Source organism: Schistocerca gregaria, chromosome 1, assembly GCF_023897955.1.
Source record: "Schistocerca gregaria isolate iqSchGreg1 chromosome 1, iqSchGreg1.2, whole genome shotgun sequence".
NCBI lineage: Eukaryota > Metazoa > Arthropoda > Insecta > Orthoptera > Acrididae > Schistocerca > Schistocerca gregaria.
The window spans coordinates 1171214112-1171286200 of NC_064920.1; positions in this window are offsets into that span (position 1 = coordinate 1171214112).

Sequence of the window (72089 nt, forward strand, 5' to 3'; positions counted from 1 at the left end):
GAAATTTCACATGTAAAAAAAAATTATTTCGTTGTTATTTTCGAAGTTCCACTGCTGAGAGAGTGAATTCTGAATCCTTCCTGGTCATGCTGACAAAGTTTTATGAATTTATTTGCAACAGTATCGACAATGGAAATTAAAATGTCCTGTGGTACCTCTCCTGCTCCAAGTCGGACCGTTTGACGTCCTACCCCCCTTAATACAGTGTGACGCCATTCATCGACAGTCCATGCTTCTTGCTCACTGCACCACTTTAAAAACAGCCATTTGTGTTGCGGTAATAACTGTACACTACGCATGCGACTGTAATTCCGTACTCCGGCTGCTGCTAGAATTCCGGCCAGTTGTACAGGAAGATACAGAATGTTACAAAGACTCCAGTACTTTGTCTCAGATGGCAGGCGTAGATTTGAAGTTGTTACGATGTGCTTGGTGGACAATACAGGGGTCCTCCCTTGTGCTAGTCAAGCATGATGGACTGGAAACTTGAAGATGTAGTCCAGCATCGAGCCACTGTCACATCCAAATGACCCACAAATCTGGATATTTCAGGATTCAACCAGCTGGCCAGATGGAGATGCTCAATGAGGCCCCTTTTAACCTCGCTCAGAACGCTGGGCCGGCCGCGGTGACCGAGCGGTTCTCGGCGCTTCAGTCCGGAACAGCGCGACTGCTACGGTCAAAGGATCGAATCCTTTCTCGGGCATGGATGTGTGTGATGTCCTTAGGTTTAAGTAGTTCTATGTTCTAGGGGCCTGATGACCTCAGATGTTAAGTCCCATAGTGCTCAGAGCCATTTGAACCATTTGAAAACGCTGATCTCCCTCGAGTACCTGGCATCCTTCGCAGAGATCATTCAACATCAGACGCTGTCCACACCCCTTACATACCCCACCAAGCCTGGTAACAACACTAAACTCTAACAACACTAATCTTACCTAGTGGCCGTTTGCCTATAACACAGAACTGCAGCTCTATTTACATACTCGCCAACATTCAATATCTGTATCTGTGATTTGGTTACGCGTTTGCAGCTAATACTAGCCACCTACAAAATGCATCTCAGGAAGTAAGTCAAGATCAACGATCGCGAAAAGAAAACTACAATAAAAACAGTTCTGTTCTTCAAATTCCGCGCGTAAGTACACTTGCTTTGCTGGATGAAGCATCGGCTTCCCTTACGGACATTTAACTCGTACATGCACATTAAAAAACGCCTGACTGTAAGACCTGATACGCTCATTGCCGTAGTCCGTTGTTAGCTCAAGTCGAAGTTATTAAGGTGAGCAAATACCGTCCATTGTCTGACTGGGATGTTATACATGCGCCTACGTGCAGCAGTTCACTTTAAAGCGCATGGCAGAGAGCAATTTTCATCGCGCCTTGTTATTAAGTGTTCCTCCAGTACCGTTCACAGACAGAGAGTTGGAACAATTACCACTTACCCGCATCTGTGTGTGCCGTGATAAGCCTAATGTTAGGCAATTACTACTTCAGCTTTATGTAGCAGCTATAGGGCATTCCTAGTTCGCCACTGCAAATCGCTCTCAGAGTTTCGTATGCAAATCTCCGCGGCGTAATTGGCGAGCTTCTTTGAGAATATTCAGAGCGAAGTATTTGATTAGGATTTGCCTTTGTGTAGATGAAACTAACCCTCAGTAGCAACTGTAGGGCGCATATCCTGTAGTGATACAGAAATTGTGCGATATCAAAGAGAAGTTTGCTGCTAGTAAGAGGTTGTGGTCCACGATACTCTTATTTCATAATGTTTCGTCCAGAACTGCGCTGGACATCTTCAGAGACGTTGCTCCTCCTTTCAGTCGTGCTAACAAGAGTTGGCAAGACTCACAGAAGGAGCAACGCGTCTGAAGATATCTAGTACAGCTCTGAACGAAACTTTAGAAACAGAAGAGTTTCCTAGACCACAAGCTTATACCCCGAAAGGTTTAGCAGTACAAATGTAATTCGGTCGTGAGAGCGTTTATACTACCAAGAGAAGGTTGCCACCTACAGATATATGGCACGGTATATACACTGAAGCGCCAAGGAAACTGGTATAGGCATGAGTATTCAAATACAGAGATGTGTAAACAAGCAGAATACGGCGCTGCTTTCGGCAAAGCCTATATTAGACAACAAGCGTCTGGTACAGTTGTTAGATTGGTTACTGCTGCTAAAATGACAGGTTATCAAGATTTAAGTGAGTTCGGATGTGGTGTTATAGCCGGCGCAAAAGCGATAGGATATACCATCTCCGAGGTAGCAATGAAGTGACTGTTTTCCCGTACGACCATTTCGCGGCTGTACCATGAATATCAGGAGTACGGTTGAAACATTAACTCTGCAATATCGCTGCGGCCGAAAAAAGATTCTAGAACAACGGGGCCAAAGAGACTAAAGAGAATCGTTCAACGTGACAGAAGTGCAACCCATGCTACAACTTTCAATGCTGAGCCATTAACAAGTGTCAGTGTGCGAACCATTCAACGAAACATCATCGACATGGGCTTTAGGTGCCGAAGGCCCACTCGTGTATCCTTGATGACTGCCCGACGCAAAGCTTTACGCTTCGCCTGGGCCTGACAACACCGACACTGTTGATGACTGGAAGGACGTTGCCTGGTCGGACGAGTCTCGTTTCAAACTGTATTGAGTGGAAGGACGTGTACGAGTATCGAGACAAAATCATGAATCCGTGGACCGTGCATGTCAGCAGGGGACTGTCTGAAGCTGGTGGAGGCTCTGTGATGATCTGGGGCGTGTGCAGTTGGGGACTCGTGATACGTCTACGTACGACTCTGACCGGTGACACGTACCTAAGCTTCCTTTCTGATCACCTGCACCCATCCACGACTTGGGCAAATTGACGGATTTAGACGATGCGACACACCACACGTCCCGAATCGCTACAGAGTGGCTCCAAGAGCACTCTTCTGAGTTTAAATACTTCTACTGGCCACCAAACTCCCCATACATGAACATTATTGAGCATATTTGGGATGCCTTGTAACGTGCTGTTCAGAAGAGATCTGCACCCCGTCGTACTCATGGATTTATGGTTTTAGTTCCCTTCAGCACTACTTCAGACATTAGTCGAGTCTATGCCACGTCGTTTTGCGCCACTTCTGAGTGCTCGCGGGGGCCGTACACGATATTAGGAAGGTGTATCAGTTTCTTTGGCCCTTCAGTGTATTTATTTAATGATTTATCATGATAATATACACTATTGGCCATGAAAATTGCTACACCAAGAAGAAATGCAGATGATAAACGGGTATTCACTGGACAAATATACACTCCTGGAAATGGAAAAAAGAACACATTGAACCGGTGTGTCAGACCCACCATACTTGCTCCGGACACTGCGAGAGGGCTGTACAAGCAATGATCACAAGCACGGCACTGCGGACACACCAGGAACCGCGGTGTTGGCCGTCGAATGGCGCTAGCTGCGTAGCATTTGTGCACCGCCGCCGTCAGTGTCAGCCAGTTTGCCGTGGCATACGGAGCTCCATCGCAGTCTTTAACACTGGTAGCATGCCGCGACAGCGTGGACGTGAACCGCATGTGCAGTTGACGGACTTTGAGCGAGGGCGTATAGTGGGCATGCGGGAGGCCGGGTGGACGTACCGCCGAATTGCTCAACACGTGGGGCGTGAGGTCTCCACAGTACATCGATGTTGTCGTCAGTGGTCGGCGGAAGGTGCACGTGCCCGTCGACCTGGGACCGGACTGCAGCGACGCACGGATGCACGCCAAGACCGTAGGATCCTACGCAGTGCCGTAGGGGACCGCACCGCCACTTCCCAGCAAATTAGGGACACTGTTGCTCCTGGAGTATCGGCGAGGACCATCCGCAACCGTCTCCATGAAGCTGGGCTACGGTCCCGCACACCGTTAGGCCGTCTTCCGCTCACGCCCCAACATCGTGCAGCCCGCCTCCAGTGGTGTCGCGACAGGCGTGAATGGAGGGACGAATGGAGACGTATCGTCTTCAGCGATGAGAGTCGCTTCTGCCTTGGTGTCAATGATGGTCGTAAGCGTGTTTGGCGCCGTGCAGGTGAGCGCCACAATCAGGACTGCATACGACCGAGGCACACAGGGCCAACACCCGGCATCATGGTGTGGGGAGCGATCTCCTACACTGGCCGTACACCTCTGGTGATCGTCGAGGGGACACTGAATAGTGCACGGTACATCCAAACCGTCATCGAACCCATCGTTCTACCATTCCTAGACCGGCAAGGGAACTTTCTGTTCCAACAGGACAAAGCACGTCCGCATGTATCCCGTGCCACCCTACGTGCTCTAGAAGGTGTAAGTCAACTACCCTGGCCAGCAAGATCTCCGGATCTGTCCCCCATTGAGCATGTTTGGGACTGGATGAAGCGTCGTCTCACGCGGTCTGCACGTCCAGCACGAATGCTGGTCCAACTGAGGCGCCAGGTGGATATGGCATGGCAAGCCGTTCCACAGGACTACATCCAGCATCTCTACGATCGTCTCCATGGGAGAATAGCAGCCTGCATTGCTGCGAAAGGTGGATATACACTGTACTAGTGCCGACATTGTGCATGCTCTGTTGCCTGTGTCTATGTGCCTGTGGTTATGTCAGTGTGACAATGTGATGTATCTGACCCCAGGAATGTGTCAATAAAGTTTCCCCTTCCTGGGACAATGAATTCACGGTGTTTTTATTTCAATTTCCAGGAGCGTATTATACTAGAAATGACATGTGATTACATTTTCACGCAATTTGGGACCATAGATCCTGAGACATCAGTACCCAGAACAACCACCTCTGGCTGTAATAACGGCCTCGATACGCCTGGGCATCGATTCAAACAGACCTTGGATAGTGTGTAAAGGTACAGCTGCGCATGCAGTTTCAACACGATACCACAGTTTATTAAGAGTAGTTACTGGCGTATTGTGACGAGCCAGTTGCTCGACCACCGTTGACCAGACGTTTTCAGTTGGTGAGGGAATGTGTTGTCCAGGGCAGTAGTCGAACGTTTTCTGTACCCAGAAAGGCCCATACAGGACCTGCAACACGCGATCGTGCATTATCCTGCTGAATGAAGGATAGAGCCACGAACCGCAACACATCTGAAATACAACGTCCACTATTCAAAGAGGTGACCGAGACGTGTAACCAATAGCACCTCCTACCATCACGCCGGGTGATACGCGAGTATGGCGAAACGACGAATACATGCTTCCAATGAGCGCTCACCGCGATGTCGCCAAACACAGATGCGACCATCATGATACTGTAAACAGAACCTGGATTCATCCGAAAAAATGACGTTTTGTCATTCTTGCACCCATGTTCGTCGTTGAGTACACCATCGCAGGCGCTCCTGTCTCTGATGCAGCGTCAAGGGTAACCGCAGCCATGTTCTCCGAGCTGATAGTCGATGCTGCTGCAAACGCCGTCGAAGTGTTCGTGCAGATGGTTGTTGTCTTGCAAACGTACTCATCTGTTGACCCAGGGATCGAGACGCTGATGCACGATCCGTTACAGCCATGTGGATAAGATGCCTGTGTAAATCCTCCGTTTTTATCCCGACCTGATTTGATCGAAAAGCAGTCCAATATTTATTATTAACATGATCGTGAACCTAATGGGGCTGTTAATCGGAATTGACTGCTACGGAAGTTGTTACTTTCCAGTTCGTCCTGTTCAGTACTGTAATACTGAATGTGTGGTAATAAGGAACACCAACACAGTTTTACCAACTACGAACTTATATTCTTCTCAAAACACAAAAAGGAGACAGCCACTGCCTCCGTCATACATATCTAATTACGGCTAATCTCAGCAGAGGCTTTTTTTCATTTTGCCATTATCGTCACACGCTAATCCATCACTGCATCCAACACTGCCATCCAAGGCTAGGCCGGCGCGGTAGACGCGAAACCAAATATCGGCACTAGTAACGTCACTGATCACTTTTATAAAGATACTTCATCACTTTCCCGGCATTCATTTATTATTTTGGGGTCTAACCACGGCGATGGTGACACCCTTCTCGGTTAAAAACCCTGAATTCCCATAATGGCCTCCACACACCCACCATTCCCGCCAATCACTCTGGTGCATCTTGACTCTCGCTCTCGCAACACGTCGCAATCTATTGTTCGCCCTATCGACCTGTGCCGAGTGAAAAGTTATAGTAAGGGCCCACGGACCCCTTACACCTGTCATCTCGACTGCTAGTGATACGAGGCCGTTGGGAACCAGCACGGCGTTCCCTATTACCCTCCTGAACCCACCGATTCCATATTCTGCAAACATTGGATCTCGACCAACGCGAGCAGCAATGTCGCGATACGATAAACCGCAATCACGACAGGCTACAACCCGACCTTTATCAAAGTCGGAAACGTGATGGTACGCATTTTTCCTCCTTCCACGGGGTATCACAACAACGTTTCACCAGGCAACGCCGGTCGACTGCTGTTTGTCTATGAGAAAAAAGTTCAAACGCGTGTGAAATCTTATGGGAGTTAACTGCTAAGGTCATCAGTCCCTAACCTTACACACTACTTAACCAAAATTATCCTAAGGACAAACACACACACCCATGCCCGAGGGAGGACGCGAACCTCCGCTGGCACCAGCCGCACATTTCATGACTGCAGCGCCCCAGACCGCTCTGCTAATCCCGCGCGGCTGTGTATGAGAAATCGGTTGGAAACTTTTCTCGTGCCAGCAAGTTATAGGTGTCTCCACCGGCGCCGTCCTTGTGTGAATGCTCTGAAAAGGTAATCATTTGCATGTGACAGCATCTTCTTCCTGTCTGCTAAATTTCGCGTCTGTAGCACGTCATCTTCGTGGTGTAGCAATTTTAATGGCCAGTAGTTCCTTCGAAAAAACAGACACCACACAGATCCTGCAGCTGCGAAACACTATGTAAATTGAAGGTGGATCACTGCTGGTAGCTGCAGTGGGACACTAAGAGGAATCACCGGCGACGGACGAAGAACGAGGTCCGCCTTGAGACGCACTGATGAAGCCCAAGCAGTAGCAACAACAGTGTATCCCGAATGGCGCAACGGTTACCGCACAAGTGAGCAGGAAATCCCGTGTTCGAATCCCAGTCTGGTACGCATTTACGATCGTCGCCGCTGATACCGCTTAACGTCCCATTGCAGCCGACAGCAGTGATCCCCCTTCAATTTTCGCAATAATATATGGTGTAATGAAAAGGTGCAAAGTATTTGCTTCTCCTTTGTTCCACGTACGTCTCGTAGATCTAAGCAGCACTGAAGGCTGTCCTTCGCGCGGTACGGGATTATCACGTCTCCAGATTCATTACTCACTTCATCAACTGTCGGCTGCCGCAAGAAGGAGTCTGACGCTGTACCATATCTTCTGTGCCAATTACGATTGTTCAATAAAATAAATGAATCATAATGAATATAATTAATACACACTGCTCTGCAACATTTAGAAACGAGGCAGAAAAAGTAACAAATTGTATTAATAACTGACTATAAATAAATGAAAGTGAAACTTCCTGGCAGATTAAAACTTTGTGCCGGACCGAGACTCGAACTCTGGACCTTTGCCTTTCGCCGCCAAGTGCTCAACCAACTGAGCTACCCCTACCTTCCAAAATTCACAGAAGCTCTCATGTATACCTTGCAGAACTAGCACTCCTGGAAGAACGGATATTGCAGAGACATGGCTTAGCCACAGCCCCCTGAAGCTCTTGCAGTATTTTCATAATGAGATTTTCACTCTGCAGCGGAGTTTGCGCTGATATGAAACTTCCTGTCGGATTAAAACTGTGTGTCGGACCAAGACTCGAACTCGGGACCTTTGCCTTTCGCGGCAAGTGCTCAACCAACTGAGCTCCCAAACACGACTCGCGACCCGTCCTCACAGCTTTAATTCTGCCAGTACCTCGTCTCCTACCTCCCAAACTTTACAGAATCTCTCCTGAGAACCCTGCAGAAGTAGCACTCCTGGAAGAAAGGATTTTGCGGAGACATGGCTTAGCCACAGCCTGGGAGATGTTTCTAGAATGAGATTTTCGCTCTACAGCGAAGTGTGCGCTGATATTAAACTTCCAGTCAGATTAAAACTGTGTGCCGGACCGAGACTCGAACTCGGGACCTTTGCCTTTGGCGGACAAGTGCTTAACCAGCGCACACACCACTGCAGAGTCAAGATTTCATTCTGGAAACATCCCCCTGGCTGTGGCTAAGCCATGTCTCCGCAGTACCCTTTCTTCCAGGAGGGCTAGTTCTGCAAGGGATGCAGGAGAGCTTCTGTGAATTTTGGAAGGTAGAATACGAGGTACTGGCGGAATTAAAGCTGTGAGGACAGGTCGTGAGTCGTGTTTGGGTAGCTCAGTTGACTGAGCACTTGCCGGCGAAAGGCAAAGATCCCGAGTCTCGGACCGACACACAGTTTTAATCTGCCAGAAAGTTTCATATCAGAGCACACTCCGCTGCGGAGGAAAAATGAAAGTACTGGTGCATGTTGCCAGAGTTCTCCCAGTCGTGGGCAGAAATGTGGACGTAAAATGGCGTTAGGTCAGTATGAGGCTAACCTCACAACATGAGGCAACTGAAGGGACAGGAGCAGACAGTTAGTGTTACTCTGCAGGGAGTAACAGTGCCCTGTGGTTGTGGTCTTCATTGCTGCGTGACGGTGATACGACATCTGCATGACTTCACACGGGGAAGACCAATTGCGAAACTGGGAGGAGGACGAAATGTCACGAGTGTAGGGCAGGAGTTCGGTATTACTCGCACCATTGTTTCAAACGCATGGGGACCGTTCCGAACCTCACATACCGCTGCCCGAGGAGAGATGGTCGACAAAGGTCACCTGCAGTATCAGATGACAGATGCACTGTGCAAGAGGCAAAACGGACGCACGTCGCTCAGCGGGGAGAATTATACCAGAGATTGAAAATACGGCTACAGTTGTAACGTTGGAGTCCGTGCTCTGCGCTCGCTGGTAGCACACCGCGTCTTGCACCCGTCCACAGCGGAGCTCGGAGTCACAGCACCAAGTTGCGACACCTGAAGATGGACGTATAAGAGCCCGAAATCGGTCGTTTTCCAAATAAAAGGACCTTAAAACTGTGTAGGTATTTTCAACCTCTGGCAGATTTAAAGGACTGTAAGACTCGCAATCTCAAGTTCCACAGGGGTACGGCGAGTTCACAGTGGTGGCCCCCTTGCCTGACGACTAGAACGTTTTGTTCTGTTGACACCCGCGCATCGGTGGTACCGTTGCCACGTTGCCAAGAACGTATGTGCTACACCAACGAGGAGCAGGGACGAATGCCCTTCTCAGGGTGCCTATTCTGTATCTTTCCGCCACTGTGCTGACCGTTGCGGTACTCAGTAGCACCGAACGGTCTAGTACTTGAATTAAGGTCCCTGCGTTATTCAGTAAGCATTTCGGCAGCGATAGTCGTTCGGAGCGCTGTTGTCGGTTCGCTTCGCGCAAGCCAATCAAAAGCAAGCGGCTGCAGATCCGCGCATGCGCACTGCAGCGTGCACAGAGTGGCTAGCACGCCACACAGGCGCGCTATTCTTCCAAGTTACGAAAATTGCGTTTACGTTGCCATAACACATGACGCCGCATTCCACCGAGCTGACAAGCCCGCCTTCGTCGCCCTTGCCTCCTCCTTAACAGTATCAGGCGCAGCATATCCATTTCCATGATTCTCAGCTGAAATGAGTTAGGAATAGTGTGTAGTACCACATTGCACTATCTATAAAAACAACCGAAAAATTGATTCTGAGAGTTTCAAAGAATAAGAAGGTAAATAGAATGTGGTAAGATGCATCTCATGAATGTAAATGTTTCGTGTATGATGCTACAGTGTAACAATATTACGTCAGAGATGTTTCATCTCCATCTACTGTGGCTGAGGATTCTATCGCAGATAAATACCTGTGACAAGCAAGATTACGGAGAAGACGGCTGCTAGTTACATTCCCAGTAATTTAAGTCGTGCTCTTAGATTCCTGTCTAACCGCGTACTCGGAAATCGCTTCACATTCGGAAAAAATTGTGAATTATTTCTGGCAAGGAAAATATGAAGGTCACTGTCCGTTGTTCACTCACAGCAATTTCATATTTCGTATTTTAAACAAACAGAAATCAAGAAATCATTACTAAGGAAGGGCGCTCTTACAAGTAAGTAATAACGAATATTGCAGAAAAATCTTAACTTACACGAATAACCATCTTTCAGAATGTGTTGCATATATGAAGAGGAAAAAATGTTTTTGCATCTACCTACGCGCGAATCCTTGACTTTTCGTATAGCATTCCAGCGTACTAACCACCTGGCCACACCTCTCAATTCTTGTAGTATTTTGTAGAGGAACGTAGGCTGACTTCGTTGCCACACGGTGCTGCGTAAGTCACAAATGCGCTATAGTTTCAAAGGTTTCCAATATCAGGCTTCACATAATTGCTTTCCATTGCTACTTAAAAGTTGTAAACACGTTTCGTTAATTACTAACTAACCCATTTGTGTGAAACAGTACCCAAAGGCACTAATAACGTCAGTTCTCACTCATATTACACTCCTGGAAATTGAAATAAGAACGCCGTGAATTCATTGTCCCAGGAAGGGGAAACTTTATTGACACATTCCTGGGGTCAGATACATCACATGATCACACTGACAGAACCACAGGCACATAGACACAGGCAACAGAGCATGCAAAATGTCGACACTAGTACAGTGTATATCCACCTTTCGCAGCAATGCAGGCTGCTATTCTCCCATGGAGACGATAGTAGAGATGCTGGATGTAGTCCTGTGGAACGGCTTGCCATGCCATTTCCACCTGGCGCCTCAGTTGGACCAGCATTCGTGCTGGACGTGCAGACCGCGTGAGACGACGCTTCATCCAGTCCCAAGCATGCACAATGGGGGACAGATCCGGAGATCTTGCTGGCCAGGGTAGTTGACTTACACCTTCTAGAGCACGTTGGGTGGCACGGGATACATGCGGATGTGCATTGTCCTGTTGGAACAGCAAGTTCCCTTGCCGGTCTAGGAATGGTAGAACGATGGGTTCGATGACGGTTTGGATGTACCGTGCACTATTCAGTGTCCCCTCGACGATCACCAGAGGTGTACGGCCAGTGTAGGAGATCGCTCCCCACACCATGATGCCGGGTGTTGGCCCTGTGTGCCTCGGTCGTATGCAGTCCTGATTGTGGCGCTCACCTGCACGGCGCCAAACACGCATACGACCATCATTGGCACCAAGGCAGAATCGACTCTCATCGCTGAAGACGACACGTCTCCATTCGTCCCTCCATTCACGCCTGTCGCGACACCACTGGAGGCGGGCTGCACAATGTTGGGGCGTGAGCGGAAGACGGCCTAACGGTGTGCGGTACCGTAGCCCAGCTTCATGGAGACGGTTGCGAATGGTCCTCGCCGATACCCCAGGAGCAACAGTGCACCTAATTTCCTGGGAAGTGGCGGTGCGGTCCCCTACGGCACTGCGAAGGATCCTACGGTCTTGGCGTGCATCCGTGCGTTGCTGCGGTCCGGTCCCAGGTCGACGGGCACGTGCACCTTCCGCCGACCACTGGCGACAACATCGATGTACTGTGGAGACCTCACGCCCCACGTGTTGAGCAATTCGGCGGTACGTCCACCCGGCCTCCCGCATGCCCACTATGCGCCCTCGCTCAAAGTCCGTCAACTGCACATACGGTTCACGTCCACGCTGTCGCGGCATGCTACCAGTGTTAAAGACTGCGATGGAGCTCCGTATGCCACGGCAAACTGGCTGACACTGACGGCGGCGGTGCACAAATACTGCGCAGCTAGCGCCATTCGACGGCCAACACCGTAGTTCCTGGTGTGTCCGCTGTGCCGTGCGTGTGATCATTGCTTGTACAGTCCTCTCGCAGTGTCCGGAGCAAGTATGGTGGGTCTGACACACCGGTGTCAATGTGTTCTTTTTTCCATTTCCAGGAGTGTATATACGTAAGCAGGGCAGATGTCTTGATATCTAATGATGTTTAAATTCTTATTTGCAAAAAAATAACAGGTATTTTGAGAGAATATTGACCGACAACTTTTTTTATGTAATCAATCACAGTAACAACCTAATCTAACCATATTTCTATCAAAGGAAAATAGTCTATTATGAACTCACTTTCCAACCGGATGCATCCTCTGGTGATTCTTTAGGAACAGAATCACTAAATCCAAAGCTAAAACCGCTAAATACGTTAAAAATAACGAATTATAGGTGTACGTAAGCCACAGCTCACTGATCGACAGGGCCAGACTGAAATCCAAAATCACTCGGTACAATTGTCGTAAAATCTGTCGGAGGACCGTTCGGTAACAAGTCTCAGAAGCTTACTGAATAGGATATTTCGATAAGGAACCGAAAATGACGTCACTACCGAGACTAACCTACTACACCGATCGGTATGAACGATACAGATAGGGCCCCAGATGAGTTCGGGTTCAAGTAATCAACACGGTCACCTGGTGGAACAAGACAGTTGGGAAAATCATGTAAAAAATAGAAAGAGAACAGGTTGAAATGCAGAATGTTTTGAGAATACGTATGTGAAGAAAGGTATTGTTTGGTGTAGCTTTGTTTTTTTCCAGTGAAAGCGCAGTAAACGAGAAGATCATTGAACAAAATACATAAGTAACGGCTTTCAAATTCAAATAAACAACCATAACATTAATGGAGAAGCTTTAGAACAAATGGTGCATACGAAAGGCCACTGATAATAGAAGGGCGAGTCAAATGAAAACCTTAAATTTGCAATAAAAAATAGAAATTTCGCGCCGTTATCGTGTAAGTTGGTAAGCTTTCTACAAACAGCGTGCAGAATGGTCTGTAGGTGGCAGCATAGTGCATATGCACACATACAGACGCAGTATCAGTACATAGATGGCCGTCCCACTTGCGACTTGCACCAGGGAGGACTATCGTTCTGTTATTCGGTTTTTACGTAGTGAAGGTGTGAAACTTATTGAAATTCATCGACGAATTAAGGTTCAGTACGGCGATGCATGTTTGTCATAGCAGAAAGTCTACGAATGGAGTAGGAAGTTCGCAAAGGGTGTGACTTCAATGGAAGATGCTTCTCGTCCAGGTCAGGGACAACGAGCTGTGACTCCACAGAACATTGCAGCAGTTGCAGCCATAGTGAAGGAAAACTGCCGAGTGACACTGGATGACATTGCAGCATGTTTACAGATCAGTCATGGGTCAGTACACCACAATGTGCATAATGTGCTCCAGTTTTACAAAGTGTCTGGAAGATGGATGCCACGGCAGCTGACTCCTGAAATAAGAGAACGACGTGTTGATGCTTGTGAAGAACTTCTTCGGCGCTTTGAATGAGAAGGTGATGGCCTCCTTGCAAGCATCGTCACTGGGGACGAAACCTGGGTTCAGTTCCACTAACTGGAAACGAAGAGAGCGAGCAAGGGATGACGCTATTCCTCATCACCAAAACCAGAGAAGTTTCGAACAAAATCATCAGCAGGGAAGGTTATGCTGAATCTCTTTTGGGACGAAAAAGGCGTCATTTTGGAGCAGTACATGCTTAGAGGGACCACTGTCACCAGTGCATCATACACAGAGCTCCTAAAAAATCATCTGCGGCTTGCAGTCGAATCAAAGCGACATGGATTGCTGTCAGCAGGTGTCCTTTTGCAACATGACAATGCAAGGCCCCACAATCTCCGTACAACAGTAGCAACAATCACAGACCTGCATTTTTAGTTTCTTCCTCATCCACCATACTCACCAGACCTTGCCCCAAGTGATTTCCATATGTTTGGACCACTCATAGACGCAGTGGGAGGAAAGAAGTTCCGTTCTGATGAAGGAGTACGCAACGCGGTGCATGAGTGGTTGCGCGGACTACGAAAATAATTTTTTTCTAAAGGAATTTATGCACTTTGTAAGCGGCGGAGAACTTGCATTGAGCGTGGGGGAGATCATATTAAAAAGTGATACAGCTTTGTACCACTTCGGCACAATAAATAATATTTAAAAAACTATTTAAGGTTTTCATTTGACTCGCCCTCGTACATAATTACACACTGATGCATCGCATCGAATCATACTGAAATGGATAATGAGGGTAGGAAAAGGATCAAGTATGATTCAAAAATGGCACAATGGGATTTAACATCTGAGGTCATTAGTCCCCTAGAACTTAGAACTACTTAAACCTAACTAACCTAAGGACTTGACACACATCCATGCCCGAGGCAGGATTGGAACCTGCAACCGTAGCGGTCGCGCGGTTCCAGACTGAAGCGCCCAGAACCACAACCGATCAAGTATGGACTTGAATGTAAACTCGTGACCGGACCTGGTGTTGTTCTTACCGACTGAGCTATAGAGGCACTACAGCTTCGATTCTGACGTAACTCTCCCCTGCTTTCCACTCTTTACAGACGCAATACCTTTCTAGTCTAGCACTCCCGGTGAAACACCCCTTGGAAAAATTTATGAATGATTGTACTGATAAACCCCTTACGTTATTTGATTTTCAAACAGCTGAGCAAAACTGAACGTACTCGGACATTCTCTCTTTACTTATTCTGATCATCACTAAACTGACACACAATATTTTTTTTGCGCAACACAATCTGACTTTCAATAATTCCTACAAAAGAATGACTCTGACTAACAATAACCTATACCTTTCATGAATCACTTACGTCACAAAAATCTTCGTTACTAGCATTACTGCAATACAGCGAGCGCCAATACTGCTAGCTAAGTAAAAGATTCAAACTACTGAAGGCACTAACTACAGATAGGCATTGTTATCAAATGGAAGATTTTGATACAGAACAAACAATGTAATTACCCTAATAGTGTTCAAAAGTCATTATATATATAGTCTTACAAATTTACTGTCTCTCATGGACACACGTCCAGATCATCCGCTCTCAAAACTCGGCCATCTCTCTCCCCACATCCACCACTTCTGGCGGCTCACCTCCAACTGCTCAACGCTACGCGCTGTTCACATCTAACTGCCCAACACTTCAATAGCAATATTGCAACAATGCAGACCAGCCACAGATTTCACACAGCACAGTCAGTAATTTTCATATAGAGTGCTACGTGGCGTTACCAACATAAAAATCTAAACAGCCTACTTATACCGGGAAGTAGCATATCGTGCAGGAATGGCATAGCGACAGGGGCCACTCCAGTGTCGCTTCTGGTACTGCGACACTATTAGTCTACTGAAGGGCCAGATCCGTCACTCTGCAGGTACCGAGCGAGGTGGCGCAGTGGTTAGACACTGGACTCGCATTCTGGAGGACGACGGTTCAATCCCGCGTCCGGCCATCCTGATTTAGGTTTTCCGTGATTTCTCTAAATCACTCCAGGCAAATGCCGGGATGGTTCCTCTGAAAGGGCACGGCCGACTTCCCTCCTCACCCTTCCCTAATCCGATGAGACCGATGACCACGCTGTCTGGTCTCCTTCCACAAGCAACCAACCAACCAACCAACTCTGCAGGTATAAGCATTTCCTCGGGCAGATGTAATGTATTCAGCCCCATTTCGCGACTGGGTCAATGCAGCGAGCGTGCGCTGGAATCTGCGCTGGACACGATGCGGCCGGCAAGGCGAGCCGGTCGCGCCGACCTTGACTCCAGTTCTCCAGTCCTCCAGTCCCTGCGCTGCACCTGTCTGTTGTCGAGCAGAGCTGTCGATTGTAACAGCGGCGCAGCCGCGATAGTCCACTGTCTGGTTACACCTGCTTTTTGTTCGACGTTCTGATCCTCTCGTGGCTCTACAGCGCTGCCCCATGGCTGTCAGCTGCGGCTAACAAAGGGACCATCACACCAGTCAATCATGTCCTGGGTACCTGGCCAGCGGCATTTCGTGCAACTCTCCCTACATAGCAAAAAAAAAAAAAAAAAAAAAAAAAAAAAAAAAAAAAACGGTACTGAAGTTTTATGCGTACAAAAGATGCTTTTTGACTTGAACATTTTATTTCTGACAAACGTTTGTAAGGTGGGCGTTTTATTTTGATTTTCCCAAGTTATCGATGTGCACGTCAGAGACAGAGAGATTAAGTTATGTTACTATTAAACGATCTTTGGTCTTGTTGTCTCTGCGCAGTCTGATACATTCTTAGCTCAAGTGTGTTAGGTGATGGAAGAAAAGGGTTGGATTGTTTGGGTGAAGAGACCAAACAGCGACGCCATCGGTCTCATCGGATTAGGGAAGGACGGGGAAGGAAGTCGACCGTGCCCTTTCAAAAGAACCGTCCCGTCATTTGCCTGGAGCGATTTAGGGAACTCACGGGAAACCTAAATCAGGGTCGCCAGACGCGGGATTGAACCGTTGTCCTCCAGAATGCGAGTCCAGTCTGCTAACCACTGCGCCACCTCGATGGACTTATAAGTGCCGTGTTGAATCGTGACTGTATCTAGAGAAGAAGTTTTAGATAAGACAGCAGCACTGCGCAGCTAGATTCTCGGAACGATTATTTTCAGTTAGTTAACTTTGTTCACTTGCTCAGAACTGAGAGAATGACGCCCCACTCCACTGAGTCATTCATTAACAAATCAACTTATTAAACTGTTTGGTTTTTATGGAAATTCTCTGTTGACACTGTACCCTTTTTAAATCATTGTTCACTTTGTTAAACATAGAATTGTTCAGATCAATATTATACGTGAAGATTACGCGAAGTTTTACCCTGTGTTTCTGAATACATACTTCATGCTAAAATCGTTGTTTTGGATTATCATTTCACAGTAATAGTTACTCTCGTCGCCCCACTCTTTAGAGAAGGTTTATCATTACGCATTAGCACATTTCACCATATGGTATGCAACACTACTGGCCATTACAATTGCTACACCAAGAAGAAATGCAGATGATAAACGGATATTCATTGGACAGATATATTATACTAGAACTGACATGTGATTACATTTTCACCCATTTTGGGTGCATAGATCCTGACAAATCAGTACCCAGAACGACCACCTCTGGCCGTAATAACGGCCTTGATACGCCTGGGCATTGAGTCAAACAGAGCTTGTATGGCATGTACAGGTACAGCTGCACATGCAGCTTCAATACATACCACAGTTCATTTAGAGTAGTGACTGGCGTATTGTGACGAGCTAGTTACTCGGCCACCACTGACCAGACGTTTTCAATTGGTGAGAGATCTGGAGAATGTGCTGTCCAGGGCAGCAGTCGAACATTTTCTGTATCCAGAAAGGCCCGTACACCACTTGCAACATGCGGTCGTGCATTATCCTGTTCAAATGTAAGGTTTCGCAGGGATCGAATGAAGAATAGAGCCACGAATCGTAACACATCTGAAATGTAACGTCCACTGTGCAAAGAGGTGGCCGAGACGTGTAACCAATGGCACCCCATACCATCAAGCCGGGTGATACGCCAGTATGGCGATGACAAATACACGCTTCCAATATGCGTTCAGCGCGATGTCGTCAAACACGGATGCGACCATCGTGATGCTGTAAACAGAACCTGGATTCATCCGAGAAAATGACGTTTTGCCATTCGTGCACCCAGCTTCGTTGTTGAGTACACCATCGCAGACGCTCCAGTCTGTGATGCAGCGTCAAAGGTAACCGCAACCATGGTCTCCGAGCTGATAGTCTAGGCTGCTGCAAACGTCGTCGAAGTGTTCGTGCAGATGGTTGTTGTCTTGCAAACGTCCCCATCTGTTTACTCATGGATCCAGACGTGGCTGCACGATCCGTTACAGCCATGCGGATAAAATGCCTGTCATCTCTACTGCTAGTGATACGAGGCCGTTGGGATCCAGCGCGGCGTTTCGTATTACCCTCCTGAACCCACCGATTCCATATTCTGCTAAAAGTCATTGGATCTCTACCAACGCGAGCAGTAGTGTCGCGATACGATAAACCGCAATCGCGATAAGCTACAATCCGACAGTTATCAGAGTCGAAAACGTGATGGTACGCATTTCTCCTCCTTACACGAGGCATTACAACAATGTTTCACCAGGCAAAGCCGGTCAACTGCTGTTTGTGTATGAGAAATCGGTTGGAAACGTTCCTCATGTCAGCACGTTGTAGGTGTCGCCTCCGGTGCCAACCTTGTGTGAATGCTCTGAAAAGCTAATAATTTTCATGTCACAGCATCTTCTTCCTGTCCGTTATATTTCGCGTCTGTAGCACGACATGTTCGTGGTGTAGCAATTTTAATGGCCAGTAGTGTATTTGTTTAAAGAACAGAAATCTAGCTTACCCGCTGCTTGCTTTTGTGCTTTCGAGAAATCTGCAAACTATGTTGTTAAGACGCGAGGTAAGCGGAAATTTTGATTATGGGTAGATAACTCTTTGGCCACAGTTGCGCATTTAATAAAGATATAAGTTGTATACTGACCAGTTACAGTTCATTTTAAATTAGGTTCTGTTTAGTCAAACATTAGCATACGAGTTTAATTTCGATAACAGCTTGTGGGTACATATTTTTGCTAATACGCAGGCTTTTATGCAGTGGGAGGTAAATTTGTGCTAAATTTCATACAGAAATCCACTAATATGACAGCTTGGCATGAGAGTCTAATTAGAAACGAACACGTTTTTTAGAAGATGACAGCAAAGCCTGTCGAAACCGGTTGTCGAAAACAAATAAGTGTTTATGCGATTTTGGCTATAGAAAGTTTTTCACCATGTAAAACCGATGGCCCCTTCTCATTTTTCAAGATGGAAAATTTCAGTTTTATGCGTACCTCCTGTAACTGTAACGTTACTCATCTTTCGAGCAGCGAGCATAGTACAGCTGCTGAGGTTCACAGTAAACCCAATGGTGACCCAGGTTCAAATCCCGCCCGTGTACTCTTTTTACAATTCCACTGATCAGAATGTTATTAAGTAGTATTTGTCATAAAAGGGAGGCCAACCATCCAAAGTGAAATTGATGGATTGTACCTCGCTTGATCTTATTGGGCCTATACGTAAATAATAATAATATACTACAGTCTTCTCTATTCACTCAAGGGGGAGTCTGAAAGATACACTGCTAATTGTTTTTATATTTGTGTGGATAAGATAATCAGTGAAATTTGTTATAGACTCTTTGTTCACGACCGTTCTTGGGTCCAAATGTGAGTTACTTGTCTTATACGGTTATGATTGGCTGCCGTTTTAGCTTCTGAAAGCGAGTCTTGTATTAATATCATTTTCCTATGTTTTAGATCAAGCTGATGTTAGTCTAGTTGTACTTCCTATGGCATTGAGTCAGGTGCCGTGACCCAGTGAACTAATCAGCCTATGGTGTTTGTGGGTTGCCAAGCTCAACAATTCTGTAATCCATTTTTATTCTTTATAAATTTTTTAACTAAGGAAAATTTAAGTGTTTCCATCTGCCTTGCTAAATATATTAAAACCAAATATTTGAAGTTAAATTTTCATGCTATTCAAGTTTGATTCCTGTCAATTTTTAACGGATTTTGATAGCCAAATTTTAATTTAACTTGCTGCTTCTGTTGTAAGGTTGTTGCTTTTGCCGCTCTTTAACTGTGTCTTAATCTTAACTTTTAATGGCAGTAAGACCGGAAGGTTTTGAAGGTATTCCTTTATAAAACAGGAGCAGCAAGTCAGTGTGCCTAAGCTGTTATCAGTGGTGGATTTTTTCATGAATTTTTTTAAATACATAAATATTAATTTTGTGTTCCTCAAGCTGGACTCGTGCGTCCATCTTAGCAGCCCTGTGAAGTGGTTTAATAATTTCATGCTTTAACCTCTTTGGAAAAATTCCCTGTGCTAGTGATGCATTGCAAATACCAATAAGGACATTATTTATTAAGTTGGAATAACTTCTCTTGGTTCTGTTTGATATTCTGTCAATCCTACATCAGATTTTGTTTTTCTGGAATTTTTATAATGGTATTAATTTCAGTGAAGGATCTTGGTGTTACTTATAGTGGCTTAAGTTTTGTGGAATGACGTTTTTAATATAATCTCTTGCTTCCTCAACTGAACCATTTGATCTTATATTTGCTGCTACGTTTAGAAAGCGATTGTTAAAAGTAATTGCAACTTATGAATTGTCAGTCACATAATGGTTATTTAGTTTAACTTTTACAGAATCCACGTTGACTGTCTCTCCTGTCTGCCATTTAACAGTGGTCTAAGTAGTTTTTATCTTATTGTCTGCATTACTACTTTCTGTCAGGTCATGAATATTTCTGGACATTTTAATGCCTTTCCTTAAAATACTACAATATTTTTTATAGCACGCAACTAGTATCGGACTATGACTTACTCAGATCTTTGCATAAATTTTCCTCTTCTTCTTACATGAGGTTTTAATTCCCTTAGTTATCCATATCGTACTTGTTTTTTAATAGATCTTTTGGACATTTTTTTAGGAAATCAACTACCATATTTTAACACAGATTTGTTATGGAGTAGATTGAATTTGACATTAGCATCTTTTCCTACATATATCCCATACCACACCTTGTATCTTACTCTTAACACATTGTCTCCTGTTCTCATTAACAATCCTCACTGCTTTCAAACCCGATGACTAGCAGTTATTAGTGTTTTGGAATCCATCATCACTGGAACGGTCTTGAAATATCTTACCTTTATCATGTTTGTGTGTTCTAGAACATTCAGTATTTGAATAAATACCAGCATTATTGAATATTCTGTGTTTGTAAAAATTGCTGTCTTCTTTATGCGGGAGATGAGTTCTGTTATGCCCTTACGTTGCTGTTCATTCCAGTGCTGAGTGCTACATTCTATTGTGGACCCTACTTTTCGATTTGAACTTGAGTGTCGTTCCGATGCTACAGTATTACTTCCTCCCACATATATGTGTCGCTAAATGATCGTGACAGGAAATTCAGATAAATTCGTGCACTTAAGATGCGTCTTGTCGTGGAGGTTAACATTCATTAACCCTGGGACAGTTTCGCGAGAACGTACTGACTTGAAGCTTTTGTGTGGGGCATCGGTGCAAAACATTTGCATTCATTCTGCGCATCCTAGTAAACAGGAACAAAATACGGTGTAATTACCAAATTGTGCATATCAGGGCAAAAAAATATACATTGCAAAACTGTATTTAGCAGAGACGATGATTAATGGATACGATTTGTCCATAGAACACAACAACTGACATTATCTGCCGAGTGACTGTGGACTGTGAACAGTGCAGTCAATATTTTTTGGTCTCAATAAATGAACAATTTTGGCAGAAATTCGCGCTGGGATTTTTTAACGATGATTGTCCCCCATCTCTGTAGAGATTAGTTAGTTGCAATAATGGATGCTGTCGTTAGTATGTACATGAGTGCGCCACAAGCAGAAGTACATGGACATTACATGCAACGCTCAACAGCAATGTGTCCACGCGAGTGGTTGTACTGTAATACCAGCGGGCTGCTAACAACGTGTTTCGAGATAAAAACTGCGACGTGTCAGCAAGTATATACAGATCACGTGCAGTGCTATTGGAACCGTGAGATCCACACAAACAACATATGACAAACAACTTTGTTTTACTCAGCACACAAAAAAGAAACCAAGCAAAACGATGCGGCCTGTAAGAGACGCTAGGGTACCAAAAGACAGTAACCTGTTGCGAAAATGCTATGTGGGATTTCGGTAGTCAAAATACAGCGAGCGAACAAGTTAATTCCGTATTCGGCAGTAAATATATCTGACGAGAGGACCCCAACTAACTAACATAGAAGCTAGTGTGAAAAATAAGTAAGTAAGTACCTGAGTTCATAGCGTATAATTATTATAATAGTGAAGTCGGTGGTGTGAATCTCGACGACATCAGTATTTTTTTTATGTTTACTTGAATTCTATTTTTATTAACAAATGGAAAAGTTAACAGACAAATACTGAATCACAACATTTTTTCAGAAACGACATCTTCTTTTAATTACTAATCGCATGACAATGAGAGCATTTGCAAGAAATTACAATTTGGTTAAAGAGTGCAAAATATGAAAAAACAAATTAAATACTTTTTATTTATATATACCGAACAGAATTAATGATGCATACAACTTTTTCATTTAATAGTACGGCATTTCTTAAGTATTAATAGTACGGCATTTCTTAAGTATGTACAAAATTTTAATATTTGTTACGTGATTCGTAATTAAAATGATAAATTTGTTATTTTTAATAGAAAGTTTGATTCACTATTTGTCAACTAACATTTAAAGTGGCAAATAAATATGTAATATAAATAAAAGTAAAAAAACGTTTCTGCCATCGAGAGTCGAACTAGTGACATCAGGAGTAAAATATTTACAGGAGCATTATCAGATGTCTTGTTGTCTGCAAAATAAATGCTCCTCTACTGAATTTTGCAATCACCATTTCAGCAGAGAAACCTTTCATTTTCAAATTTCAGCAAGATTTGTCGCGTGAAAATTGGTCACAAACACGTTTTTAGAAGCTTTAGTTCGTTTCTCCTCCCCCTTCGGTTACATTTGTTCATCAAATGGTTCAATTGCTGTGTTATGGTCTGCCAGCTTTCAGTAACGTGGATCGTTTTTCTCTTACGAAATCCTTGATCGCTCTCTTGCCATCTTCATCTTCCACCTACAATACATCAGAACTTTTTTTCCATATCTCCGACTAACTAATGTCGCTAGTTAAAAACAGCCACGGCGAATAAGAAAACACAGAACCGGATGCCTATATTTAAAATAGTCAGAATACTTCGTCGTCAGAATGTGTCATATATTGTAACAACACTGTAACTCTTATCAAAAAGCAGTTTAGTGCGTCAGTCATTCAAGCGCCACAGAAACTGGTGTAGGCATGCGTATTCAAATACAGAGATACTTCAACAGGCAGAATACGGCGCTGCGGTCGTAAACGCCTATACAAAATAACAAGTGTTTGGCGCAGTTGTTAGATCGGTTACTGCTGCTACAATGGCAGGTTATCAAGATTTAAGTGAGCTTGAAAGTGGTGTTTTAGTCGGCGCACGAGCGATGGGACACAGCATCTCCGAGGTAGGGATGAAGTGGGGATTTTACCGTACGACCATTCCACGAGGGTACCGTGAATATCAGGAATCCGGAAAAACATTACATCTCCGACATTGATGCGGCCAGAAAAAGTCTCTGCAAGAATTGGACAAACGACGACTGAAGAGAATCGTTCAACGTGACAGAAGTGCAACCCTTCCGTAAATTGCTGAGATTTTAATGCTGGCCCATCAACAAGTGTCAGTGCTCGAATCATTGAGCGAAACGTCATCGATATGTGCCATTGGAGCCGAAGGCCCACTCGTGTATCCTTGATGAGTGCACCACACAAAGCTTTACGCCTTGCCTGGGCTCGTCACCACCGTCATTGGACTGTTCATGACTGGAAACATGTTGCCTGGTCGGATGAGTCAAATTGTATCGAGCGGATGGACGTGTACTGGTATGGAGGCAGCCTCTTGAATATGGGGACAGCCTCATGAATCCATGGACCCTGCATTTCAGCAGGAGACTATTCAAGCTGGTGGAGACCCTGTTATGTTGTGGGGCGTATTCAGGTGGAGTGATAAGGGATCCCTGACACGCCTAGATACGACTCTGACAGGTTACACATCCTGTCTGATCTCCTGCATCCATTCGTGTCCGTTGTACATTCCGTAGGACTTGGGCAATTCCAGCAGGACAATGCGACACCTCACAAGTCCAGAATTGCTACAGAGTGGCTCCAGGAACTTTTCTGAGTTTAAACACTTCCGCTGGCCACCAAACTCCCCACACATGAACTTTATTGTGCATATCTGGAATGCCTTGCAATGTGCTGTTCAGAAGAGATCTCCACCCCCTCGTACTTTTATGGATTTATAGACAGCCTTGCAGGATTCATGGTGACAATTACCTCCAGCACTACTTCAGACATTAGCCTGCGGCACTTCTGCGTGCTCGCAGGGACCCTACTCGATATTAGGCGCGTGTATCAGTTTGGCCCCTATAGTGATCCTTTCCATATGTTTCACATGAACAACATAAATAACGACAAAAGAACTATACATGCTTAATGTTGTGTGAACTTTAATGCCTAATTGTGATACGGACAAAGTGACGAAATAACTTTAAAAACAATTTATCGATTCTGATAATATAAAAAAAAACACTATCCTCCATGAAATAAGAACACTAAGAAGTGAACACTACAATCTTTGTTATACTATAAAAGGACTGGAACAGAATGAACTTAGTCGTTTTCTGATGTTTTCTTGTGTCTTAGCCATTGTCTGAGTGCAGTGTGTACGATTGTATTGCGATAACTTTTGTCTTGCTCTCGTTTAATTACTAGAACATAATTGATGTGTAAAAGAGTTACGAAAATGTAATAAGCTGTTATGGAGTGCAGACAATCATTTAAGGAACCCACGCCACATTTCTTATAACGAAAGAGTTAGTGTAGCATTTTTTGCAGCTGCTGCGGAGCTACCTGCGATCATCTTTGACTGAGAAAGTTTGCCTCCATTAAGCGGTGCATTTAAACTTTTTATTTCCACAGGAAATACGAGGAAGCCGGAGCAGAAGAACTTATTTAAAAATACTATCAAAATTAATTAGCATCAAATCACAAGACTTATTTTATCATAAAGTGACTATTTTCATTGATACAATTTGTCACAGGTCAGGTGCCTCTTTGTATAAATTTTATTACGCTAACTCACCTGATATTATTTGCAGGGAGCCTGGTGCTCGTTTTCAATCAGAATTTAAAGTTTAATTTGGCAACCTTCAAATATAATATTGCTTATTTGTAGTTGTTTCTTACGAGGTTTTATGAAAGATAGCTTTACGAAATTTAATTTCACGAACTTATAGAATCCTCATATAACTTACAGCAGAAAGAGCCATTGCACTCTTCAGTGTATATTTTGCCACTACACGTTCCTGTGGTCCACACCATGCTCTTAAGATGAAGAGTTAGTTACATTGCGGGTGTTAGTGAAGAAGACAGATGCCTTAGTAGATATCGTGCAGTTGTCCAACTTCTAACAGTACCAACACTTGCAAATGTGGATTAGAAATCAGATTAATAATGTTGCTCACGCAGCATATGTTCGCTTTATCGAACAACAACAAAACTATTGAATCGAAATAATGAGGTCACTGTAAAGAAGTCATTAATTTGGCACTTATCTTGAATGGATTCCCACGTAGATTTCGTCGAAGTCGTTATGGCTCATCTTGTTGATTATCGAGTGAGTCCACTTTGGCTGCTAGAAGGTCCGTATCTGTATTTTAGCAATATTTGAAGACCTAACAAATGCGTTTTTCAGGAAATTCTTAATGATCAAACAATCCCAGATCGGAACAATGGCATGGTAGAAATAATTTTTGACTTTGTCTTCACGATCCACATTTTTAATAAACTTCTTGTAAATTCACATATACTTCTTAATTGTCACATCATCAAGAAAACAGTTTTGTTTCAATCTTCACATATTTACTTTCCACTTTAACCAAACACAAGACTTGACTGTTCTTTTACAAAGCGAGATAACAACATAACTCCTACAAAGTGAAACAAAGACTGCTCTGTGCGCATTCACGCCAAAACGGTCACAAGTAAGTCAAAGATTAAGAGAGTCACACAGAAATGCATACACACAAGAATTATATCACTGTAATATGACGATACATCGGAGTACCTATACATTAATAAAACCAAATGTGACTATTGTCACAAAAATATGTCTGTTACTTCGCAGAAAAGTTATACGATATTAATGGTGTCGAGAACTGGGGTTGGAATTCCGTAATGGTAACGTAAATAAAGAACCATTACAACCTGGAGATGGTGTGAACCATCTAAACGTGTGGTGATAAAGTATATCAGGCTCGCATCAAATTGTTTTACTTATTTTAGCATCACTTGCAGCCCTTATCATTACGTCTTTTATGGACGTAATATTCAACTGAACGTGTTGCTGCTTTCGTTTCTTTAGTACTGTTTCTGGGTCGCAATTTTGTTGGCCTGCGTTTGGGCACAAAATATCCGCTGCAAAGCCGAAAGTGTTCCTTACGGTTCAGTTTTCTTTCAGAATACACAGTATTCCACAGAATTCTCTACACAATTACAAATTCAGTATGTGTTTACACAACGTCATGTTATGACTACATTGAATAATAAAGCTCACTCCGACGCACATAATAATACCTAAGTCCAACTTAGATACGGAGGAATAAGTTTATAAGATAGATATTCTAGATTTCCGGAAAGCTTTTGACACCGTTCCTCACAAGCGACTTCTAATCAAGCTGCTAGCCTATGAGGTATCGTCTCAGTTGTGCGACTGGATTCGTGATTTCCTGTCAGGAAGGTCGCAGTTCATAGTAATAGACGGCAAATCATCGAGTAAAATTGAAGTGATATCAGGTGTTCCCCAGGGAAGCGTCCTGGGACCTCTGCTGTTCCTGATCTATATAAATGACCTGGGTGACAATGTGAGCAGTTCTCTTAGCTTGTTCGCAGATGATGCTGTAATTTACCGTCTACTTAGGTCATCCGAAGACCAGTATCAGTTGCATAGCGATTTAGAAAAGATTGCTGTACGGTGTGGCAGGTGGCAGTTGACGCTAAATAACGAAAAGTGTGAGGTGATCCACATGAGTTCCAAAAGAACTCCGTTGGAATTCGATTACTAGATAAATAGTACAATCCTCAAGGCTGTCAATTCAACTAAGTACCTGGGTGTTAAAATTACGAACAAATTCAGTTGGAAAGACCACATAGATAATAATGTGGGGAAGGCGAGCCAAAGATTGCGTTTCATTAGCAGGACACTTAGAAGATGCAGCAAGTCCACTAAAGAGACAGCTTACACTACACTCGTTCGTCCTCTATTAGAATATTGCTGCGCGGTGTGGGATCCTTACCAGGTGGGATTGACGGAGGACACCGAAAGGGTGCAAAAAAGGGCAGCTCGTTTTGTATTATCACGTAATAGGGGAAAGAGTGTGGCAGGTATGATATGCGAGTTGGGATGGAAGTCTTTAAAGCAAAGGCCTTTTTTCGTCGCCGCGAGATCTATTTACGAAATTGCAGTCACCCACTTTCTCTTCCGAATGCGAAAATATTTTGTTGAGCCCAACCTACATAGGTAATCATGTAGATGTAGATATTTTTTGTACTTAAAATGCGTTTTTTTTACGTCTGGGCACTGAGTTGCTATAACAAAGAACAAAATCGGAGAGCTAAGTCCGAGAGGCGTCCTCGCGAAGAGTACCGCTCGGACACGCGTTTTTAATCGGACGAAACAAAAGAAGCGAACGGCGGGTGCAGCTACAAAGCAGCGTGGAGGTGTGCGCGAACACGTGTCGGCCACACAGGGCTGCTGACCTATTAGCGCCACGGGCTGAACTTTGTGCGCGGAGTGTGACCCGCGCGGGCTGCGCCGTATTCCGAGGTCGCGACCTTTGCGGCCGGCTTTTACGGCGGCGTAAAGACGGCCGCAGGCGCGCCGGCCTCCTTCTGTCACGCGACCCGGCAGCGTCTCTGCTGACACACTCCTGTCCGGAGCCCCACACCGGCGGCTCAGTAAGCCATACAACTGCGATGCCCCTACCTCACGCGTTGTCTCGCCACCTGCACTACCGCCAATAATACTGCAACGTACCTAACGCGTTGTCTCCCCATGTACACTTCCGGCCATTCGAGCTGCAGCACAACATGAAAACGCCAAATTAGAAAAAAAATGGCTCAAATGGCTCTACGCACCATGAGACGTAACATCTTAGGTCATCAGTCCACTAGAACTTAGAACTACTTAAACCTAATTAACCTAAGGACATCACACAACACCCAGCCATCACGAGGCAGAGAAAATCCCTGACCCCACCGGGAATCGAACCCGGGAACCCGGGCGTGGGAAGCGAGAACGCTACCGCACGAACACGAGATGTGGGCTCAAATTAGCAACTGGAAGTCTCCGTGCAATGGCTATACCTCATCTGTTGCCTCGTCATGTACACTACTTGTGTTGTTTCTCCCAAGTACACCGTTGACCATTAAAACTGCAACATATCTCATGTGTTGTCTCGTCACCTACTCTGCTGGCCATTAAACGTGAAACAAGCCATGAAGGTCGAGAACATTTCGTAGCTGAAAGTCTCACTGCAATGTACATACACTACAGGCCATTAAAATTGCTACACCACGAAGATGGTGTGCTACAGACGCGAAATTAAATTGGCAGGAAGAAGATGCTGTGACACGCAAATGATTAGCGTTTCCGAGCATTAACACAAGTTTGGCGCCTACAACGTGCTGACATGAGGAACGTTTCCAACCGATTTCTCATACACAAACAGCAGTTGACCGCCATTGCCTGGTGAAACGTTGTTGTGATTCCTCGTGTAAGGAGGAAAAATGCGTACCATCACGTTTGCGACTTTGATAAAGGTCGGATTGTAGCCTATCGCGATAACGGTTTATCGTATTGCGACATTGCTGCTAGCGTTGGTCGAGATCCAATGAATGTTAGCAGAATATGGAATAGGTGGGTTCAGGAGGGTAATACGGAACGCTGTGCTGGATCCCAACGGCCTCGTACGACTAGCAGTCGAGATGACAGCCATCTTATCCGCAGGGCTGTAACGGATCGTGCAGACACAGATGGGGTCGTTTGCAAGACAACAACCATCTGCACAAACAGTTGGACGACGTTTGCAGCAGCATGGACTATCATCTCAGAGACCACCGCTTCGCTTACCCTTGACGCTGCATCACAGACAGGAGCTCCTGCGATGGTGTACTCAACGACGAACCTGGGTGCACGAATGGCAAAACGTCATTTTTTCGGATGAATCCAGGTTCTGTTTACAACATCATGATCGTCGCATCCGTGTTTGGCGACATCGTTGTGAACACACATTCGAAGCGTGTATTCGTCATCGCCATACTGGCGTATCACCCAACGTGATGGTATGGGGTGCCATTGGTTACACGTCTCGGTCACCTCTTGTTCGCATTAATAGCGCTTTGAACAGTGGACGTTACGTTTCAGATGTGTTCCGGCCCGTGGCTCTACCCTTCATTCGATCCCTGCGAAACCCTACATTTCGGCAGGATAAAGCACGAGCGCATGTTGCAGGTCCTGTACGGGCGTTTCTGGATACAGAACAAGTTCGACTGCTGCCGTGGCCAGCACATTCTCCAGATCTCTCACCAATTGAAAACGTCTGGTCAATGGTGGCCGAGCACCTGGCTCGTCAGAATACGCCAGCCACTACTCTTGATGAACTGTGGTATCGTGTTGAAGCTGCACCGGCAGCTGTACCTGTACACGTCATCCTAACTCTGTTTGACTCAATGCCTAGGCGTATCAAGGCCGTTATTACGGCCAGAGGTGGTTGTTCTGGGTACTGATTTCTCAGGCTCTATGTACCCAGATTGCGTGAAAATGTAATCACATGTCAGTTCTAGTACAATATATTTGTCCAATGAATACCCGTTTAACATCTGCATTTCTTCTTGGTGTAGCAATTTTCATGGCCAGTAGTGTACATGAAAACGTCAAATTATTAACTGGAAGTCTCCCTGCAATGTCTATACCTCACGCGTTGTTTCGTCATGTCCAGTAGTGAGAACTGAAATTGAAACATATCTTGTGTTGTCTCGCCCAAGTGCACTATTGACCATTAAAACGGTAACATATCTCATGTGTTGTCTCGTCACCTACTGTGCTGCCCATTAAACCTGAAACAAGCCTTTAAAGTCGAGTACAATTCGTAACTGGCAGTCTACATACATCATGCGTCCTCTCGCCGCGTACATCGCTGCCTGTTACCACTGCAACATAACTAATGTGTGACCTCGCCACGTACACTGCTGACCATTAAAGCTGCAACACCATGGAAGCCGGCACGCCACAGACATCAAATAAACAATTAGAAGTCTGTCAGCAATGTCCATATCTCGTGTTTTTTTCTCGCTACATACAACTATGCCCACTAAAACTGCAACACACCAGGATGATGACACAACAAATGTCAAACTGGAATACTTGATATTGAAATGATTAACATTTCAACACTATCATACAAAGTAAACGCCATTTACATTCTACACAAGGTCATTCGACTGCCCCTAACAGTGGCTTTTACTCACCCCACAACACCTTCTAGTAGGACTACCGTGTCCAAGATTTTCTTACTCTCTCGCTCGCTATGTGCACACTGTTAGATCGACAGAAAAGTGAACAGGAACTTTTCGTAGTTAAATTTTGGACAGTCATATGTTTTCGCTAGAGGCCATCGTTTTCAGATTGTTCAAGGAAAACGTACAAAAGTGACCTTCAAATAAAGTTTTCTTGAGTAACTCGAAAACCATGACCTCCAGCAAAAACGTATTCCGGTACAAAATTTAATTACATTAAATTTCCTGCAAAAAAGTTCAAGGTCATTTTTTCTGTTGGACTAATAGTTTGTGCATAGTGAGCGAGACAATACGAAAATCTGGCACATCGTTTTTGAAGGCGTTGCAGGTTGCATTATTACCCAGCAGTAGGGGCAGCTGACTCACCCTGTGTACAAGGGAGAAATTACGCAATGGATTACTCGTTCAGAAATAATTTTTGCCTGTTGTCTTTCTGTGAATATCGTATTATGACTCCTGTAAGAAGGAGAAACTTGTACCAGCACCTACTGGTGTTCAACAATTGCAGGATCGTGGCCAGTTGGAAATGTACTTAAACACTTTCCGATACCGCTGCTTCTGTTGGTCAGTATCATACGATTGTCGTACAAGTACAGAATCGATGGGTTCAAGACCATACATAAAGCCATGCAGGATTTCAATGGCCGCACGCAGCTACCAGCGGAGAGGAGAAACATACAAGACTGTACAGCCACGTCACGCTATTTTGAGTTATTTGCAGGAAGAGAATCATTCACAGGACAGAGCAACAACATCGGAAGCTCCTTGGACTGTCGATTTGGCGATTGTTATCACGCCATCTCTTGACGCAGAAACAGAAAATGGCGGGCCGACCGTGGTGTGCCCAATGATAATACTAGCAACACTTGAGCCGTGGGAAAAATTCCTGTCTTGAAGAGCTCGCCGCAGCGCGTTGTGTGAAGCAGTCGCCCTCTATTTCGGGCGGTGGCGCCGCTGTGGCAATCGCAGCTTTGGTGTCTCCCTCTGGTGGAAAACGGGAAAGGTTGCCTGTTCACGTGCATTTAAGGGGCGCTAGAAGCTCGCTAGGGTCAGTCGGTCAGCCAGGTCAGTGTTGGGCAGTCAGTGTCTGTCTGTCGTCCGGAGTGCTAGCCAGTCTGCTCGAGTTTGTTCCGGCAATGGTCATTGGCGGTTGGATCGATCGGTTGGTCGGTCGCGCACTGAGACACAAGATGACTTGTCCGTCTCGAGCGTCGGCGCATGTGAGGTCGCCACGTCAGTCCAGTGGGACGCGCCGTATAGCGTAGTGGCTTCGCGACCGACACGAGAGCAACAGGAGTCAACCCACGACATGGGTCTGGCCGGTGCGAGCTGCGACGCCGTGAGACGGGAGATCGACGCGCCTTCCTGCGTCCGTTGAAGCGACTGGCAGCGAACGGTTCGGGAGAGTGTTTTGGGGGATGCTGCGCCAGGTCTTCGCCAGACATCGCAGTTTATTAGAAGTTAAGTGATTGGTGATATGTTGTTTCATTTACTTGCTCAATTCTACTTGTTTTCTTGGTCAGTCTCGCGTCCCTTGCTCGTCTGTCTCTCGTCCGCATTTGTTAGGCAGTTAGTGTCTGCCTGTCCGTCTGTCGGTTTGCTGTACGTTAATAGTTGCCTCTCTCAGGTTTGTTGGATTCGGTGTTAACAAATTTATTGCTTGAAGTGAAACGGCTGAAATCCTGAAATATGTTTTGATCTTGCCTATCATCTTGAGAGGCGGTATCTGTGTAATGTAGAGCATGTTTGGCCAACCTTGTATATTTTATGTAAGACGGCATTTCATGGGTTTTTATTTAAATGGCCATTGTAGTATATAAAGTTGCCACCCTTCCACCTTAAGACTTTTTTAAAAATCAAGTTGCACCTTCGCTGCCAAGTTAATCTTTTAATATTAGGGTTTGTACCATTTCCATCCCTCTTACGGGATGCATAGTTTATGTGCTTGTGTGAGTTGTTAAAATTTTTAGTTTTAAGTAATCTGTTGTGTTGCAGATTTGCACCAGTGTAGTCTTTCAGAGCTTGTTGTGAGCGGTTGTGACTATTTCCGTGTCAAAAGGGAGCGGCAAGGTTCTAAAAATGGCTCTGAGCACTATGGGACTCAACTGCTGTGGTCATCAGTCCCCTAGAACTTAGAACTACTTAAACCTAACTAACCTAAGGACATCACACTCATCCAGGCCCGAGGCAGGATTCGAACCTGCGACCGTAGCAGTCGCACGGTTCCGGACTGCGCGCCTAGAACCGCGAGACCACCGCGGTCGGCGGCAAGGTTCTCAGCCCGAAAGCTCATACTGTCAAAAGTTTGTTCTTTCTGCCTCTGAATAAACTGTAACTTGATATTTGGAGGGTGCTTTCTGATTATAATTTTAAATCTGTTTCAAAAAAGAAAAAAAGGCTTTTAGGAATAAAATTTCCATTTGTTCAAAGAAATTTGATTTGTTTACATCAGTTACCCACTGGCAACTACTTCCACGCTCACATAGTGTGATTAAATGTGTTAATGTTCTTGATGAATCGCTAGTAAATAAAAAAAATTCCTAAGAAAAAGTTTTGAAAGTAAATTCACGGTTCAACTATTTTCAGACGAGTACAATTATGTGTACTGCATCACGATGGACGTATCCGTATGTCGAGCCTCTGCAGAGGACAAACGTTGCCAGAATGTATTTGCCATCAGCGTATGGTACCAGCACCTGGCATGACGCTATGGGATGACTCTGGTTACTCAACACACCACCTTCAAATGGCATTGCCGGTAAATTGGACAGTAAACGTTACATTCCTGACGTTTTGGGGCTGGTGACAGTGACCTATTTACGAGAGCTCCGTGACGTCACCATAAAACCAGGTAATGCAAGACAACATGTTGCTTGTCCTTTCCTGGACTACTTCCGTGTGGAGAGTGTTTGAGCATTGTCCATGTTCTCCAAATCGCTCACCGAATAAAAGCATCTGGTCATGGTTGTGTTGGAGGCGCACGCCACCGTTTTCCTGTATGACTGATAACAAATTTAGTGAACATGTTCTACTTAAGGGAATAGTTGCAATGTTTTCTCTTCTGTGTCGTTTTATCTGTCTTGTCTGCAGATAAACGTGACACGTTCTTATCGATATACACTCATGCTCATAAATTAAGGATAATGGCTGAATGTGGTGCCACACAACGTGGCACTACACAAAACTGGCGATAATAGCATAGGCACGTGGAGAACACACAAGACACAGATCTGTAAGTCCACGGTATTGGTGATAAGTTGAGAAAACCGTCCCAAAACACATGTGCTACAAAACCCCAATTTTTTCCTGCGCATGTACCTCGACATCAATATGGGATATGATCACCATGCACAAACTCACAGGCCGCACAACGGGATGGCATACTCTGGCGCAGCTGCTGGGGTATAGCCTCCCATTCTTGCACCAGTGCCTGTCGGAGCTCCTGAACTGTCGTAGGGGTTTGAAGACGTGCACCGATACGTCGACCAAGGGCATCCCAGACGTGCTCGATGCAATTTAGGTCTGAAGAACAGGCAGGCCACTCCATTCACCAGATATATTCTGTTTCATGGTACTCCTCCACGATGGCAGCTCGATGGGGCCCTGCGGTATCATCCATCAAGAGAAAGGTGGGACCCACTGCACCCCTAAAAACGTTGACATACTGGTGCACAATGATGTCCCGATACACCTGACCTGTTACAGTTCCTCTGTCAAAGACATGCAGAGCTCTAAGTGCACCAATCATAGTCCCACCCTACACCATCAAACCACGACCTCCATACAGGTCTCTTTCAAGGACATTGAGGGGTTGCTATCTGGTTCCTGGTTCACGCCAAATGAAAACCCGACGAGAATCACTGTTCAGACTGTACCTGGACTCGTCTGCGAACATAACTTGGGACCACTGTTCTAATGGCCATATACTATGTTATTGACACCGGGCTTTACAGGCTCTCCTCTGGAATGCACGTTGCAGGTCTCCGGGCGAATAAATCGTGTCTGTTCAGTTGTCTCCAGACTGTGTGTCTGGAGACAGTTGTTCCAGTGGCTGTGGTAAGGTCCCGTGCAAGGCTACCTGCAGTTCTCCGTGGCCGCCTGCGGGCACTGATGGTGAGATATCGGTCTTCTTGAGGTGTTGTTCACTGTGGACGTCCCGTACTGTAGCACCTGGACACGTTTCCTGTCTGCTGGAATCGTTGCCATAATCTTGAAATCACACTGTGTGACACACGGAGGGCCCGTGCTACGACATACTGAGTTTGACCAACCTCAAGTCGCCCTTGTATTCTACCCCTCATAACGTCTTCAATATGTGTTCTCTGGGCCATTTTCAACACACAGTCACCTTTAGCACGTCTGAATAAAAAATGCACACTTATTCGCTGCACCGTACTTTGACATACACCAACACATCTCTGCGTATGTTGACTGCTGCTAGCGCCACCGTGCGACGACCGCACGTCAAATGCACCGCATGGTCAGACCCCAAAGTGATTTAAACCCTCAAATCGCCCACCAGAGCGCTGTTTCACCATGTATCAGCATTATTCTTAATTTATGAGCATGAGAGTACTTTGGGCATGGTAGCGGCAGTGCTTTGACTTTAAGTTTCTTTGGCATGCCGCGAGAGGTCTGATTCTCCGCGTGCGCCGGCAGAGGAACGCCGCGGCAATGGCATAAGAGGTGACGGGGGCATTAAGATGTACGCTGGTCCCAGTATGCTGTCAGCCACGAGGACATTAGGAATGACCCGCACAGTGGCGACTGCTACCTTGCAAGGGCGGCCAGTTCTCCTGTTTGGCGACGCAAGGAGTTGCGAATAATTTGGAGGTGTGTGGCTGGCGGATACTTTCACCAGCAGTAATTCCCGCGTCTAGTTCGCACTTCCACAATCTCTCGCCACGATTGCCACTGAAACAGCCTAAATTAATTACTATACGAGGGCTGTTCGGAAAGTAAGGTCCGACCGGTCTCGAAATGAAAACCACAGTGAAAATCAAAAATTCTTTTATTCTCAATAGTTAGCCACACCTTTCAGCTATCTCTCTAAATAGTCGCCGCTCCGACTTTTGTCGTGGCTACGTACAAACTACCCAGTACCCTCGCAACAGAAAGCAGACGCCTGTGCTTTCCACCAATTCGCTACACTGGTCTGCCTTTCGTTGTTTGTGCCAAAATGTTGTTTTCGTAACCAGCGGTTCATGTGAGCAGAGATGAACAACGGAGGGAGCCAATTAAGGGCTGTGTTGTGGATGATCAATCATTTCCAATCGAAAACGCTGCAGGAGCGTCTTCACTGCCCCTTCAGAATGCGACTGAAAATTGTCTTGAAGAAGGAAACGCCTGACATTTATGTTATGTGGGCTGCCTAGCTTCAGGCGTAATCTCTCACCAGATCCACATACCAGGCAGGAGACACTGTCGTTTTAAGTATTTCTACGTAACCACTTTGCGCTCTGAACTGAAAAGAGCGACGCGAAGCGGTCGACAGGCACACTAAACACACTGTCCAATACATCTGTACAAAGTTCCTTCCGATTTTCACAGTGGTCTCCATTTCACGCCTAATCGGATCTTACTACCCGAATACGCCTCGTACTAACTCTGTTCTGAACAAAGTCCTATTTACCTCCTCTTTATTGAAGAAAAGGAGGCGCCGTCCATCGCCGTGATCAAGAATGCAGTCTGATACAATCATAAATGATGTCGGCATCGTATCCGAAGGTCGCAGGTTTCATTGCATCCAGGTACCATTTCCAGGATGAATAATTTGGAAATGAAAGAAACTGCCTCCCTTTCCAGAAGATAAGTTGGAAAAAGCTTTTACACAAATACACACAGCTATCCGACACACACGGGTCACGTCAATCCAGTATCACGGGCGGGAAGAGTCAGATTCGGTATCGGCTTAAGGAAACATTAGAATAAAGATATCTGTTCATTTTTCCTTTCGTATGTATCTCTTTTTGGCGAGGGCATTTTTATATTGCACCTTTGCCTCGCAGAATATTCGATATGTATTGAATGACATACAGGCTGCTTTGTAGCTAAACCAAAACAACATTTATCACAGCAGCCACATATCAACTCCTCAGCTGCATTTACCTTACTGATACGAACCATTACCATGGGGAAGGCTGCTTCTAATTCCACTTTGAAAGTGCTTTACTGAAGTGTACTTGCTACGTGATCATTGTGTGCTTTTCATCGTACAACGGAAGTTAATTGTGCTCGCAGTAGTCTGTCTGCCTCTGCGCGTAGGTGTTCCCTTCGTTTAAAATTTCCAAAGGCTGTGCTGGTGGCAACTTGTATACACCTTGTGTGTTTCTAGTAATTGTAATCACACATTGTCCGGGCGTCATCTGACATAGGCTGTTTTGGTGTCCCGTTAAACGTCGGACAACACTCCCACAGAGGCTGCCTAATAACTGATGATTCGTTTGGTAAATTCACTACTAGCCTATTATCTCAAATTATTTATATATTTCTGTGTGTATGTATGTAGAATGAAATACATCCAGCAAATAATTGAGGACGTAGGTTGTAAGTGCTGCTATGAGATATAGAGGATATCGTGGAGGTCCACATCAAACCAGTCAGAAGACTGATGAAAAAGAAAAGCCTAGGGACCGATGACCTCAGCAGTTACGTCGTTAGGAACGCACCACAAATTTCCAGTTTTCCTAGATGTCTCAGAATGTGTCCTATCACCCGATCCCTTCTTTTGGCCACAATGTGCAACAAATTTCTTGTCTCCCAATTCTATTACGTCCATCATTAGTTACATGATTAACCCATCTAATCTTCAACATCCTTTTGTAGCACCACATATCGAAAGCATCTATTCTCTTTTTATCTGAACTGTTTATCGTCCGTGTTTCACTTCCAGACAAATACTTTCAGAAAACACCAGCTTTCAGAAAACCTGACACTTGAATCTATATTCGATGTTAACAAACTTCTCTTCTTCAGAAAAGCTTTTCTTGTCATTGTCTGTCTCCATTTTATATCCTCACTACTTCGAACATAATCAGTTACTTCGCTGCCCAAATAGCAAAACTCACCTGCTACTGTATCTGTTTCGTTTTCTAATCTAATTTTCTTAGTATTACCTGATTTAATTCGACAACGTTCCATTATCCTTGTCTTGCTTTTCAAGATACTGTTCATACCGTTTGACTGCTATTCCAAGTCCTTTGCTCTCTCAGACAGAATTACAGTGTCATCGGAAACGTAAAAGTTTTTATTTGTCCTCAATTAACTTCAATTCTTAATTCAAATTTTATGTATGTTTAATGTACAGATTGAATAACATAGGGAATAGGCTACAACCTCATCTCACTCCCTTGTCAACCACTGATACCCTTTCACATCCCTCGACTTTTGTACAATGCCTGTATCTCCATCACTATTATTTTTTGATACTGAATAAAAATCTTCCAGAGTGTCGCGTGTAAAAGGGCCCGCAGCTCGTGGTCTAGGGGCTAGCGTTGCTGCCTCTGGATCACAGAGTCCCGGATTCGATTCCCGACCGCTTTAGGGGATTTTCTCTGCCCAGGGACTGGGTAATTGTGTTGACCCATCATTTCATCATCACTATCATCATTCGTGACAGTAGCTGGATTGAAATGTGTAAAAATCTGTATAAAAACTGGGACTTCGCAAGGGCACTGATAACTGTGCAACTGAGCGCCCCACAAAGCGAACATCATCATCGCATGCAAAACAGTGCTAGGTTCGATTTTGCATGATCGCTTCACAGCGCCGATTGTCGTACCAGAAGGCAGAGCATTCCGTGTTTAGCGACATGTGCTGCATCTATCGCGCATAGAGCCAGCTCCATGCCTCGGGTATTTATTTTAATGCCCAGATGCGTGCCTGGGCTCTTCAGTAACGAATAAGCACCCTCGGAATGCGAGAAGGCCACCGTCACCCTGCTCTCTACTGCCGGCTGTCCGTCAGGAGACGGCAAAAGGTCCCTTCAGAAGTTATCTGCAGCTTTTCCAGTCATTTAGCGGTTAGCTGCAAGCTCGAACTCGTTCTGCTAGTTTCCTTAGCTGAAAAGTACTTCGACCATCGTAATCTCGTGTAACATGTCATTGTATGACGCCGTCGGGAACGATAAATAAGGCTGTCGGAAATGACAAACAAGGTCCGAGTATGTTGCATGTGTTCGTTGACAAGTGTTTAGCATAACCATCGGACGTAAGTCGTTCTCTACCTGTAAAATTTGAATTATTGCCATTCCTCATCGTTCTGTTTTTCTTTCACTTTGTAACCTCCCCCTCACTTATCGACCTTAATGACAGTGAAAAATTAAACCGCTTTTACCTAATGGGAATTTGGGAAAAGCAATCGTCACCGAAGTTAATTTGTCGGTTAAGAGGGAGGAAAGGGTTACATCAAAATGAAAGGAAAAATGAATATTACATTGGTGGAAATTAATTTGGAGAAAAGGGTAAAATGAATAAAGAACGTAAATGTGCGGTCGTTATGTTAACAATTAATTGGCGTTAATTAGATATTTGAGATTTGGGGAAAATTACGGTCGCCAGTCCTATGGACAACTACTATAATAAAAAAAAAGAAAGATTAATGCGCATATAATTAGCACTAAAAGTGTGGCAACTGAAGGTTGACGCGTGTTGTGTGAAAGATGAATGTTTGACAGAAGTAATAAATTTCGCTACACGCTGACGTAATTTAGCAAAAGAATTAATAAAACCGGAAAATTGAAAGTTAATTTAGTGACTGAAATTAATAGTGAACTTTGTTTCTGAAGCACTACGAAATTCAGTAAAATAAGGTTAGTCTTGGGCTACCTCAACAATCATTTGAAAAGACACTTGAATCTATGCAGTTTAGAAATAAGAGATTTAACTTTGAACTTGAATTAAATGATTCTGAACAATTAAAAATAGTAAAATTTAGTACGTACCAAGCTGAGCTGCAGTCACAGGTAAGCTAAAATTTGGTAACAAAAGTCGCACTCTTAATTTGTGCTTGTGTAATCTAAATATTGTAGCCAGCTATAAATACTTTAACTGAACTTTGAAATTAAAGCAGTGAAATGGAATGACATTACTTTAACGCTGGCATATGAATTTCAACGATACTCGGGTTCATTTTGGAAAAGGAAGGGACCCTGCTTGGTAATGCAATTGGGACAATGAGCAACAAAGGTTCATGATAAGTTGCTGTGTTTTAGTGATGCTACAGTTTGAACAGCTGAGGTCTGCCATACAGTTCTAAAACTTTACGTGCTTTTAGTCTTCCTTGTTGGTTGATTGAAGGTTTGAAGTCGTCGGTCGAGGAGTTGGCGACAGTCACTCACTGTCGGCCGTCGCTGTTGCAGAAGCATGATGTTGGCGCGCCTCCTTCTCGATACGGTCACCAGGCGAAATGGGCTCTTGATGTGCGCCAGCTAATGGTTCCCGTCCGCGACACCGTGTCAGAAATTATCATAGCAAGTCGAGGGCAATTACATGCTGCCAAACCTCGAAAGCGCGGCAACTCGCGGGAGCGTCACACAACACACCTGCTCCACCGCCCTACTCCCGCCAGACTCTCTCTGCTTGCGCTCCATGCGGCAGAGTTAACACTACCAAAGATGCTAAACACTTTGGTTCTCCACACGACCTATCGATGTATTCGTTCGATAGCATAGTTTTCCCTAGGCCAGACCCACCGTAAAAATACAAATAATATTTACAAAACAAACCAATTATACATCGACATAGATATATAGTAAAACATATACAATATATAAAGACACAGAAATGTCTTATCTTCAGGTAACAAATAAAGGAAAAGAATTTATAGTATAATAGATGGAAATAGGTGGATATGCATTTCTGGCGTTACAACTTATTTCTCTTGATCGCTATCATTTGTTAACCTACATTTCCGCTGTCATAACTTTGTCATGAACAAACATACACACACACACACACACACACACACACACACACACACACACATGTAAGAGCACCTTTAAAACTACCAAGGGCTTTCCGAAACTAAAGTCTCCTACGTTTTTGTATTGACGTTGTGTGTTCTTGGCTGATTATGTTGATTATGTTACTGTGGCACTAATTTTTGAATCGTCCAATACAAGGAACTCGAAGATCGTCTTCAAACACATTGCCCGACAAAAAAGTGAATCCAGAATACAAGGTAGGATATCGAAGTAACTTGGTACTCGTACACAGCGCCACAGAGGGCGTTAGTGTTAGTGTCGTTAGCAAGCCTGGTAGGGTACACAAGGTGCTCGATGAGCGTCAGATATTCAGGGATCACAGTGAAGGACAAACGGAGTTCTCACGTACTTGTCTGAGGCGGCATCATCAGCATCTGACAGATTTAAGCTCTTCATTGAGTCGGCTGGCCCAGTTGGGCACTATCCAGATGTGTGTGGCATTCGGTTGTGACAGTGGCCCGATGCTGGACCGCATAGGGCCTTGACGGCACGAAGACACAGACAATGAGTTCCGAGTTGTGCCGTCAACCAGTTCTGGTGGATGACATCGCAGGTATTCAACGATGAATGGTGGTTCAGTACTGTTCCGGATGACCATGGTTGGCGAGTATGGCGGCTATCTCGCGAGTGGTCACGCCCTTCCAGTGTTTTGAGGGGGTCACAGCGGTGTTACAGCTGGCGTCTTGGTGTGAGAAGCCACGGCAAGTCAAGGCTGGCAGTGACTGAGGGAACTCCTGAAGGAAGTACGATAAGTTGTGAACATGCTGCTTGCCTCAGGAGAGGATCTGGTAGCTTCATCACACGCTTCCCAACCCAATCAGTGTTTTCATCTAGGCCACAGAGGATGCAACGTCATTTTTTATGTATTTATTCATTTATTTATTGTTCCGTGAGACCAAATTAAGGAGTAGTCTCCATGGTCATGGAACTAGTCAATACAAGAAATTATAACACGATATTAGAAACAGATAAAATGAAATATAAAAAAACATATTCAGGTGACAAGTCGTAAGTTTAAATAAAGAAAATCAACAATGTAACACTGGAATTTGCTTAATTTTTTCAGCTCTTCCAGGAGCTCCTCGACAGAATAGAAGGATTGAGCCAAGAGTGAACTCTTCAGTTTAGACTTAAAAGTGTTTGAGCTACTGTTAAGATTTTTGAGTTCTTGTGGTAGCTTATTGAAAATGGACGCAGCCGAATACTGCACTCCTTTCTGCACATGAGTCAAGGAAATGCATTCCACAAGCAGATTTTATTTCTGCCTAGTATTAACTGAGTGAAAGCCGCTAACTCGTGGGAATAAGCTAATATTGCTAACAACAAACGACATTAAAGAAAATATATGCTGTGAGGCCAGTGTCAGAATTCCCAGACTGTTGAATAGGGGTCGACAAGAGGTTCTCGAACTTACACCACATATAGCTCGAACAGCCCGTTTTTGAGCCAAAAATACCTTTCTTGAATCAGAAGAATTACCCCAAAAAATAATACCATACCACATAAGGGTATGAAAATATGCGAAGTAGACTACTTTTCCTGTTGAAGTGTCACTTATTTCAGATACTGTTCTAATGGTAAAAAAACAGCATTTAGTTTCTGAAGAAGCTTCTGAACATGGTCTTTCCACAACAGCTTACTATCTATCCGAACACCTAGGAATTTAAACTGTTCCGTCTCGCTTATAATATGCCTATTTTGTCTGATCAAATATCGGTTCTTGTTGAATTGTCAGTTAGAAACTGTAAAAACTGAGTCTTACTGTGATTTAGCATCAAATTATTTTCCACAAGCCACGAACTTATTTCATGAACTACATTATTTGATACTGTTTCAATATTACACACAAGATCCTTCACTATCAAGCTGGTGTCATCAGCAAACAGAAATATTTTTGAATCACCTGTAATACTACACTTCTGGAAATTGAAATAAGAACACCGTGAATTCATTGTCCCAGGAAGGGGAAACTTTATTGACACATTCCTGGGGTCAGATACATCACATGATCACACTGACAGAACCACAGGCACATAGACACAGGCAACAGAGCATGCACAATGTCGGCACTAGTACAATGTGTATCCACCTTTCGCAGCAATGCAGGCTGCTATTCTCCCATGGAGACGATCGTAGAGATGCTGGATGTAGTCCTGTGGAACGGCTTGCCATGCCATTTCCACCTGGCGCCTCAGTTGGACCAGCGTTCGTGCTGGAAGTGCAGACCGCGTGAGACGACGCTTCATCCAGTCCCAAACATGCTCAATGGGGGACAGATCCGGAAATCTTGCTGGCCAGGGTAGTTGACCTACACCTTCTAGAGCACGTTGGGTGGCACGGGATACATGCGGACGTGCATTGTCCTGTTGGAACAGCAAGTTCCCTTGCCGGTCTAGGAATGGTAGAACGATGAGTTCGATGACGGTTTGGATGTACCATGCACAATTCAGTGTCCCCTCGACGATCACCAGAGGTGTATGGCCAGTGTAAGAGATCGCTCTCCACACCATGATGCCGGGTGTTAGCCCTGTGTGCCTCGGTCGTATGCAGTCCTGATTGTGGCGCTCACCTGCACGGCGCCAAACACGCATACGACCATCATTGGCACCAAGGCAGAAGCGACTCTCATCGCTGAAGACGACACGTCTCCATTCGTCCCTCCATTCACGCATGTCGCGATACCACTGGAGGCGGGCTGCACGATGTTGGGGCGTGAGCGGAAGACGGCCTAACGGTGTGCGGGACCGTAGCCCAGCTTCATGGAGACGGTTGCGAATGGTCCTCGCCGATACCCCAGGAGCAACAGTGTCCCTAATTTGCTGGGAAGTGGCGGTGCGGTCCCTTACGGCACTGCGTAGGATCCTACTGTCTTGGCGTGCATCCGTGCGTCGCTGCGGTCCGGTCCCAGGTCGACGGGCACGTGCACCTTACGCCGACCACTGGCGACATCAACGATGTACTGTGGAGACCTCACGCCCCACGTGTTGAGCAATTCGGCGGTACGTCCACCCGGCCTCCCGCATGCCCACTATACGCCCTCGCTCAAAGTCCGTCAACTGCACATACGGTTCACGTCCACGCTGTCGCGGCATGCTACCAGTGTTAAAGACTGCGATGGAGCTCCGTATGCCACGGCAAACTGGCTGACACTGACGGCGGCGGTGCACAAATGCTGCGCAGCTAGCGCCATTCGACGGCCAACACCGCTGTTCCTGGTGTGTCCGCTGTGCCGTGCGTGTGATCATTGCTTGTACAGCCCTCTCGCAGTGTCCGGAGCAAGTATGGTGGGTCTGACACACCGGTGTCAATGTGTTCTTTTTTCCATTTCCAGGAGTGTAGAAGGCATATCATTTATATAAATAAAAAAGAGCAGTGGCCCCAGCACCGACCCTTGGGGAACGCCCCACTTAACAGTGCCCCATTGGCACTGAACATCACTACCACTCTCAATATTGCGGAGAATTACCTTCTGCTTGTTGTTCTAAATGTAAGAGGCGAACGAATTGTAAGCTACTCCCCTTACTCCATAATGGTCCAACTTCTACAGTAAATTTTGTGGTCAGCACAGTCAAAAGCCTTCGTTAAATCACAGAAAAACCTAACGTTCGCAACCTTCTATTTAATCCGTCCAAAACCTCACAGAGAAAAGAGACTATAGCATTTTCAGTTGTTAAGCCATTTCTAAAACCAAACTGTACATTTGACAGCAAATTATGTGAATTTAAATGCTCCAGTAACCTTGTATATACAACCCTCTCGATAACTTTAGCGAACACCGATGGCATAGAAATAGGTCTATAATTGTCAACATTATCCCTGTCTCCCTTTTTATAAAGTGGCTTCACCACCGAGTACTTTAATCGGTCAGGAAACCGACCACTCCTAAATGAAAAGTTACAGATATGGCTAGGTACTGGGCTAACATACATGGAACAATACTTCAGTATTCTGCATATCCACAAAATTTCTTGGTCTTTAGTGATTTAATTATTTGCTCATTCTCCCTCCTGTCAGTATCATGGAGGAGCATTTCAGGTAACAGTCTCGGAACACTTTCTTCTACGAGCGCTATATGATTCCCTGTTGGGACTTGGTTTCTATTTAGTTCGCCTACTATATTCAGAAAGTGATTATTAAATACTTTACATATATGCGACTTACCAGTAACACTGACATTACCACTACGCACTGATTCTATATCCTCGACTTGTCTCAGCAAACCAGCCACTTCCTTTACGACTGACCATATGGTTTTAATTTTATCCTGAGACTTAGCTATTCTATCTGCATACCACATACTTTTTGCCTTCCTAATAACTTTTTTAAGGACCTTACAATACTGTTTGCAATGGGCTGCTGCATTTAGATTTTGACTGTTTCTAACGTTTTAATACAATTGCCACTTTGTTCTACAAGATATTCTTATCCCTCTAGTCAGCCACCCAGGCTGCCTGTTTGTGCTAGTACCCTGTTTTGAACGTACTAACGGAAAGCAACTTTCAAAGAGCACGAGAAAAGTCTTGAGAAAAGCATTATATTTATCGTCTACTGTATCAGCGCTATAAACACCTTGCCACTCTTGTTCCTTGATAAGGTTTACAAAGTTCTCTACAGCAACTGGATCAGCTTTCCTGAACAGCTGATGACTATATTTAACACGTGTTGCAGCACTGCTCTGTCTTTTGTAAATATGACTTGATTTTGCAATCACCGTAGTAATATCACACACCTTCTGGACCTGTGACTTTCCATTTCGTTTCTTTGTTCCCCTTCTAGGTACCTCACTTTTTTTTTGCCAGGCAATGTACGAAGCCCAGTGCTGGTGTGAAAAATGTGAACGACGTGTCTGAGCGGCAGAAGAGGATACGCGACTTCGACGCAAAGTGTAGCAGTATTTCGAAACAACACAATGTGTAAAGTGCTCGCGTACTGTGAAAAATATCTCGAGTAAGCAAAAGGCACAACTGCCGTATTATCGGCGCGAGGCTTCCAGACGACGTGTGCCAATGGTGCAAGCGGTGACGGCTAAGAAGGCTGAATGACCATCCCCGAGTACGCTATAGCAGGGCTGTGGGCTGACCAGCAACGAAATGAATGGTAGCCACATTAAATATGGGTATAAAATAACTTTGTGGACAAAACTGCTTCGCGTAAGGTTCCGAAGCTACTGGACTGTCATTGTAATCGTCTTTACAGAAGTACAACTGCAAAAACCGGGAAGCAAAGGTTGACTTTGTGGTTGTGGAGCATCCCCGTGTGAAGAAGGGTGAGGAATACGACATGATCTGATGACGAAGTAATTCGGACTTTTCGCTAACGTGATTTGGGAAATCCATTGGAAAACTTATATAAGCGTAGTAGGCCTGTTCTCTAGCGTGCGCTGTCATTCCAATGCAGTACCACTGCATCCATGAGACACCAACAGTTCTTATAACTTCATTCTTTGTTGTCATGTGATAATCTCTTTGGTTTTATGTAACTGCTACAACAACCTGTGACGTTCTGTCTAGCCCTCTGGCTCACAAGCATCATGGAAAGCCACGTCATAATGGGGCAGTAAAACCGAGCTTTCTTCTAGCCTGGGAGACCCCTATTTTATTTACCTATTTATTTGTTTTCGAGACATCAGTTTTTGGTTTGATGAGGCCCCCCCACGAATTCCTCTCTTATGGTAACCTCTTCATCTGAGAGTAGCACATGTACCCTACGTCCTCAGTTATTTGTTGGATGTGTTCCACTTGTCATCCTCTACAGGTTTTACTCTCGACTGCTCCCGCCAGTACCATGCAAGTTCTTACCTGAAGCATTAACAAACAGTTCTATCATCCTGTACGTTCTTCTTTTCAGCGTTTTCAATATGTTCTTTCTTCTCCGATTCTGCGAAGAAGCTCCTCATTCTCTACCTTATCAGTCCGCCTAATTTTCAACATTCTTCTGCATCACCACCTTTCAAACTCTTCAATTCTCTTCTGTTCCGATTTTCCCGCAGTCCGAGTTTCACTATTATACAATGCATATATATTTCAAAAGTACACTCTCAGATATTTCTTCCTCAAATTAAGGTCGCTGTCTGATACTAGTATACTTATTTTGGCCAGGTTTAAGCCTTCGTCTGCTTGCTTCATATGTCATGGGTTATTTTACTTTCTACGTTCCAGAATTCCTAGACTTCGTCTCCTTCGTGGTTACCAATTTTTATGTTAAGCTTCTCGCTATTCTCATTGCCGATTACTTTCGTCTTTAGTTCAAATGCCTCTGAGCACTATGGGACGTCGTCAGTCTCCTAGAACTTAGAACTACTTAAACCTATATAACCTAAGGACATCACACACATCCATGCCGAGGCAAGATTCGAACCTGCGACCGTAGCGGTCCCGCGGCTTAAGACTAAAGCGTCTAGAACCGCTCGGCCACTTTGGCTGGCATTCGTCTTTCTTCGCTTCACTGTCAAACCATTTTCTGTACTCATTGGGCTATTCATTCCATTCAATACACCTTAACATGCTTAACGTTTCCTAAGCACAGCAGTGGCTGTACAGAGTTTCAGGGAGAGCATAAGGGAACAATTGACAGGAATGGGGGACAGAAATACAGTAGAAGAAGAATGGGTAGCTTTGAGGGATGAAACAGTGAAGGCAGCAGATGATCAATTAGGTAAAAAGACGAGGGCTAGTAGAAATCCTTGGGTAACAGAAGAAATACTGAATTTAATTGATGAAAGGAGAAAATACAAAAAAGCAGTAAATGAAGCAGGCAAAAAGGAATACAGACGTCTCAGAAATGAGGTGGACAGGAAGTGCAAAATGGCTAAGAAGGGATGGCTAGAGGACAAGTGTAAGGATGTAGAGGCTTATCTCACTAGGGGTAAAATAGATACTGCCTACAGGAAAATTAAAGCGACGTTTGGAGAAAAGAGAACCATTTGCATGAATATCAAGAGCTCAGATGGAAACCCAGTTCTAAGCAAAGAAGGGAGAGCAGAAAAGCGGAAGGAATATATAGAGCGATGTTCTTGAGGACAATATTATGGAAATGGAAGAGGATTTAGATGAAGATGAAATGGGAGATATGATACTGCGTGAAGAATTTGACAGAGCACTGAAAGACCTGAGTCGAAACAAGGCCTCGGGAGTAGACAACATTTCATTAGAACTACTGACAGCCTTGGGAGAGCCAGTCCTGACAAAACTCAACCATCTGGTGAGCAAGATGTATGAGGCAGGCGAAATACCCTCACATTTCAAGAAGAATATAATAATTCCAATCCCAAAGAAAGCATATGTGAAAATTACCGAACTATTAGTTTAATAAGTCACAGCTGCAAAACACTAACGCGAATTCTTTACAGACGAATGGAAAAAACTGGTACAAGCCGATCTCGGGGAAGATCAGTTTGGATTCCATAGAAATGTTGCAACACGTGAGTAATACTGACCCTACGACTTATCTTAGAAGAAAGATTCAGGAAAGGCAAACCGACGTTTAGAGAAAGCTTTTGACAATGTTAACTGGAATACTCTCTTTCAAATTCTGAAGGTGGCTGGAGTAAAATACAGGGAGAGAAAGGCTATTTACAATTTGTACAGAAACCAGATGGCAGTTGTAAGAGTCGAGGGAGATGAAAGGGAAGCAGTGGTTGGGAAGGGAGTGAGACAGGGTTGTAGCCTCTCCCAGATGCTATTCAATCTGTGTATTGAGCAAGCAGTAAAGGAAACAAAAGAAAAGTTCGGAGTAGGATTTAAAACCCATGGAGAAGAAATCAAAAATTTAAGGTTCGCCGATGACATTGTAATTCTGTCAGAGACAGCAAAGGACTTGGCAGAGCAGTTGAAAGGAATGGACAGTGTCTTGAAAGGGGAATATAAGATGAACATCAACAAAGGGAAAACGAGGATAATGGAATTTAGTCGAATTAAGTCGGGTGATGCTGAGGGAATTAGATTAGGAAATAAGACACTTAAAGTAGTACAGGAGTTTTGCTATTTGGGGAGCAAAATAACTGATGGTTGTCGAAGCAGAGAGGATATAAAATGTAGACTGACAATGGGAAGCAAAGCGTTTCTGAAGAAGAGAAATTTGTTAAGATCGAGTATTGATGTAAGTGTCGGGAAGTCGTTTCTGAAAGTATTTGTATGGAGTGTAGTCAGGTATAGAAGTGAAACTTGGACGATAGCCGGCCGTGGTGGTCTAGCGGTTCTAGGCGCGCAGTCCGGAACCGCGCGACTGCTACGGTCGCAGGTTCGAATCCTGCCTCGGGCATGGATGTGTGTGATATCCTTAGGTTAGTTAGGTCTAAGGAGTTCTCAGTTCTAGGTGACTGATGACCACAGCTGTTAAGTCCCATAGTGCTCAGAGCCATGGACGATAAATAGTTTGTACAAGGAGAGAATAGAAGCTTTCGAAATATGGTGCTACAGAAGAATGCTGAAGATTAAATGGGTAGATCACATAACTAATGGTGAAGTATTGAATAGAATTGCGGAGAAGAGGAGTATGTGGCACAACTTGACAAAAAGAAGGGACCGGTTAGTAGGACATGTTCTGAAGCATCAAGGGATCACAAATTTAGCATTGGAGGGCTGCGTGGAGGGTAAAAATCGTAGATGGAGACCAAGAGATGAATACACTAAGCAGATTCAGAAGGATATAGGCTGCAGTAGGTACAGGGAGATGAAGAAGCTTGCACAGGATAGAGTAGCATGGAGACCTGCATCAAACCAGTCTCAGGACTGAAGACCACAACGACAACAAGGACAGCAATGTCATCAACCAATATAATTATTGATATCTCTTCGCTTTGGTATGATTTTTATCCCACTCTTGCACGTTTCTCTTATTTTCATCATTTCTTCTAAGTATACACTGTCTTACACCATTTTTTTCGTCGGTCCTCCAAACTTATTATTTCCTCTTGGTTCTTGTACATATTGTGTATTACCCACATTTCTCTGTAGCTTACTCCTATTTTACTCAGGATTTCGAACATCTTGTACCATTTTACAGTATCGGACGCTTTTTCCTGGTCGATAAATCCTATGACCGTGTCTTGGCTTCTCTTCATTCTTGCTTCCATTATGAAGCTGCGTTTTCAGCTTGTGGCGTCGCAACTAGTGCGAGCGCACAGTTTTCTATCAAATATTTACTGTGAAATGTAGACAGAATGTAAAGTAGCCATCAGATTAGCATATGTGCTGTAGCGGGCAGATTACCGGTGTCCGTTCGTCTGACGTCACGACCATATGGCATGTCTGTACCGTGAGAATGTAAGACCTGTGCGCTAACTAGCCGCGTGTATAACGTGGAACTTTCATCTTTAATAACTTCTAACTGAGGAACCTGAGGAGGAAATTAAAAGTTAATATACTAGTTTCTGTTATGAATAAAAATAAGTCATCCAAATTTGAGCTTTGAAACCTGCATATTTTGGAAATTAGAAAAATCTTACAGAAAACGCAAATTTCTACAATTTTCGAGTCTAAATAAATACCATTATGTATAGATCACCTTCAGTGACCATCCAACTATGAAACAAAATCACCTTCCGTGCTTTTGTATTTATTTTGAGAATTTTACTTTTAGAAATTCACCTATAACTTTGTTAAAACCATAAATGTTTTGAATTTTTGTGAACAGTTATTTTATATGAGTAGGTGAGAGTGAATGAGTGTGCCTGAGTGAATGAAAGAGGGACATTCGCCATTCTTTGCAAGTGTATAAAATCTAGGTTGGAACTCGCAAGTGTTCAGACGATGTAACCGTGGGAACAGAATCGCCAGTGGTTCCCCATCTTAGTGAATGTCGGATGTCCAAGAGTGTATGGTATTGTACAAGCAGCCAGAACGTTCGCGAGTATTTAAATAATTTCTGGAAATAAAGTAAAGTCTAGTTTTCCTTTCGGTTTGTTAAATTATACAGTAAATTTTGTGTAACAAGAAATCATGACGTAAATGATTCAGAAGTCATGACTGGTGCGTGCTAGATTTTGGCGCGAGGCGCACCCAAAGAGTTAATTCTGATTGGCTGTGTGATGTGTGAGCCAATGAGATGCGAGGACGGTTAGCAGACAAGGAGAGGGAGTTGCGAGTGGATGAGGAGTCGCGAAGGAACTGTGATCGAGAAGAGACATGCTTGATGTGTCCTCGCGAATAATGTGTAAAATGAAGTCATAAAACGGCTTCATCGGTTCGGTACTGTGCGATTTGAGACTGGAAGAGTCCAGTAACGCGTAGTGTGAGTTTGAGCGAGTTGTGACTTTTCGTTCCGCGAAAGACGCGAGTAACTTTAATAATTAAAAGCGTGGCGGTACTTCGTAAACTTTTACTAAGTGCTTATGGCGAGCATTAACGTTAAAAAACGAACTATTATTGAACATCGACTGCAAACGTGTATGTTAGAAAATCGTCTGTGTTGCAGTTAAGTAAATTCCGTAACTTTGAAAGCTAATTCTGGCGGGGTTTGAGTGTGGATAGAATTGTGAACTGAACTTTCTTCAAACGTAGATTAGCGGGCTGATGATCAGGCTTAAAGACAATAAAGAGCTTAAATAGAATTACCAACTTCGCGTTCTCGTTTGAGTAAACAATTACTACCATTCCAATAACTCAATTTATTTAGGAAGATTGCTCATAGATTGTATTTCAGCAAACATGTATCGCGGCCTCCGGTGAGCGGCTATTAAATTGCAGTTTCTTCAACACTGCTTTTCTGCAATTTTTCCAGTAGCTGCTATCAGGAGAGGCGAGTGCAGCAACTACCTAAGAAACGAGGTAGGTGGATTTTCTTTCAGGGAAAGGAAACTGCGCGATAAGAGCCTGACCCGTCGCAAGCTCTCTCTTCCCTTTAATGTTTCCAAAGCCAAACTGATCGTCATCAAACCAATCCTCAATTTTTCATTCGCTTGTAGATTATTATTTTCAGTAACTTGATTCCATGAGCTTTTAAGGTAATTGTGGAATAGTTATTCTTTCGTCGATCAGTTCAATTATTTCTCCCGTTGCCCAAGTTTTCTTCGTAGTTCCTTGTACATGTTTTTGTTGTCCTAATCTGTGACTGCAATTTTTGGAGATATCCACAATGAATTAATCTCTTCATCTGGGGTATGGACACGCTTGGCTTATCACTAAAGAGAGCTGTTAATGAAACACGTTTATCAAAGAACTACTACTGTGAATAAGGGGAAACAGTCAACCACTGCAGCTGATAGGGTGGGGGGGGGGGGGGGGGATGATGTCGCAAGGCGCAACCGAGCGCGTGGAATTTTCCGGAGCCGACTTGCTGGACGTATCTTCTATTTTCGAAAGCATATATCACGACGACCTCCTATTCAGTTTTTTTAAAATTAGAAATCCCTTTCTCACACATTTTTCTACTTCGAAAACACCTCCATGGAAGACTATGCTTGTTTCTCCTGTTACACGCATCTGCATAACTGATGAATGGTTTTGGAATTCCAATTCCACTTGCAATTTCAAGCTCATGGAGCTCGCTTCGTGTTGGTTTGGCGCTGACAGGATTCGCGATTGCGACATTCGGCTCTGCAGTCACTTTCACAGCAGTGATCCTCTTATTTTTCATCACAATCCTATTCAATGACGATCTGTCACTATCACTCAACAAAAACTTTCGTGAGAGTTGTGACTTAGCAGATGACATTTTTCTGCTTTCCCTGTATGCTGTATAAAGCTTCGATACTGTGCCTCTTGAACCATCGGACGCTTCTATTTCCTTGGTTACGGACGCGCCCGTCATACTAGCGCAAACAATTTGCCCACGTTTGACTTCACTTAGCTCCAATACAATGCCCTCGTATTTTTGTCCAACCGCTGTATGTTGACTATTGTACCTGCTATCCTAAAACTCAGTGCAAGACTTTTATATAGCTTGTAAATTTTATTTTAAATTTGAAATTGTTTTAGCTTAGTACTATCTCAAAAGGGTCCTTGAATTCAAGAAGTTCAGGCATGATAGACTTTTATATTCCATAAGGTTTGACCAGATGATTTTGAAGGATCCTGGAATGGACAGGACAAGGATGCCTACAGTGTGAAAAATTCTTCAAAACGCTAACGACCCTGTAATTGCACCTCAAAATAAATCATGTAAGAAGCACATAAACAATTTGTTTGGCCATGATGTCCGTAGTTGCCTTATAATTATTGCAGATATTTTAAACCTATAGAACCACAAGAAAAGGCAAATTTTTGTCACCAAGCGTTTAGTTTTATTGAAATAAAGCATCAACAGTGGTCTGTAATGAGAGATATTTAGAATTTGACTTGCGTCCTAGATGGAAAACCACTTTGTAAAGAAAGACGTTGATTTTGCTTCCCGTACTTTGTGTCTGATTTTCGCTGATCTCAGGAAACGTCTTTGCTTATACGTCTTGTGGGGTATTCCACTGTCTGGCGCAGCTCTCTTCCACTTACTCCCATTTTCGTTTGTAGCACTGTTCATTTATTGATGTGAAACACATTTTAGCACCACTGTTGTTTGCTTACATCCTTCTAGCTAAACAAGTCTCTGTCTCTTTTGTGTGAGTAGTGTTATCAACTTAGCGGACAGTTGTGGTTTCCCTTTGATCTACAAATGTACTCTTCCTCTGAGAAGAGTCGTACGTGAAATATGCTAATTATATTACTCCGTATTTATTTAATGTCTAAGAGAGGTGAAATAGTGATTAAGCGGAAGATCTAAATGGTACGGAGGTGGAAAGGTGTGGGGAGATTCAGTGTTTACTCATGTTTGCCCTTCCCCCTCTCTACCCTCCCCCTGCTCATCATTTATACAGGTGATTTTATTCCACTGCTGCACAAGCTCTAGGGATTGACCGATGAGAGGATTCGGTGCAAAAAAGTTGTAATGGACATAGGTTCGGAAATGCATGGTTTCCATGCTAGAGACGATTTATTCAGTCATGTTTTGTTACGGAGACTGCGGTCTAATAAGCGTCCCACCGTGCAGGTTTCGTCCTATAGGAGGTGCTGTTCCTCATACGTCAGCTCTAGCCCCCTCCACTGCCAGAATATTGGGTGATGTGGCCGACTCGCTTCTCTAGTAGTGGATGTGATACAGCGTTTTATACTATGGTTCCGTATTCGTATAGAGAGGTTGCCTATATGATGTTTACTTACGAAAAGGCAAATGGCAACGGGCGGCGTGCGGCAAGGTTATATCAGGAGAGCCAGCCCCGCCGATAACAACCAAAGCATTCAGCGTTTGCAACAGTGATTTGTCGTGTGTCTGAGACAGAATGCTATAGACAAAACGATTTCTACGAGGATGAGTCAAATGAAAACAAACATTTTTTTAAATATTGTTTATTGTGCTGAAGTGGTACAAAGCTGTATCACTTTTCAACATAATCTCCCCCAACGCTCAATGCAAGTCCTCCATCGCTTACAAAGTGCATAAATCCCTTTAGAAAAAAATTCTTTTGGTAGTCCGCGCAATCACTCATGCACCGCGTGGCGTACCTCTTCATCAGAACGGAACTTCTTTCCTCCCATTGCGTTTTTGAGTGGTCCAAACATACGGAAATCACTTAGTGATTAGGAATGGCGCCATTCCTTGCTCGCTCTCCTCGTTTCCGGTTGGTGGAAGTGAACCCAGGTTTCGTCCCCAGTAACGATTCTTGCAAGGAAGCCATCACCTTCTCGTTCAAAGCGCCGAAGAAGTTCTTCACAAACATCAACACGTCGTTCTCTCATTTCGGGAGTCAGCTGCCGTGGCACCCATCTTGCAGACACTTTGTGACACTGGAACACATCATGCACAGTGTGGTGTGCTGACACATGACTAACCTGTAAACATGCTTCAGTGTCACTCGGTCGTTTTCCTTCACTATGGCTTCAACTGCTGCAATGTTCTGTGGAGTCACAACTCGTTGTGCCTGACCTGGACGAGGAGCATCTTCCACTGAAATCACATCATTTGCGAACTTCCTACTCCATTCGTAGACTTGCTGTTGAGACAAACATGCATCATCGTACTGGACCTTCATTCGTCGATGAATTTCAAAAGGTTTCACACCTTCACTAAGCAAAAACCGAATAATAGAACACTATTCTACCCTGGTGCAAGTTGCAGGTGTGGTGGCCTTCTCTGTACTGATACTGCGACAGTATGTGTGCATCTGCACTATGCTGTTTGTAGCACGCTTACCAAGTTACATGTTTTCGATTTGTTATTACAAATTTAAGGTTTTCATTTTCAAAGGACCCACCATCGCATGCAACAGATAAACTTCTAAAGTTGATTGCCTACGTTTTCAATCGCTTGCTAAAGAGGGAATAATTGCAAGAGGAATGGAAAACATACATATTCCACATGTACAAAAAGAGCGACAGGAAAAAATTCTCGGACAGTATAAGACTCTAAATTACATGGGAACATTACAATCATAATACTCGTATAACATATTGTGGAAAAAGAATGACACAATGCGCTATTTGCAACAACATGGACATAAATCTTTTGCCTAAAATACCTCACGGAAGAAAGACTGACCAGGAATTAAAAGCGCCGCATGGTTTTCATAGATGTTAAGAAAGCATATGATAACATTTCCCTCTGTAAACTGAAGACTACAATGGTTGATCAATGGTCCAGCTGTTAGAGCTTGATATGGAGACACCAAAGTATAGAATTAAAATAGGTACAAAAATATCTAGAGACAGTCCAGTGACCAAATATTAGAACAAGGATGGACGATAGCACCTACGTTATTGAAAGTACACGTGGATTCTACCTTAAGATTATAGAAACGTTCCTGTCGTAATATGAGAGTGTCTATAAGTGAGACAAGCTTTTTGCTTTGCAATTTGCTCATGACCAAGTCATTTTTGCAGAGAATGGCATTAACAGGAAGTACGTGGTTAGAAGGGTGCACACAGAATAACAGAAATAGGCTTCAGTCGCTAATTTAGAGAAAACGTGCCCTTATGTGCGATGAGGTACGAACACGTAATGCCCCAGGGCACATTGCAGAACACGATCGTTGTGGTGGTCGAGATGTTATTGTGTGGGAAGGCATAATAATACAGAGGCGTACCACCCTCCAAATCTTCGAACACGGCACACTTATAGGTTAGAACTATTATGACACTATAGTCCTTCCCCATGTCCGTCTTACCCTTCATTTTTGTGAATGAGAATGCGCGATTGCATCTACCCGCGCAGGTAGAGGAATACATGCTAAAAAAAAAAAGAACTCCGCCCGAAAAGGCCATGAAGGCCCAAAGATACCGACCGGCCGCCGTGTCGTCCTCAGCCCACAGGCGTCACTGGATGTGGATATGGAGGGGCATTTGGTCAGCACACCGCTCCCACAGCCGAATGTCAGTTTCCGATACCGGAGCCGCTATTTCTCAATCAAGTAGCTCCTCAGTTTGCCTCACAAGGGCTGAGTGGACCCCGTTTGCCAACGGCGCTCGGCAGACCGGATGGTCACCCATCGAAGTGCTTGCCCAGCCCGACAGCGCTTAACCTCGGTGATCTGACGGGAACATGTGTTACCACTGCGGCAAGGCCGTTGGCGGAATTCTTGGTACGAGAGGATGTTCGGCGAGTGGACTGGCCTACACGTTCCCCCGACTTAAATCCGACCGAGTACGTGCAAGACGCGTTGAGGAAGCGTCCGCATGCACCACTCAACACCCAGCTGTTGTCATCCGCTCTCGTGGAGTAATGGAACGCCTTGCCACAAGAATTCCAGCCCAGGCCTTGTGGCCAATGGGAGAGGACGTTCCAGCAAATGCATTGCCGCCCGTCGTGAATAACCATGTCCCGCCTTCTGTAATGTCCTGGGGGCCGTCATGAGACGACATAACTTTGAATAAAGATGTTGTTTGGTTGGCTGAAGAGCCAACACCGTGTTACTAGAGGAGGCCGAAATGCACGCGTTTTAGCTCACGCAGGCTGGCGTGAGAAGCGAAGAACTATACTGACGTGAGGTCTGGAACATGTCAAGGAATTAGAATTCAGAAAGCGGACGGAATTAGTTTCATACTTAACTTTAATCCATTAATGATGAACGTCGCTCTCGACGGTACATGATTCACAATATTATTTGTTCAGAATAGTAACTGACTATGGCGCCTTGCAAGGTCGTAGCAAATGACATAGATGAAGGCTATACTAAACTGTTGTCTCTGCAAATGAGAGCGTATGTAGGCAGTGAACCGTCGCTAGCAAAGTCGGCTGTACAACTGTGGCGAGCGCTACGGAGTATCTCTAGACCTGCCGTGTGGCGGCGCTCGGTCTGCAATCACTGATAGTGGCGACACGCGGGTCCGACGTATACTAACGGACCGCGGCCGATTTAAAGGCTACCACCTATCAAGTGTGGTGTCAGGCGGTGACACCACAGATGTCATTCCTCTTCGTCTCATTGCGTATATATTTTTATACAGGGTGGTCCATTGATCGTGACCGGGCCAAATATGTCACGAAATAAGCGCTTTGTGATATGTGGAGCTGTAATAGTCACAAACGTTTAAGTACGTGGTATCACGTAGTATTCCGACAGTGTGGACGGAATTTGCTTCGTGACACATCACCCGTGTTAAAATGGACCGTTTACCAATTGCGGAAGACGTCGATATCGTGTTGATGTATGGCTATTGTGATCAAAATGCCCAACGGGGGTGTGCTGTGTATGCTGCTAGGTATCCTGGACGACATCATCCAAGTGTCCGAACCGTTCGCCGGATAGTTAAGTTATTTAAGGAAACAGGAAGTGTTCAGTCACATGTGAAACGTCATCCATGACCCGCAAAAAATGATGATCCCCAAGTAGGTGTCTTAGCTGCTGTCGCGGCTAATCCGCACATCAGTAGCAGACAAAATTGCGCGAAAATCGGGAATCTCAAAAATGTCGGTGTTGAGAATGCTACACCAACATCGATTGCACCCGTACCATATTTCTATGCACCAGGAATTGCATGGCGACGACTTCGGACATCGTGTACAGTTCTGCCACTGGGCACAAGAGAAATTACGGGACGACGACAGATTTTTTGCACGCGTTCTATTTAGCGACGGGGCCTCATTCACCAACAGCGGTAACGTAAACCGGTATAATATGTACTATTGGGCAACGGAAAATCCACGATGGCTGCGACAAGTGGAACATCAGCGACCTTAGCGGGTTAATGTATGGTGCGGCATTATGCGAGAAGGATAATTAGCTCTCATTTTATCGATGGCAATCTAAATGATGCAATGTATGCTGATTTCCTACGTAATGTTCTACCGATTTTACTACAAGATGTTTGCATGACAGAATGGCGATGTACTTCCAACATGATGGACGTCCGGCACATAGCTCGAGTGCGGTTGAAGCGGTACTGAATAGCGTATTTCATGACAGGTGGATTGGTCGTCGAAGCACCATACTATGGACCGCACCCTAACCGGCTCTGACGTCCCAGGATTTCTTTCTGTGGGGAAAGTTGATGGATATTTGCTATCGTGATCCACCGACAACGCCTGACAACATGCGTCAGCGCATTGTCAATGCATGTCCGAACATTACGGAAGGCAAACTACTCGCTGTTGAGAGGAATGTCGTTACACGTATTGCCAAATGCATTGAGGTTGACAGACATCATTTTGAGCATTTATTGCAATAGTGTGGTATTTACAGGCAATCACGCTGTAACAGCATGCGTTCTCAGAAATGATACGTTCACAAAGATACATGTATCACATTGGAACAACCTAAATAAAATGTTCAAACGTACTTACGTTCTGTATTTAAATTTAAAAAACCTACCTGTTACCATCTGTTCGTCTAAAATTTTGAGCCATATGTTTGTGACTATTACAGCGCCATATATCACAAAGCGAAAAAAGTGGTCCAACTAAAACATTCATATTTATTTACGTACTACACGAATCATCATCATCATCATTTAAGACTGATTATGCCTTTCAGCATTCAGTCTGGAGCATAGCCCCCTATAAAATTCCTCCATGATCCCCTATTCAGTGCTAACATTGGTACCTCTTCTGATGTTAAACGTGTTACTTCAAAATCATTCTTAACCGAATCCAGGTACCTTCTCCTTGCTCTGCCCCGACACCTCCTACCCTCTACTGCTGAACCCATGAGTCTCTTGGGTAACCTTGCTTCTCCCAATGCTTGTAAAATGACCCCACCATCTAAGCCTGTTCATTCTGACTGCTACATCTATAGAGTTCATTCCCAGTTTTTCTTTGATTTCCTCATTGTGGACACCCTCCTGCCATTGTTCCCATCTACTAGTACCTGCAATCGTCCTAGCTACTTTCATATCCGTAACCTCAACCTTGTTGATAAGGTAACCTGAATCCACCCAGCTTTCGCTCCCATACAACAAAGTTGGTCGAAAGATTGAACGGTGCACAGATAACTTAGTATTGGTAATGACTTCCTTCTTGCAGAAGAGAGTAGATCGTAGCTGAGCGCTCACTGCATTAGCTTCGCTACACCTCGCTTCCAGTTCTTTCACTATGTTGCCATCCTGTGAGAATATGCAAATGCGGATGACTTAGTTGTGATGGCAGATTCGATTGAAAGTTTGCAAAGTAATATTTCAGAGCTAGATCAGAAATGTAAGGACTGTGGTATGAAGATTAGCATCTCCAAAACGAAAGTAATGTCAGAGGTAAAGAAATGTAAACGGATTGAGTGCCAAATAGGAGGAACAAAGTTAGAACAGGTGACCAGTTTCAAGTACTACACGAAATGTAATTAAAATGAGGATTCCTATTTTAAAAAACGCTGTTGACATCCGTTTGACCTATGACAGCGCCATCTAGCGGGCCAACCATAGCGCTGTCTGGTTTCCCCCTTCAAGCTAGACAAGTTTCGCTCTTTGTAGTTTATTCGTTTGGAGCTTATTTCGTGAGATATTCGGCCCGGTCACGATCAGTGGACCACCCTGTGAATGGTCCAAGTCCCATGGAGCTACGTTAGTTGTCAGTGAAACATCATATGAAAGTTACTTTCGCCCTTGGGAAAGGGGAGGAGTTTTGTATACAGCTGTGCCCACTTCAGCCACTCCCCTTCTGTTCCCCCACTCTCCTTCTGCCGGAGAACGTCTATTTTACGTTCTTCCTCACTCTTTCCACTCTAATACTTCTTCCACTTTTTTTGCGCCTTAAAAATAAATGATGTAAGGTTGTGACCGAGAACACGAGATAAAAATGTGCTCTGCAGTGTAATCTGCTGGGTAGACGATGTTGATCGATGACAGTGCTGAACCGTGCCGGTCCCAGCTTCTGCGTTGGTTTAAACCTTGACTGTCGCTCTGTTTTCCCGCGGTTATTGCGGGTATGCCGTGGATCTTGCTCTTTCCACGAGTGGGAGCAGCAGTGTGTATCGACATTCGCGCCTTGTACTATCTTTGGTCTGGTGCTTACAGTTCCGGCTAGCCAGTGTGCAGCAGTCCATCGGTTGGTGTGGATCAGCCAGGAAACCTCTGCGCGACGCAGTGGGTCGGGCCCGCTGGCGGTCTCTACACAGTGTCGGAGTGTGTGGGAGCTGTTCCCATTGCTACGAGGTTCGTGGCTCACCGACCCAGGACATCAAAGTTGAGTGGTGGTTTAATTACCAAAGCCAGTCTGTTCACATTGTGCCGTTGGTTTTCATGGTTGGGTGTTGGGGGTATTCCAGTGAGCAACAGGAAGTGTTCGAGTTGGCGAAAGTTTGGCCACCATCCGGTGGAGTTTAATTGTATTTCGGTTATTTGAAGTCCAAGTGCACCAGCGGAATTTTCTGCTGTTAGCGTTCCGGTTACCTGCCCTGGCCACTGACGTAAGATTCAGGCAGTGTCCTTTCCACACTGTTGTCGGTGTCCAACACATGTGTGTAGTTGTGACAACTTATGCATACTTGCTTGTAGGCGATTACGCCTTTTACCTTCTGGCATTGGAGTCCCTTGCGTACTAGTCGGGTGGAAAGCAAGTCGTCTTGTCAGTGGGTCCATTGACTGTCTCTTGGTTGGGTTGCCGGCGGATCGGATATAGTTGGGCCAACTGCCTGTCTCCCCTAAGCAAACGTTAATATTTCAAGTGCAGACCGATCCCTGAAACTTCTGAACTACGCTGGCTGTACTGCCTTTTCTTATTGGTATTTGATTGTGTATTTTAATGGCTCACACCGATGGTTTGAATCTGTATGCTTTTAGTTGGGTTTTAAATAATGGGCCTTCAACCGTTTTAAAATTGAAAGTTCCTTACTTGTCAAGTCTTACATTGTTTGGGCCTTCAGCCTCATTTAAAACTTTTTTTTCTGGATAAAGCTTTGGGCCTTCTGCCTTTTGAAAACTTATTTAATTGTGTTTTTCAGTCATGCGCTTTCAGCCGTCTTACAATACCTTACTTGTTAAATCTTAGATTGTTTGGGCCTTTAGACTCATAAAAATAAATTAATTATAAAGTCTTGGGCTTTCTGGCTTATAAAAATTTATTGTTGTGTTTTGAATCATGGGCCTTCAGCCGTTTTAAAAGTAAAATTCCTTATTGTTGAGTGTTACATTGTTTGGGCCTTCAGCCTCCCTTTTTAAAAATTATTTAAGGATAAACCTTTGGGACTTCTGCCTTTTGAAAATTTATTGTAGTTGTGTTTTAAATCAAGGGCCTTCAGCCATTTTAAAAATTAAAGAGGTTGTGCCCTTAAGCCATTAGATTGTGTGACATATTCAGTCGATAGTTAAGCTCGGAAATTCGCGCTGTAATGTGTGGGCAACTAAATCAAGTTATATGTGTTCGAATGTAACTGACAGCCGCTCATTTTGGCTCTTTTCCACAATTTCAACTACCTGTTCTGTCTTGGGGATTTAACCAGGTCTCTCAAGTGCAATTGCCAGCCAGTGTGTTTCCCTTACCGCAAATAGTGTCCTGTGGATAGCATTTCCAACAGTTTTAAGAGCTAAACCTTTATCTTACAGTGAGAAAACCATTCGCTTCTACGAAACGGTTGAAATAAATAAACATTATTGGCGTTCGGTACCATCTCCTCACGAATACAAGGAGGCGATGAACATGGAGCAAGTCAAGCACGGCATCAAGTAAAGTGCAGATCAGGGACGCCGAGGTTGGGCTGGCCATATGCAGCCTAAAATAATTAACATAATTACGACTCCAGAGGCTATATGGAGGTAACACGCAACCCCGCCGTACAACTGGCGATGCGAGAAGAAAGAGGAGAGGTCCGGTATAATCGGGGACTGTTCGGCCCACCAAGGTCAGTTCTGGAAGGTCCGGACACCATATGGCGCCCTGTGTTCTCACAGCACGCCTTGCGTTAGATCACGTTTTTGAAACGACCCACAGAAAACTATCCTTTCTCACTCCAAGGCGAGTGAGTTTAGTGCCGCATTTAGTAAGAAGGGGCGCCGAACAGGCGCAGAATCTATAGGCCTATGTCGCCGGCGTCCTTCTTTTGTGCGATGTTGGAACACGTTTCACGTTCGCGTGTTATGACCATTCCGGCGACCGAAAATCAACTGTGCAGGAATGAGTACTGATTCCTTAGGTAATCTACCTCGCTCGAGGAGAATCGGAAGGCAATGATACTGGCGCCCAGTTTCCTTGATTCCGCACGACGTTTGACACAGTTACACAAGGTTGCCTAACGCACAAAATACCAAAGTTCGGCGTATTAAAGAAGATTTGTGATCGGATTGAAGAAATCCTAGGAAACAGAAATCGTTAGACACAGTAAGTAGTTCCTCTTCTGCTCTAACCTCTACATTTCAGAGTAGCACTTGCGTCCTAAGACCTGTATTATTTGTTTTATTTCTGGATGTATCCCAGTCTCTGTCTTCTCTTACAGCTCTTACGCTCTACCGCTCCCTCTACTGCCATTCAGGATATTCCCTGACGTCTTAAATTATGCCCTATCACATTTTCACATCTTCTTTTCAGTGTTTTCCATACGTTCCTTTCAGCAATTCTGCGGAGAACCTACTCATTCTTTATTTTATCAGTCCACCTAATTTTCAACGCTCTGTATCGCCATATCTCAGACGCTTCGATTCTACTCTGTTCCGATTTTCCCATCGTCCATGTTTCAATGCCATGCAATGTCGTGATCGATACGTACATTCTCAGAATGTTTGATACTAATGCATTTCACTTGGCCAGGAATACCCTTTTTGCCATTGCTATACTTCTTTTTATGTCCTCCTTGTTCCGTCCACCACGGATTATTTTGCTGCCTAGGAAGCAGAATACCTTGACTTTACTTCGTGGTCCTAGGTTCTGGTATTAAGTTTCTCACTGTTCTCATTTCTGCTACTTCTCATTGCTGTCGTCTTTCTTCGATTTACTCTCAAACTATATTCTGAACTCAATGATTGGTCGTTCCAGTCAACAGATGCTGTAATTCTTTTTTACTTTCACTCAGAGTGGCAATCTCATTGTTGTGGTTGGCAGGAGAGCCAACACCGTTTTATTAAAGGAGGCCGAAATGGACGCGTTTAGCTCACGCAGGCTGGCGTGAGGTCTGGAACATGACAAGGGAATTAGAATTGAGAAAAACGTAGCTGGTGGAATACTTAACTTTAGTCCATTAATAACGAACGTCGCTCTTGATGGTACATGAGTTACAATATCAATAGAAACTAATCATGGCGCCTTGCTAGGTCGTAGCAAATAACGTAGCTGAAGGCTATGCTAACTATCGTCTCGGCAAATGAGAGCGTAATTTGTCACTGAACCATCGCTAGCAAAGTCGGCTGTACAACTGGGGCGAGTGCTAGGAAGTCTCTCTAGACGTGCCGTATGGCGGCGCTCGGTCTGCAATCACTGATAGTGGCGACACGAAGGTCCGACGTATACTACCGGACCGCGGACGATTTAAAGGCTACCAACTAGCAAGTGTGGTGTCTGGCGGTGACACCACAGTCATCAGCGAATCTTATCATTGCTATCCTTTTACCATGAATTTTAATACGACTCTATATTTCCGCCATCGTTTTGTCGATGTGTAGACTGATATTAGGGGCGAAAGAATGTATCTATGAATTACACCCTTTTTAATCCGAGAGTTTCTTTTATTGTTCTCTCTTCATTGTAGTACATATTGAATAACACCCGTCTTTCCATGCAGCTTTCTCCTATGTTTCTAAGGATTTCAAACATCTTGCACCACGTTACAATGTCGAAGGTTTCTTCCTTGTGCATTTCCAATCAAAGTGTCTTGACTTTCCTACAGTCTTTCTTCCATTATCAAGCGCAGCGTCCCAACTGCCTGGCCGGTGCCTACTTGTCCTAAGCGCAAACTGATCGTCCCTAACAGATCGTCTGTTTTCCATTCTTCTGTCTATTATGCTCGTCAGCAGCTTGGACGCTTGTGCTGTTTACCTGATTGTGCGATAGCTTTTGCACTTGCCTGCTCTTGCTGTCTTTGGAAATGTCTGGATGATATTCTTCAGGAAGTCTGATGGTACGTCACCAGTCTCATAGGTTCTACACACTAACTTGAATAGTTGATTTGTTGTCACTTCCCATAATGATTTTAAAAATTTCTATGGAACGCTGTCTGTTGCTTATTTGATCTTAAGTTGTCCAAATGTCTTTTAAATTCTGACTCTAGCGGTGTGTCCCCCACCTCTTATCTGTCGACTCCTGTCTATCATGTCATCAGACAGTTCCCCCTCTCATAGGATCCCTCAAATGTATTCTTCCCAGCTATCAGCTCTTTCCTCTGAATTTAACAGTAGTATTCCCATTACAATCTTGATGTAACCATTCTAGTTGTGACTTTTCTGTAGCACCATTTTTATTCAAAATGTATGTATGAATGAACTGACGGATAACGTCGAAGTCTCCATGAGTCTGTTTGTAGAGGATGCTGTTATGCATAGAGAAGTCGTATCTCTAGAAAACAGTATACTGCATGAGAAACTTTCTGGCAGATTAAAACTGTGTGCCGGACCGAGACTCGAACAGTTTTAATCCGCCAGGAAGTTTCATATCAGCGCACACTCCGCTGCAGAGTGAAAATCTCATTACGAAAGTACTGCAAGAGCTTCAGGGGATCGCCGGCCGCGGTGGTCTCGCGGTTAAGTCGCTCAGTCTGGAACCGCGTGACTACTACGGTCGCAGGTTCGAATCCTGCCTCGGGCATGGATGTGTGTGATGTCCTTAGGTTAGTTAGGTTTAAGTAGTTATAAGTTCTGGTGGACTGATGACCACAGCTGCTAAGTCCCATAGTGCTCAGAGCCATTTGAACCATTTTTGAAGCTTCAGGGGATCGATGTTAGGTGCAGAGATGTGCGGTTTGACCATCAAGAGAACAAATGTAACATACTGTGCTTATGTAAGGGGAAAGACACGTGATGCCACCTAGTGCCAGGGTGCTCCATATCAGTTACCTCGGTAGTCATTAGACATCGTGGGAGTGCAGAATATGGTGCTCCGCGGACCTCACGGACTTGGAACGTGGTTCAGTGGTTCAAGTGGCTCTAAGCACCATGTGACTTAACGTCTGAGGTCATGGGTCCCCTAGAGTTAGAACTAATTTAACCTAACTATGTTAGAGTATAATGACTTTTCTGGAGACTAGAAATCTACTCTGTAGGGATCAGCATGGGTTTCGAAACAGACGGTCGTGTGAAACCCAGCTCGCGCTATTCGTCCACGAGACTCAAAGGGCCATAGACACGGGTTCACAGGTAGATGCCGTGTTTCTTGACTTCCGCAAGGCGTTTGACACAGTTCCCCGCAGTCCTTTAACAAACAAAGTAAGAGCATACGGACTATCAGATCAATTATGTGATTGGATTGAGGAGTTCCTAGATAACAGAACGCAGCAATGGAGAAAAGTCTTCCGAAGTAAGAGTGATTTCAGGTGTGCCGCAGGGGAGTGTCACAGGACCGTTGCTATTCACAATATACATAAATGACCTGGTGGATGACATCGCAAGTTCACTGAGGCTTTTTTCAGATGATGCTGTGGTGTATCGAGAGGTTGCAACAATGAAAAATTGTACTGAAATGCAGGAGGATCTGCAGCGAATTGACGCATGGTGCAGGGAATGGCAATTGAATCTCAATGTAGACAAGTGTAAGGTGCTGCGAATACATAGAAAGATAGATCCCTTATCATTTAGCTACAAAATAGCAGGTCAGCAACTGGAAGCAGTTAATTCCATAAATTATCTGGGACTACGCATTAGAAGTGATTTAAAATGGAATATAAAGTTGATAGTCGGTAAAGCAGATGCCAGACTGAGATTCATTGGAAGAATCCTAAGGAAATGCAATCCGACAACAAAGGAAGTAGGTTACAGTACGCTTGTTCGCCCACTGCTTGAATACTGCTCAACAGTGTGGGATCCGTACCAGATAGGGTTGATAGAAGAGATAGAGAAGATCCAACGGAGAGCAGCGCGCTTCGTTACAAGATCATTTAGTAATCGCGAAAGCGTTACGGAGATGATAGATAAACTCCAGTGGAAGACTCTGCAGGAGAGGCGCTCAGTAGCTCGGTACGGGCTTTTGTTAAAGTTTCGAGAACATACCTTCACCGAAGAGTCAAGCAGTATATTGCTCCCTCCTACGTATATCTCGCGAAGCGACCATGAGGATAAAATCAGAGAGATTGGAGCCCACACAGAAGCATACCGACAATCCTTCTTTCCACGAACAATACGAGACTGGAATAGAAGGGAGAACCGATAGAGGTACTCAGGGTACCCTCCGCCACGCACCGTCAGGTGGCTTGCGGAGTATGGATGTAGATGTAGATGTAACTAACCTAACGACATCACACACATCCATGCTCGATGCAGGATTCGAACCTGCGATCGTAGCAGCAGAGCGATTTAGCACTGAAGTGCCTAGAACCGGTCCGCCACAACGGCCAGAGTCGAACGAGTTCACTTGATTGTGTGTCACTGGTGTCATACGTCTGTACGCGAGATTTACACACTCCTAATCATCCCTAGGTCCACTGTTTCCGATGTGATAGTGAAAGGGACACGTACAGCACAAGAGCGTACAGGCCGGTCTCGTCTGTTGACTGACAGAGACCGCCGACAGTTGAAGAGGATCGTAATATGTAATAGAAGACATCTATCCAGATCATCACACAGGAATTCCAAACTGCGTCAGGATCCACTGGAAGTACTATGGCAGTTAGGTGGGAGGTGAGAAAACTTGGACTTCATGCCGAACGACGCCACGCTTTGTGTAAACATTGGATGATTGAACAGTGGAAAAACGTTGTGTGGAGTGACGAATCACTAGCTCGATCAGAAATGCACTTAGTCCGACACGAACCATTGCGCTCAAAATTAGTCGGAAAACCGGTTGTGGTTAAGTCCACGAAGCTGTGTTGAAATTTTCCAAGTCTGTTAACATGATGCTGCTGTTCATCGTTAAGTCCATGAACCTTCTCAGAAATTACTTGGTGAATGACGCAACTGGAACTTAAGTAAGTGAACACAACTATTTTGCATACAATACAAAAAATGCAAGTATTTTAACTTATTTTTATAAATGAAACAACTTTTTTTTATAAAGTGGCACTAAATACTCAAATATTCTTTTGCAGTTTGGAGCAGACTATATGCTGTTGGTCAAAACATCTGTCTAACGGAAAATATTAACCATCTGAAGATGGACATGGAAGCCTGAAACCGGTTATGGCACTAAAATAAAACATTTAAGAAGTAAGTTGTTAGTCCAAGAAGAGGTCCTAAGAACGAAGGGGTGTACATTGACTGCTTGGCCTTTGCGGATGACCTGGCCATTTTTGCTAACAACATAGAGTCAGCAGTAAACAAAATCAATAGGCTGTCAGAAATTGCTGAAAAAGTTGGACTCCAAATCTCTATTCAAAAAAACAAAATATATTACGAACATCTGTGACGGACCTGAGTGGCTGATCACCAATCTGGGTTAAACCGGACGAGTTAAGAATTTCAGGTATCTGGGTAAAGTCATCCAGGAGAATGGATTAGAAGAAGAAACAATTAATGTCACGATGAGGAAGTTAAACCAAGCATACTGAAACCTTCCCGTCTCCTCTATATCTCTTTTGTTACGCAACCTTCTCTCTTATAATACCCTATGAAACCTTCCCTTAAGATTTCTACCTCTTGGTTAATAATAACAAATGAAATCTTCCCTTTGAAACTGATTCTCTTTCTCAATCTTCGCGTGCCAATTTAAATGCTCCTTATTAACGGTGATTTTCCGATTATTTCGACGAGACATAGAATGTGTCGTCGTCGTGGCCCTTAGTCGTTACCTGCAGTAACCCAAAACTGTTCCTTACCTTTTTTACTGTTACTGGATCGCCATCAGACTGCTACATCGAACTGCGACATGAATATACTTATTCTGTTTTACTATACTCTATTAGCAGCTGGTGGGCTGTCATAATAAGTGGCTGTATTTATTACCAAAGCTGACGTTATTCTTTAATAGCAAAGCTGACGTTATTCTTTAATTAATTTGACTGAAGTTACGTAATTCACAGTTAAACGTTTTCTTGACAACAATAAAATTTTGTAAAGTTTTACATTGATGGTTTTTGGGATGGATTATAATCAGTAATGCAGTATTGCTGTCAAAAATTAATTATACTCTGAATGAAATGATTTTACAAACGTTCAAATGGGACTTACTTTTTACAATAATCTTACAACTAGCATTGCACAAACATACCTTCAGTAGTCTTGAGTGTCTCAAAAAAATAATTCTATAACATTAGTTCCTCTAATGATAATAGTTAGCTGATGTCTCTGTACATCCGTTTATAATCTCTTGTAAATCATAGCTGGTGGCTGGCAGGCACACCGCTCCTCTCAACCTCTCGCTTCAGACCTGCTACCGACTCGCTTCACATCTCGCTTACTACTGACTTCCCACGAACGCTAAAGTGCGGTCTCTCCCGCCAACAATGCTTTCTGGTGCAGACAATCCCAGCTACCATTAAAAAATGTATCAATGCGCGGTCTTTCCCGCTCTTTTCTTAAAATGTATCCATACGCGGTCTCTCCCGCCCTTTTTTATTATATCAATGTGCGGTCTCTCCTGCCAACAATACTTTGGTGCAGACATTCCCTGCTACCACAATTATTTCGAACATGATAAATATTAATTATTCCTGCTTAATCTTATTAATAAAATATAAACATCTTTCATAAATTGTGGTTTGACAATAGAAATATATACGTCTTACAATACTAACTGACAAAGAATACCTATAACAAAAAGTCTATGAGTATAGGGGCCAAGTTCCGACATTATCATACAGTTGTAAAACCTGAGGGCTTATAAGCGTCCGAAACTTTGACCATGAATAGACAAGGTCAAGCTGAGCGGCTGGAAAAGCGAGAGTGTAGGATATTAAGGAAAATCCTAGGTAATAGATGGGTTGATGGACAATGGCGAATCAGAGTAAATGAGGACTTGTACAGCAAGGCAGAACCTGTCACAGCATCCATTAAGAAGAGACGATTGTTATTTTACTGTCATCTCTTGAGGATGGACGATGACCGACTAACATAAAGAATATGGACTTTCATCCGATCTAAGAAAAAAAGGCCAAGGTGGTTCAAAGAATGTGAAAAATATCTTAGGCAGACTGGTATCTCAGAGAGAGAAATTATTGACAGGAATAAATTTAGAAGGTTGGTGAACAACTGTCAAGGTTTTAAGATGGCATCAACGTCCAAAATACGGAGAGGACCATTATGTGAAGAGCATAAACAGGCTCTTTTTGCCGTGCTCAGAAGATACTGGCAGGAAGTCAAAGCTGGAAAAAGAACAAGACCTGGACACTAGGGTGAAGTTGGTTGTTACCACGCAGTCCATAGAGGCTCAACTCGATAATTTAAAAAAAAAAATGTGGAAGGTTTCGTCACTCACCAACTATCATCAATGGCTGCAGAGTTCACGAGATCCAACATAGATAAAACAGTACTCAGAAATTTCTCAAGTCAGTAGACACGACGTTGCAGTTTAGAGTTCAGTGCCCGCGAAATTATGCGGGAATTCCACATGTCTTTAACTGCGACGCTGTTCACAGTTGCAGTCAACGAGCACAACTGTCGAAAACTACTCTAAGTTCCTGAATTCTTTCACAAAGTCCCAACGTTCGTCACCCGAAAAGTTTTAAGCAGTTTAGTCGCGACTGACAGCATATGCCCAGACTCGTCGATCTCTCGAAGCCGACTGATCCTCAGACCCGACAGTTGTCCTTGCACAGACTCCGTTTGCCATTGCAAAATCCACAAAATTACACATTCTGTATATATTACTATAAAAACTACGCATCTGATCACTCTGTTTTTCAATAAATCAGCAATCAGTGACACAAAAGAAATCTTAGTCTTTTACCGGTTTTAGCCACCTACTGCTCTTCATCATAATACTGTACAGAAGAATTTACCACAGGTAAGTACATACTAGATAAGAACATTAAAATTTAAGAAAGAAAAGTTTAAAAGTTTGAATATAATAAGACGGTACATTGTTAGAATTATCGAATTATTAACGAGGATCAAAATAAGCATTTGTACACAGCATAGAACTGTAGTCCTAAAAAAAATACAAGAACAGTAAATAATACGACAGTAAAAAAGAGCTCGTAGACGCTTACATGTGGTTCACTGTGCATGTGCAAATGTTGAATAAAGAAATCAAACACATGCAAAAATAATTTTATCTTGGAACTCTTCCATTTGGTCCGTGTTTGCATAGAAAAACAGTAATATCAGAAACTGAGTGCGCCCGGTACATATGACAAACAAGCAGAAACTTCCGAACAAGGTACACAGAGGGAATAAGAGCTCTACAGAGTGACAGCACACATTCAACTTTTGCAGAACATCTAATGAACAAAAACCATATCCCCACTAATATCGAAAACGATCTACACATTCTAAGAAACAGGAATAGTCTATACCGACAACTAACAATAGAAGAAAATTACTACATACAAAAGGCTATAGTCGAAGGGAAAAATGTAATAAAGGAAAACACGACACTTTGCAATGATGGTGATATTTGTCACCGAAACTAGTTTGGGAGAATAAAGAAATAAAACGAATAACAAGGTATTTTGCATCGACCCGGACTAAATTTCTGATATTACTGTTCTGCAAAAATCGGGTCAGAACTGCTGATAATCAGCTATTGGCACGCGTATCTTGATATTTGTCTTAGAGTGGGGTTACACAACTATAGTTGATATAAAACGTAAATAAAAATGCAAACGTGTATAATAAGCCTGTTAAGGAATGTATGAAATCGTAGCTACATAAATAAAAATGCAAATGTTCGTTTATTCAGCATTGTGTATATCCGACACTTCTTCACCGCTTGCTTTGAAACGTCGACACAACGTTGCTTTCGAACAGACGCGTGTTTCTATAATCTATTGGAGCGCCATACGCTACACGCACAAGCTATTGAAACAACAGTGAAAATCCGATGACGCTTTGCTCCGATGTGTTGAGTAGTGTCTCTAGTGTGCCTGTAGACACAGCGTCAACTCGGTCTTCTCAGTTCTGAGCGAACACTGATCGCGTACAAATGCATGGCCGCCTGCCGAGAGATTTTGCCTGATGTGCAGTCCCACGTAGCGTAACTTTTACGCATTTCGTTCTTCACTACAATTTTCGACAGCAAACTGCACGGGCAATGTGGACGGTCCTGCAATGTTTTCGATAGGAAGTGTTTGAACACCTACCTTATAGCCCCGATTTGGCGCCTCTGACTTTCATCTTCGCTCGTATGAACCGCTGGCTATGAAGACAACATTTTATCATTGCCACAGAGCTGTAGTTCAGCGCCGAAAATTGTCGGAATGCACGGGAGGTTGTCTTCTATGACGAGGCCATTGGAATGTTGGCACAAAGCTACAGCAGATGGCGAAGTCGGAGCGGCGGCAGCTGTGTAGAGAAGTAGCTGGAAGGTGTATCTAGCTGTGGCAAATAAAACAGCTCTGATTTTAACTGTGGTTTCCGTTTCGCGATCTATCGTTCCTTACTTTATGAATAGCCCTCGTATTTATATACCACAGAGTGCTCCAATACGTCATCATCATCATCATCATTTAAGACTGATTATGCCTTTCAGCGTTCAGTCTGGAGCATAGCCCCCTTATAAAATTCCTCCATGATCCCCTATTCTGATGTTAAACGTATTACTTCAAAATCATTCTTAAGCGAATCCAGGTACCTTCTCCTTGGTCTGCCCTGACTCCTCCTACCCACGACTGAAGAACCCATGAGTCTCTTGGGTAACGTTGCATCTCCCATGCATGTAACAAGGTCCCACCATCTAAGCCTGTTCATTCTGACTGCTACATCTATAGAGTTCATTCCCAGTTTTTCTTTGATTTCTTCATTGTGGACACCCTCCTGCCATTGTTCCCATCTACTAGTACCTGCATTCATCCTAGCTACTTTCATATCCGTAACCTCAACCTTGTTGATAAGATAACCTGAATCCACCCACCTTTCGCTCCCATACAACAAAGTTGGTCGAAAGATTGAACGGTGCACAGAAAACTTAGTCTTGGTACTGACTTCCTTCTTGCAGAAGAGAGTAGATCGTAGCTGAGCGCTCACTGCATTAGCTTTGCTACACATCGCTTCCAGTTCTTTCACTATGTTGCCATCCTGTGAGAATATGCATCCTAAGTACTTGAAACTGTCCACCTGTTCTAGCTTTGTTCCTCCTATTTGGCACTCAATCCGTTTATATTTCTTTCCCACTGATATTACTTTCGTTTTGGAGATGCTAATTTTCATACCATAGTCCTTACATTTCTGATCTAGCTCTGAAATGTTACTTTGCAAACTTTCAAACGAATCTTCCTTCACAACTAAGTCATCAGCATATGCAAGACTGCTTATTTTGTATTCACACATCTTGATCTCACCCAGCCAGTCT